At 45.8% G+C, this 72,089-nt stretch overlaps 2 protein-coding genes across 4 annotated transcripts; both read right to left on the bottom strand.

The window, feature by feature from the left end:
• Positions 1-18,229: 18,229 nt before the first annotated feature.
• Positions 18,230-49,439, bottom strand: tmx3b (thioredoxin related transmembrane protein 3b). Its single transcript, XM_084461470.1, has 16 exons — positions 49,396-49,439; positions 49,084-49,135; positions 48,788-48,827; positions 47,985-48,108; positions 47,531-47,576; positions 43,330-43,410; positions 42,238-42,337; positions 41,740-41,817; positions 41,230-41,296; positions 36,645-36,743; positions 35,868-35,925; positions 35,564-35,617; positions 32,648-32,704; positions 24,299-24,428; positions 23,627-23,695; positions 18,230-20,359 (listed from the first exon to the last, which is right to left on the bottom strand). Exons 1-16 carry the CDS (start codon positions 49,427-49,429, stop codon positions 20,072-20,074), a joined length of 1,377 nt encoding a protein of 458 aa, XP_084317596.1. The 5' UTR covers positions 49,430-49,439; the 3' UTR covers positions 18,230-20,071.
• Positions 49,440-53,376: 3,937 nt separating this feature from the next.
• pxdc1b (PX domain containing 1b) lies at positions 53,377-64,719 on the bottom strand. 3 transcript variants are annotated; one of them, XM_084461491.1, is made up of 6 exons: positions 64,573-64,719; positions 63,883-64,173; positions 57,709-57,800; positions 57,251-57,368; positions 55,520-55,631; positions 53,377-53,515 (listed from the first exon to the last, which is right to left on the bottom strand). In XM_084461491.1, the coding sequence occupies exons 2-6, from the start codon at positions 64,136-64,138 to the stop codon at positions 53,392-53,394; spliced, it is 702 nt and encodes a 233-aa protein (XP_084317617.1). In that variant the 5' UTR covers positions 64,139-64,173; positions 64,573-64,719; the 3' UTR covers positions 53,377-53,391. The 3 variants fall into 3 exon arrangements, with proteins under 3 accessions (XP_084317617.1, XP_084317619.1, XP_084317618.1); XM_084461493.1 differs by having other exon boundaries at positions 64,051-64,173; XM_084461492.1 differs by lacking the exon at positions 64,573-64,719 and adding an exon at positions 64,312-64,542.
• Positions 64,720-72,089: the final 7,370 nt, after the last annotated feature.

The raw sequence follows: 72,089 nt of genomic DNA, 5'->3' as shown, positions 1-72,089 counted from the left end.
AGCTCTAAGGGCCTGGGTGATGAATATCTACTGCTGAGTAAAGTGAGAAGAGTAAATTAGTCTTCAAAAAGTCCTGAGTTAACTGTCAGTGTGCAAATATGCATAGACATTTCACCAACACAAACATGCATGGATACCTGCATTGATAACTGGCAGAGCAAGCCTTCCGGCTCTGGCACCTGGCCTGGTCTGAGTTCTGCCGACCGGCTGCCGGGGCACTGGAACATATAGTAGAGGTAAATTAGCTCAGATTAGTCAACTCAAGTAGTACTCTTTTGGGACTGTTGAATGCACTTTATTACCTTCGTCACTGGAGTCATAGCACGTGTTGCGCTGTCTCTTCCTTGTGTCTTGGGAGTTAATCCATTGATGACTGCTGCTCAAACACCTTTGCCAAGGCACTGGCTACTTCATAATGCTCTGTGTGTTCCTCAGCAGAGACAGAGGTTGTCATGGCTCCTCTTGATGTGCTTGTGGAGGTAGATCTGGGAGGTGTAGGAGAATGGGCACTCAGAGCAGGAGAACACCCAAGTCTTGCACAACTCTAACATCACAGCTAGGAGAGCGAATGAGAGAGACCATTAAAAAGGATTATCTCACCTGTAGTACAAGTTCAAATATAGAGTGATTATACGTCATTGTAAATGAGAGCTTACTCTTAATTGATTCACAAGGTTAAATAAAGATTGAATGAATATGTAGCTAGTGGGGGGTAACAACCACACAACTGTGGAGAGAGAATGAGACACTTGGTTCCCTCCTCTACTGGTGTTCATGGCCATGGCCACACACCTGGAATACTCTAACCCTGATTTAAAGGCATAAAAGTGGGGAACACATTCTTGAGACGGTTCCTAAAACTGGAGGGAAAAAAAATGGGAAAATGATCTTCCCTCTCCTCATCACTCACTTCTTGTGCATGGGGCTGAGCTCTACCCTGTCAGCAGTGGCAATACATGGGATAGCGGCTCAGCACACAGGAGAACTGCACAGAGAGGAAGGAGGAGAGAGAAAACCAACAACAAAAAAGGCAAGAAGGGTTAATAACTGAGCAAATCTTGCAAGTTTGCACTACAGGGAAGCAATTGCTCAATTTCCCTGATATTGTGGCGTCACTGGCGTCAGTGATGCGTCTTATGAATCTCACATGTCTACCAATAACATTAACTCAATATCAATATTCCCATTTGTTTATCCCGTCTATGGAAACGTATGTGCATTTGTACTTACGTGTGCCTGCCTATATTGATGATCAGGTGTTTCTCCACCTAAGGGCTGGCCAGACAGAACCATCAGAGACCATTGGGCTGAGCTGAGGAGAGAGCGACATGTTAGAGTGTATGTGTGTATATGTATATGGTGGTCTTCTGTTAATACTCATGAGGGCATTTAACTGAACAAGACTCACAGAGCCTGTGGTGCTGTCCCAGGACTGCCCCTGGTCACGCCTGTCCCCGTCTTAGCGTCTCTTCCTGTCCCGCTCACCTGCTTCTTGCTCAGTTCAAACAAGAACTGGAAGGTTGGCAACTGAGAGCATGGGAGGGGAGAGAGGGAGAGAGAGCGAGAGTGGGTGATCCTCTCGTTGGCTGACATGCACACTCCACAGGACCACATGATTTCTGACACGTTTAGAGGAACAGGGCAACATGTCTACCACCCTTCACCCTCAGTAATTAAATAGATTTTGCAAGACACTATATTAGTAGTCCACATCATGAGTACCTATTATGCAAAATTTGGATTTGTATGTGAGTGAAACGTAGTACACAATTCTTTACCCGTTTGACAGCATGAGCAACCATTTCAACAGTTATGAGTAACATTAAATCACATCCCAAAACCACCAATATGGCTGCTGTAACCAAAAAAGCCAAGATGGCTGCTATAACAAATCCTGCTAGCTAGCCTAGCTCCGTTGTCGGGGCTTCTAGTTTTCTGTTAACGTTAACTTCGGAAAAATGAATGCCTAAAAACGAACACATACTAACGGTGTCGTGGGTTAATGCGAAATCAATGAGTAAGCTAATTATCGCATTTTATTCCATGCGATGAAACAGTACGAACGTGCAGGAGCTCGCGCGAGTCTGCTAGACTCGAGAAGACTCCACCATTGGCCGTAATTAGGAAACAATGGCCCACGACAACACTTCACAAAAGTTATAGTGTACACAACTGAAATATTCTCAAGTTGCCAAGCCAACATTATAATTTAAGCTACAATTACACAAAAGCGAAAGTTATAACAATAATTGCGACAGAGTAATTTTACGTAGGCTACTTAGCTAGCCATGATGTACAGAAAAAGGCTAATCACGTTAGCTGGCTAGCTAGTTAGCTAACATTGGAAAGAGAGCATCTGCATATAGATAATCATTACAAAAGGGTAGCTTGCACATAACGTTGGTGTTTTATCTGGGACAATACCAAAATACATAGCTAGCTATGTATACATTAAAATTGAGATACTTACAGGATCTGTGTTGTCGCGGGGACTAAGACTGCCGTGTCGTGCCATCTTTCTCAATCGTTTCTGTTTCAAACGGAACGGAAGTATAGCCTGTCGTCGTCGTCTTCTTCTTCTTCGCTGGGTTTAGTGGCGGATCGCAAACAACTTTAATGTGCATACAGCCACCTACTGTACCAGAGTGTGTAACTTGTTTGTCTAGTTCAGGGGTGTCAAACTCTGTCCCGCGGGCCAAATTTGGCCCGCAGTGTAATTATATTTGGCCCGCGAGGCAATACCAAATGACTACTAGAGCTGGCCCGCCAGTATTATACAGTGCATTCACCGCTAATACTACAAATCCCATAATGCTCTGCTGTTGTTTTGGCGCGTCAATCAAGACAGGACCCAGAAACGCCCTCTCTTCTGTGACAGTAGTCATAGCAATCTCATACTACAACTGTAACCGTTACCCCTTCTTAAAAATGGCGAAAAGAAAGGCAGAAAACAGAAGCTTTACGTTATGTAACGTCTCACTGTGATAGAGACACCTGTGTTGACCTAGCCGGCCGCTGTGTTTGCTCTGTTCCTGTTCATTCAATCCTGTCTCCCTTCTTGCCGGCCTGTCTGCCTGCCTGACTGTCTGTCTGCATGCCGGCTGTCTGTCTGCCTGGCTGTAGGACAGTCAGGGTTTTACAAGCTTCTCTACTGAGCAGATGGAGCACCAACACTTGTGTCTGAGGGCGTATTCACATATGTTAGTGCACACCATTGATGCGCACCAAAAGCGAAAGTGATAAGTGCATGTTCAATGTTAAAGCAAAACTTGTTTGGGTCCATATTAAAATTTTCATTTGTTCAATGTTGGCCCGCGACTTTGTTCAAGTTTTAAATTTTGGCCCACTGTGTATTTGAGTTTGACACCCCTGGTCTAGTTCTTCAATTGTGTCACCTAAGAAAGTAGCCCAATACCTTGCATTCTTTGTTTTACGTTCACTGCTCAGCGTTCATTGCTCACATTTAGGTTGCAAAATTAGGACTTTATTCATATGCATATTTTTTATCATTATTTTTATTAGGCCTAGACTGCAAATATTTAGTGTTAATATTAACTGTAAATGAGAAATTACACACAAAACAGACATGCAGGATTTCTCCTCATTATTACAATTCTGTAACTGTATGACTTCAACATTTATTTTAAAAAGTAATTAAAGTAAGTAAAGTAATTTACAAATGTTCTGACCCACTGTGACACATTTCCAATAAAGTCAGATTGGGACTGTGATGTAACCACATTGTCACGTTATTTAATTACATCGTAGTTACGGATTTAAGCAGCAGTGACGGCTACGTTCCCTTACAGTGTCCTTGAGGACGGTTATTTTGGTTATTTTGCGACTGAAAAGGCAAGTGTCAGCTAGGTGTCAGCTAGGTCCGCTGTTGGTACCGTCGCAAAGTTACCACACTACCACCAATGTGTCCCGTCAGTTTTACGTACTGTGTTAGTAGGGTAAGCAGAGGCTACCACAACACAGATTAATTTATATTATTGGTATCTTAAGTGCTGTGTATTCCTCTCCACTGTTTTTGTCTCTAGTTTAAAATGAAGAGAAAAAAGGACATTGTCATATTTCACCACCAAAAAGAAAGGTGATGAGGCCGACATTGAGACAGAGCCAGATGATCCAGGGGTCGAGAGAGCTGAAGCTCAAAGTGAGGACACAGAGCAGGAGGAGAGGGAGACAAATGATCTCGAGGGCACAGAGCAGGAAAAAGAGAAAGATGAAGATCCCGAGAGTGAGGCTGACATAGAAGAAGCAGAGTGTGAGACAGAGGATGTATTTGCACCCACAAGGACTGGGCCATCAGGTTTGTGATGTTAGGAGAGTTTATGAATGAGATGAATTCAAGTCAAGTCAATTAATTCAATTCTCCATGTCATGGATCTATCAGTATCACATTGGTGTCTCTTGAAAGCTAGAATGCATGCAGCATATATCTAAATATATTTTGGTTTGTCTTTCTCCTCAGATATCAGCAAAGGTAAAGAAGATCCACTGATGCAACCGAACCTGAAATTGTTCCCAAGGACCTTGATGGGGGACAGGAGGATGAGCTTCAAGGCAGTGTGGTACAATATTCACCCCTGGATTGAGTACTCCAAACAGTCAGACTCTGCGTATTGTTACGCCTGCAGACATTTTAGCCCTCCAAATAGCACTGACACTGTATTCCACTCACCATCCGGATTCAAAAACTGGAAGAAAGCAGTTTACAGGGATGGGGGGTTTGCAATGCATGCCAGGTCTGACCGGCACAAACAAGCAATGGTTACATGGAGGGATTATCAGAGAGCTGCAGCAACTTATGCAACGCTGCAAGAGTTGAAGACAGCTGAATTTTTTTTTTTTTTTTAATAATTTAATTTAATAAAATCAAAGAGAGTTTTCTCCATTTTGAATCCACTGAGGACCTTAATGCAGCAAGGCTTAGTGAGAAATTAATCAGCATATTGGAAAGTCATGGTCTAGAATACAAAAAGAACCTTGTAGGTCAAGCATATGATGGCGCTGCCGTCATGAGCGGTAAGCATTCCGGTGTCCAGGCTAGAATCAAAGAGCAAGCGTAATATGCCTTTTACATACATTGTAATGCCCACTGTCTAAATTTAGTTTTAGTAGATACAGTCAAAGCTGTCCCAGAGGCAGATGTGTTCTTCTCCTTACTAGAAAAACTATGTGTGTTCACATCTGGGTCATATGTTGTTTAATTGTATAATTAGCATACTGAATGAGTAACTGAAGTAGCAGCTGTGTTTTATTTTCTTTCAATGTTGTAATTATAAGCTTGTATCTGTAACATGGCTGTAACTGCAATACGGTAACTAAATATTTTGAAAGCTTGAACACTGTCTTTGTCTCTTTGGCTGTGGGTTGAATGTGCCCCTCTGACAAAACACTTGCCAGGCCCCCCCAGTAAAACTGGTCTAGAACCGCCACTGAAGACGCCACCTCTTTTTCAGATGTTTTCTAGGAAAAAAAGATATCGTCTTATATTCGAGACCTGGCAGGGGCAGTAGGCTATGGTTATAGCTCCGAATAGTATACCGACCTGGAGTAGGACTACCAGCAACCCAACAGTGCTCATGGGTGTACAATGGCATCACTAGGCCTTCATTAGATCCGAACCCCGGATGTTTTATGAATAGCCCTGTTGATTTTTTTTATTACAAAAAATAAATCTGGGGCTATATATATATTCATCTGTCATTCCGATCATGCATTAAAGCCCTCAAAAATAATATATCATACAAAAGTAGCTTAAATTTTGGGTCCTCTGTGTGTGTCATTCAAGAAGCCTGCTGCTCACTACTTGGCACGCGTGTATTAGTGTGAGGAAAAAGAGAGAGAGTAGAGGATTTGACTTTAGTCGGAAATGTTAGCTTTACAAGAACGAAGATGGATATAAGAACTTTTTTAAGAAGAAAGAGGATTCGGGTAGCGATCAGGAGGTGGAGGACGTAGTTGCTGTTGGAGAGAATGCCGTAACAAGTTCAGGTTGGTGGAGGCTCTTTAGCTAGCTAGTGCTAGCTAGCGTTAGCTAGCAAATGTTTGCTATCGCTAAGCTAATGCTAATGTTAACTAGTCTTATGCTGAATCCCAAATCACGCACTTAGGCGCAAGTGCAGAGCACTCGCGGCCTTGTGGCCTTACATGCGCGTTCCCGCTAAGTCCACGAGGGCTCAGGGTAGTCCCAAAACGGAATCGCTAAGTCCACAAGTGCGCCACTGCCGCCATTTTGCGCACTTTAACCGCACTTACCGAAAGTCCGCAATTTCACGGACTTAGGAGCAGAAAATACCCACAGCCCACCGCGTCTCATGTGACACTGCTTGAGTGCATCACACATAAATGATGACATTTGCAGATAACACAACATTTATCTTGAAATCCACATGCTGCAAACATATCCCACCCAACATAATTTTTTAATTATTATTAAATTAAAACAGACGTCAATCGGTCAATTTGCAGAGCTGAGGGGAGCGTCAGAGTAGCCTCTGCGTCGGAGGAACGCGGCAGCCAATGAAAACGAAGTGGGAGGGGCATTGAGCGAAACTGTAAGTGCTGTCCCATTTAATTCACGGCCCTGCACCCTCTGGCCCTTCCAGCTGACGTCAATTAAGTGCTCAGGCCACAAGTGCGAGGGGCCGCAAGTGCGGTTTGCGCACTCAGATTGGGATTCAGCTTTCGTAGTTCTTAAACTTTTTTGTCACAAGGGTATAGTAATTTTGGCATCCTCCCCAACAACCTGGCCGTGATGAGCCCCTAGAAAATGCGGTTGCCCTTCTGTTCCAATCACAGGCCCAGCTGCAGGACGGATTAAACCGTCTCATTGCCGGGGATGCTAGCCTGGCCCCGGCACCCAGAACCCCACCGGCTCAACTCCTTACCCGGCTGGGTTCCGATGATGACATTGAGGCCTACCTCGAATTGTTCGAGAGGACAGCAGACCGTGAGCGGTGGCCACGTGTGGAGTGGGCCACCATCTTGGCCTCCTACCTGACCGGGACTGCCCAGAAAGCCTGCCACGACCTAAGAGAGGATGAGGCCGTTGACTACCAGACCCTGAAGACAGCCATCCTCTCTCAGTATGGGGTCAATCTACAGGTCCGGGCCCAACAGTGGCATGAGTGGGACATCGACCTCAGGGAGCCAGTGCGCAGCCAGTTGGCCAAACTCACGCGACTGACATGGCGATGGCTCACCACGGGGGAGGGCCCCTCTGCAGTTGACCGGCTGGTGATGAACCGGACCCTGCGCTCACTCCCGCCCACTGCCCGGAGACAGGCCTCCTTGCAGAATCCCTTGTCCCTCAAGGAATTGGTGGAGATATTGGAGAGCTTCCAGGTAACGGAAAAAATCATGGTGTCTTGTCCCCACCGTAGACGGGAGGAGACACCAGATGGACCCAGACCGACACCCTCCTAAGCTCCCCGACCTCCACAGCCGACCCCGAGACGAAGAACCAGCAACCCTACAGAAACCTGGAGGTGCTTCACCTGCGGGGAGAGGGGACACCTGTCTAGGAACTGCCCCCACCAGGATATCCCAATGAAGTCGGCCAGTGGAGGAGAAAACCACCATCGTTCCGCTCGAACCCTGCTCACCACCTGTTGGGCCCAGCAGGGGGTGGCCATGCTCCAGCTACCAGTACTTGTGGGAGAGAGGGATACCTACGCCCTCGTAGACAGCGGCAGTGGAGTCACTCTGACCTCGCAACTGGGGACCGGGGACCAGAGATCGAGGTCGGATGTGTACATGGGGACATTAAAGCCTATCCCACAGTTACAATTGAGGTGTGCATCCCAAAGGGGAGTTTCACGGTCCAGGCTGGAGTGGTGTCAAACTTGCCGGAACCCCTGCTGGTTGGTCACGATTGTCCCATCTTCCCTCGGTTACTCCAAGGGTGGGTATAGTCAAGGAGGTTTTAACCGATCAAGGCTCCTGTTTTATGTCTTCTGTGTTAAAGGAAGTGTTGCAGCTACTCCGAGTCAAGCAACTGAGGATGTCTGTATCATCCTCAGATGGATGGGCTTGTGGAGAGGTTCAACAAGACGGTGAAGCAGATGTTTAAAAAGGTCACTGATGTGGATGTGCGAAACTGGGACCTGCTTTTGCCATATGTGTTGTTTGCTATCAGGGAAGTCCTTCAGGCCTCCACCGGGTTTTCTCCGTTCGAGCTACTGTTCGGAAAGAGGCCGCGGCCTCCTAGACATCGCCAAGGAAGCCTGGGAGACCCAACCCGGTCTATCATAGAGCACGTTGACTCCATGCAGCAGCAGCTTTGGCAGGTGAGGCCCGTGGTCCATGAACACCTGGAGAAGGCACAGCAGAACCAGGCCCATACCTACAACCGTGGTGCCCAGCTACGTGAGTTCCAAGTAGGTGAGCTGGTGCTGGTCCTCATCCCCACCACAGAGTGCAAGTTCCTGGCGCGGTGGAGGGGGCCGTATGAGGCAATTGAAAAGCTAGGTGAGGTGAATTACCGGGTCCGCCTGCCAGGCCGGCGGAAGCCCACCCAAATTTACCATGTCAATCTGCTTAAGGCCTACCAGGAGCCAGTCGAGCTGACCAGGGATGTGGTGTCTGCATTTCTGTCCGGTCCAACCTTGCCTGATGTTCCCCGTGGTGAGCAGCTGGGTCCCGACCAGGTTCAGGTCCTGAAGGAGCTCACAATGCAGCACAGAGATATCTTCTCCAATGTGCCGGGTCGCACAACAGTAGCCCACCATGACATCTACACGCCAACCGGGCACTATGTAAGACTCAGGCCATACCACATCCCGGAAGGGAGATGAGGTGGTAAAGAAGGAGGTCCAAGCCATGTTGGAGTTAGGAGTGATAGAAGAGTCCCACAGCCCCTGGTCCAGTCCCATAATCCTGGTTCTCAAGCCCGGATGGATCCTGGAGGTTTTGCAATGACTTCCGGAAGCTGAACGAAATCTCCTGCTTCAACCCCATGCCACGGGTCGACGAGCTGATAGAGCACCCAGGTTCCGCTCGTTTCGTTTCCACCTTGGACCTGACCAAGGGCTATTGGCAAGTTCCCCTGACCCCACAGGCAAAGGAGAAGACAGCCTTTGTGACTCCAGAGGGCCTATTCCAATACACAGTCCTGCCATTCGGAGTGCACAGAGCCCCGGCCACCTTCCAACACCGGGAGTATGCGGAAGCCTACCTGGATGACATTGTCATCTACAACAAGGAGTGGGTGACACACCTCGCACACCTCCGGGCCGTCCTACGGGCGCTCCGCCAAGCGGGATTGATAGTAAACCCATTTGAAGAAATGCAAGCTAGGGATGGAAGAAGTATCTTATCTAGGGTACAAGATAGGCCGGGGTTGTGTCAGGCCGCAGGACGAGAAAGTGGCAGCCATCTCCACCTGGCCCCAACTCCAGACAAAGAAGCAGATGAAGTCCTTCCTTGGGCTGGTCGGCTACTACCAGCGTTTTTTGTCCCGAATTACATGACCCTCGCCGCGCCCCTCCATGACCTGATGAAGCGAAGGCTCCCGGATAAGGTGGTCTGGAGTTCCGAGGCGACCGAAGCATTTCAGACCCTCTGCGGAGCACTGTCACGAACCAGTGTTGGTCACTCCAGACTTCCAGGTGGAGTACCGGCCGGGGAAGACCCACGCCAATGCTGACGCACTCTCCAGGCGGGGGGGCCTGCAACTGGGCCTGCGGCAGCAGCCCCAGAGTCAGTCCGGGGGGGGGGGGGGGTGTGGCATCCTCTGCTGCCCCAAGAATTCACCGACAGGCTGCACCAGGAGGAGACACCACAATTCAGCACCAGGGACAGCACAGCCAGGTAACTGCACACTCTAGGCCACTTCAGCACCATGGACAGCACGGCCAGGTCATTGAAGGCATCTACCAGCCTTTTCTTGTCGCCACCCTGCAGCCCGACTGCAGGAGATTGATTAATCAAGTCCTGACTGGGAGAACACCAGCTGGAGCAAATGACGAGCCAACGACGCCTTAAAACCCCAGTCAGGGAGTGAGTAAAGTAAGATAACCTGGCTGTTGACTCACTCACAGAACCCGAAAAGCCTAACCGCATTTTGTGTATCCTCACCAGGAGTGAACCGCCCCATTCCCCACCTGGATTCCATAGGACGCCTGAGGAAATCCAGGATGCCGAGGGACCCCGGCTGAGCTTTTGGTTGACCAATTTTTTTGTTTTGAGTTGGATTAATAAACGCGCCAAGGCGCTTAACAGCTCATTGTCTCCCCCTCCCTGTTGTTCTCCAACCTACCTGATCTGCCCGGGTTTCACATAATATATTGACGAGGCGCTTGCCATTTAATTTTACTTGAATTTTGACCTTAACATAGTGAAAAGTAGCATTGCGGCTAGCGAACATTTTCTAACTGGGAGTGAGATATGATGAAATGAAAATATTTTCTGTAGCTGTAGTTAGCTACATAAGTACTGTAACCACAATTAATGTGTCTTCTGATGTTAGTAACTATGTAGGCTGACATTAGGTAGGCTATGTGTTATGACCCCGGTCTACTACTACAGTATAGCCCCCTATCCCACACCCCCGTCTGCTACTACAGTATATAGCCCCCTATACAATGCCCCCATCTGCTACTACAGTATAGCCCCCTATACAACGCCCCCGTCTGCTACTACAGTATAGCACCCTATCCCACACCCCCTTCTGCTACTACATTATAGCCCCCTATCCCACACCCCGTCTGCTACTACAGTATATAGCCCCCTAGTCCACACCCCGTCTGTAAAGTACAGTATAGCCCCCTAGTCCACACCCGTCAACTACAGTATATAGCCCCCTAGCCCACACCCCGGTCTACTACAGTATAGCCCCCTAGCCCACACCCCAGTCTACTACCGTATAGCCCCCTAGTCCACACCACTGTATATACGTAAAATTTTCATTTACCCCCCTGTGGGGCTAGGCCCCTGATGGATCCTAAAAACGCCCCTGCGGGCGTATTCAACTAACGTTAATGACTTTTAGATTTGTCAGAAATCCTACCAGTGGAGGCTCGTCCATTGAGGCAGGGGAGGACAGTCCTCCTCAGTTTTTGGAGAGAAGAGAGGGACTAAAATAGAAATATATAAATGTATTTATTCATAATTAATATTATCTCAGTTTTGTTCATAAAGCAGGTTTTCCGTATGGATAAAAACCCATTATTGAAATTCTAACAGTGACATATATAACATGCAGCTGGAGGACCCATAGATATCTATGGAAGGGAGGCTAGCCTTAGGGGGGGTTCTTTTCTCTTAAATCAATGTAATGCCTTTTTTCTTGCTAATTTGTGATTGGCCAAAACGCTGAAAATTTTGCAAGGGAGGACAGTACTCCGGCCCTGTCTGAACAGGATTCAGATATTGACATTTTGTTAGTCCAATCACATTCCAGATTTACCACAGTGAAGGCCGATTGGGTCGGCGTTGATGTCTGTTTCTCTTCCCTGTGCCATTGGAGACTTTTTGTGTGTTCGTAGCTCCATAATATAATACATCCGAAAGTATTATGGGACATATTATACATCAAACTGTACGTCTATTTGTCTTGATTCTAGCCATCTAAATATCCAAGCTGACATAAATACTTTTTGAGCTATCTAGCGAGTTGTTCTAGAGCCGTCTGAACACGACAGTTCCACCGTTAGCTACGAGGTGCACGTCAGGCTACGGCATAGGCAGGCGCGCAGATTGGCTGGAGGCGCAAACTGGCGGCAACTCGTCCAAAACATTTCTAGAGACTGGGATCGGATCGGAGAAATGCACTGAACAGCCTGGCTCCTGCTTGCGTGAGAATTGATCGCTTTGTGGTGCGTATTCCTAATCTATGTTCTGATAATTGTAGGCTATAGCAACATAAGAGTGGCAGCTTTGACAGCAACCCAAATGAGCTAATCCCATAGCTGTACCATTGCTAGCTGGCCATGAGTGAACTGTTGGATACTGCATTTGCTGTGCAACGTATTCCATTGTCCAGTTGTCAAATCTATTTGCCAACAAACTGTTCGAGAGCCAGCCATGGATGTAGAGCCAGCACACCTCAGTGTCCCCTAATCAAAAACATTTTTCATATATCACCTAACCTCTCCAGCACCTCACCAATATCAATTATTTTCTCTCTTTAGAGAAGAGTACAATCCATTACAACAACTATTGCTTACAATGTTTTATTGTTGTTTTGTAATATTTTATCATGAATATGATAAATAAATTGCTGCACGTAGTTAAAGAAAGTGTTATTCAGTTTTTAAAATGCTAAAATTGACTGTAAATGGGCAATTCCATGTAAATGTCAACCTCATCATGAAAAAATAAAGTTTACTATACATAACAAAATCACTTTAAAATATATCATCAAGGTCTATATTTTGGTGTACTGAATTCATCTGACCAGATCATTTAAGAAATTGCATATTTCCACCCATTACAACAGGTATCAGAGTAATTAAAAAATAAAATTTTCAGTTAACCTAATTGTATGAGTTGTTGAAAGGGCATAAGGGCCTATTTTTTCCACTCACACGGGTTCCACAGCCTCTCATGTGGAGATGAGGGGCTTGTAATGCAATATGTATAATATTGGGTCATTTGAGTTCATCCCTTTAACGGTTGAGCCATGTCAAGATGACGCGCTTTTACAGGACAGCCAATGTCACGTCCGTAACGTTTTTCAGCAAAAGTCGTTATAAAAAATACATTTTACATGCAATATTGCCCAAACCTTCTGTGCAAAGCTAACTTTCACTGATGTCATATATGCATCATATAGTTGTTCGAATCTCTTTCTAAATGTGTATTTTCCGCGTTACGGATGTGACCGTTATGGACGTGACATAAACCCCAACATTGCTGAGCGCAGCTTTCCCGTTAGAATCGCAAATAACCAAATTGCCAGTCCTGTTATAGCTTATTACACATTCTGGCTGGCATGCAGTCTCGACATCAGTTAGGTAAATTATTATGATTTATTTCAAGTGAATGTCAAATTTGAGATCATTGTCTATCATGAAGCATTTGTTAGAAGAAATGTTACATTTAAGAATTCCCACCGCGATGTCCATGAAGCATTTAGAGAAGCTCCCATTTACCAAAATGTAGGCTACGATTAATGGCTACGATTATAAGGTCCATTGCATTGTTAAAACCAGGCCAGGTCCAGCCTGGCTTATGTGCGTGGCTGGCTTGTTTCTGTTCAGGACTGGTCGAACGGAACGGAAGCTAGTCATGCCACTGAAATAGCTGTGAATTGAAATGACATGAAATAATGTCTGATAAATTAAGATCTAAGGTCTTGTCGCCTGGACACATCAGTTCCAATGCTTCCAATGCTAATCCAGCACAATAAGAGCAGGATAGCCAATTAGCTCATGAAATCGCAACAACTAGCAGCAGCTTCCATAACATTAATGGTAGCGGTCAGTAGGGCTGTCGCGGTGAAGAAATTTCCCCAGCGATACAAAAGGGTGGCTTTCAAAGGGTGGCTTTTTATGCAGTATTATTGCGCAATTTTTTTTTCTTCCCCCCTGTGCTTTATAAATGAGATTTTTATAGTGTGTGTACTGTAGCCTACCTCTCATTTGTTTCAATACATTTTTATCAAACGAAAACATCGGCTACATTAAATAAATACTGTAGCAGTCAATCGGAATTTCATTACAGGAATGCAATGGTGCCCTATAACACAAACAGGCAATACACAGAATACAAATTTAATAATAAAGCAAAATAAATAGGCTATAAAACAAATATGCTTCTTTTATGAAATGGTTACCAAAGAAAGACAAGATAAACTGTAAATTAAAGTAGGCTCTAAAAAATAGGAAAATCCGAACCATTTAGCCTATAATTAAACAATAGCCTAACAATAATACAATGAAAGACTTTTTTAAAGCACAACTTAACTTGTATGGTAGAGTGTAGGCCTACATGAGAAGGCACTGGCTATTCTGAATTAGACAGGGGTTTTCATGTCCTTGTTACACTGAAGGAACACCAACATATTTTCTTTGTGTGGTTTCAGCGACGATCGGAATGGGGTAACAATGTTACCGGCAGCACTAAAAACTCTCTCTGAAGATGTGCTCGTTGCACAAATGCACATATACTTGCGTGCGACTTTAGAGAGCAGGGGAAATCTAGCTTTGTTTTTGTGCCACCAGGCGAGGGGGATGTTGGGGTTGATGGGCTCCTCCTGCAGGTAATGTGTGAGTTCTGTGTCTGCTCAAGCTCTCTTGGGAATGCGCACGGGGTGGTTGCGCGTGACTTCAGCATGTCTCAAAGTGTCCTCCTCTTCTTTGCTGCAGGTGGCTCCTCTTGCGCCTCTTCCTCTCCAAGCGCTTTTATTACTATTATTTACATTTATGGGCCTGAGCCCAATTAAAACCCGACATTTTCTTTCTAAATTGGCTGTTTATAAGTAACTCATTCATTCCGAGTTGTTTGGATGACAGAACTATCTAAGAATCTAAACTAACCTTTGATTCACTGGTGATAAAAATCATAATTGACAAAAGGAATTAACAATCAGACTTCTGAAATACGTTATGAACCTAAATCTGTTCAGAATTATTACGCACGGAATCATAAATACCTCAACATGGATTGGAAGCGAAATTGCGTCTATTGGGCAAAAATATGCGTGTCCCATTTATTTTGTCACTTATCTACACAGCCTACTGACAAGTGTTAGGCCTGATTGTAAATACATGCTTCGGAAATTGATTTACAAATGGAAATAAATGCTTTGGAAATTGATTAACAAATTTCGAATATCTGTCTCAACTCCGTGTAATGCTGAAGACACGGCCTGTCGGAATGGTGTGTTTGTTTAGGGTAGGCTAAGTGAGAAAAAAGTAAGTCCATACCTGATATTTATTTGACAGCTCTAATGGGAAAAGCCTCATGAAACATAAGAACAAAATGAAAAAACGTTAGTTACCGCGGTGATGCAGTCGTCTGAGGAGTAGCGCGTTTTGTTTCACAGTACCATGGTCGTGCAATATTGTGGTAACCGCGACAGCCCTAGCGGCCAGTGGCTAAAGCAGTTACACTGATGATTCCTGTAACGTTAGCTATTTTGCTGCAATTGGTTGAACTTATGTTTCTGGACAAAGGTAAGAGATAAAAAGATTGGAGTGAAAAGATGAACGTGTGGAGGTTTGGGGTATAGTCCCATAAAGTCATCCCCACCAGGGCCTTGAACCCCCGTCTCCCGGGTGGGAGTCCTATGCTTTCACCGCTACTCTACTTGTGCAGTGGAGATCGGCAGGTTGATTTTGGTGTCCTTCTTTATTTTGGTGTGCTGGGACTACTGCCTCTTGTGGTGCCAACAGAGAAATGCAGGTCAACATTGACCGGAGGGAGGGAGGGATAACCAGACAAACGCTATTCTAGGTGTGCTGGCTTACAGCCATGCACAAAAACACACTGCCTCTTGTGGTAGCAACACAGAACTGCAGGTCAACAACCCGACGGAGGGAGTGACGACCGGACATTTGCTATCTTTGGTGCGTCGCCACGCACAACAATGCATTTAGACACAATCCCCTCAATAGCCTACTATTTTGGCGGCCATCTTGAAAATCTTCAGAGCCATTTAAAATGGTTTCCTTCATGTCAAAACTGACATTTAGGCTGTGTTCGGAATCGCTCCCTATTCACTATATAGTGCACTATATAGGGCGTCAGCCATTTTGTTTGTAGTGTCCGAATTCTCCACGGAATTTTCGTTCCCTATATAGTCCACTACTTATTACCCACAAGTCACCTTGATTTCCAGGGTACAGTGCATGTACCCTACATTTTCTCCGGTATACCACAATGCAATGCAGTTGAGTTGTCTCGCGAAGAGGGCTGTGAACGGAGGATGGCGGCGGCAACTTTCGTGTATAAACTGAAGGAACTCTAGCTTGCAGAGCTAAATCGTAAACATGCAATGTTCGTAAACATGTTACTTGATCGTGCGCTTCATAGCTAGCTAGGTAGCGCGGCTATAGCCAACGTTACATCTTGCAATTAAATGTAGAAAAACCACACATGCACATGATTAGAATTACAATTTCAACACTTTATTTGGGATTTAACATTCAAAATGAACACACAAAAGCAAATCCGATACTACCTGAGTGAGTTCATCTCAACCTGCAGCGTGAATGCTCCCTGTTAGACTTGTTTGTTTACACGAGGGCGCATCCGCCTGCATCACACGAATGACCGACGCATTTTTGTGACGTTCGGTGTAGTGTCCGAATACTCCTTAAACCATTCCCTAGGTAGTTCACTACAAAGTGAACCCTATATAGGGAATAGGGAGTGAGGGAACGAGGGAGCGATTCCGAACACAGCCTTAGAGTCACTTTAGGTGTCAATAAAAGTGCTGTGATAGTTTGATTGTTGATTTCCCAAAGTGTTTCTATGTGCATTTCAGATGCGTCACATCCATAACGGCATAACGTCACATCCATAACGCTGTTTATTCCTCATACAATTCTAAATAAATTATTAAATATTTTAAATCCTGCTATTTTCATGTTCAGCCAAGACTCCTTCATCATGTGGATATCAACATTTCTGCATTAGACTTAAAAGTTCACAGAGTTTTTAAAAAAAGTATAGTGTCCAGAAAACGACCGTCTTTTTTTGTCACATCCATAACGCATGCCTTTTTGTCATTTTTTTTAGACTTAAAAATATTTTTGAATTATTATTTTTTTACCATCTGTTCTCCCCATTGTGTGGTCTGAGAATATGCATTACAAATGTAAATGTTCTAAAAACTTTAGTTTTACTGAGACATTTTGGTTGTCATTTTGAGTGCGGATGTCACATCCATAACGCTGGAATTGCCCAAATTCACATTTTAAAGCTGATATTTCAAATAACTGACTGAGGGAAAGTGACCCCCGGCACCTATGGGCGGTTCGCCTCTCTTCCTCCTGTCCTCCTCAGTTTTTTGAGTCACCAGCCGCCACTGAATCCTACATCATAAGGAAGGGTTGCAGTGACATTTGACAGTTTTGGGGCAGCCTCAGAAAAGAATTAAGTTGGAATAATAACATTACAGCAGTGTAATATTAACGTACAGACTCCTGTTGCCCCTCATATGTACAGTATAATGTGTATAATCTATCTAGTCAATAGTTGATATGTGTCTGATATGTCTTCCATGTTCCATGTAGCATAGACCTATGGATCGAAACGCCTCATGATGATTATAGTTGTACTTTATTAATCCCAAATATCTGCCATTACATACTGTACAATGAAACAAGAAAAGCTAAACAAAATAAAATAGATCGATGTAATACAATGCAAATCGATTGTAAAAAAGAAAAAGAAAAAAAAGGCAGGAAATTAGTTTTCAAATTTAGATGTTTTCGGAGTCAATGTTGACTCCATGGTTACAGCCTTGTGTAATTACCCTTATCAGTGACTGAGATTGTTAAGTTCTCTGAAAGAGGACGATTGTCAGGGGTACTTAGACACAGCCAGGCTTCTTCATTTACCACACAAAACCACCCCCCTCACACACAGATTCTAGAGGGAGGTAATTGACCGATGAATTACTTCTTGCATGAGCTCAACTCGACACTGATCCTGATGTTGTAATGCATTATCTTCCATGCTGTGCCAATTTATCCTTCTAATGGCTTCCAATTGAGATTTAACATATTTGTCTGACTGGAACAAAACTAATCAAACTGTCCTGAGCCTTAACGGTATGTTTTATAAAAGCTTGGTAGTGTTTTCGATTTCCATGTCCTCTTCTTCCCAGCTTAAGGCCTGTAGGCCTGCCGTTGTCTACAGTAAGTTCAGCACCATTTTCTAGCAGGTGCTTCTATATTATGTGAAGGCACATCCCTTAGTTTTACTCCTGCAGACACCGGCTGTCCCTCGTGAGGAAATAAATTAGTTTTACATTGAAGTAATGCACTCAGACTCAGTTAAAACTAGATCTCCAAAACGTGATTATATCAGCAATAATTGAGTATATGCCCCTTACCTGGAATTGCATTAGAGAGCAGCGGAGGGGGAAATGGAGGGAAAGCGAGTGATAAAGTGTGTCTGCTAGAGAGCAGAAGGGTAGAGGCATGTACACAACGCGGGTGTTTCAGTAGAAAGCTATCAGGCTCCAGTCAAGAAAAAGAGGACAATCTTTATTTCAAACCAGTAATAAACTTTGACAATGTCAATTCAAACCTGACAAGGGAGTTTGGCAGAGGATGCTAGGCAACTACAATGAACAGAAGGCAAGGTGAGGATATGGTTTCCATGGTTTCCGTAGGTTCACAGTAGGATCTTGAAAAACCAAGAGGGGTGCTTGGGACTCGGGTGCCAGCCCACTAACTAAAATGCGAGACTAATAACCTATAGAAGCACAGTTAAATGACCAACAAGAAAATGTAACAATCTTTATGCAGTATCTTCACAGGGTCTTCCGTTGATCAAAAGGGGCTTGATCCCATTTCCCATTATATTGACATGACCATAGCCATGACATCTCATTTCAAATCAGTTTATCTGAATGAACTGTCACTGTGGTTTTTCATAATCATTTTCATAATTCACATCCCCTCAACTGTACAATATATCAAACATTATGAAAGTTCAATGTCTGTCATACAATGCTCATGTTGGCCAAAATGTTAAATCTACATGATGCCCCTTTAAACAACATGCCACCCTTAATGACAATAATATAATTTCCTGATCTAGAACACCACAAGTCTTAAGTGCAGGAAGCAAACCTCCCAAGAATTACATCTGAAGTCTCAGTGCATTTAGATGCTACCATAAACCGTCCCAAAGTCACGAGCACCTAAACCATTAAAAGAGAGTTGGAACTCCAGAAGAGAACTGAGATGGGCTCCATTTTTGTTAGTCAGGTGACCGCTCTAACCCAGAACAGTAGGTCCTGTTCACATTCTCCACAACGCTGCCCCGTGCCCATTCCTTCCTTCCTTGAGAAACTGATCTGTCATGATTAGATTGGCATCAGCTGTGAAGAGAAGCCCATTTTCACCTATCCAGTCATGTTAGGTCAGGGATTACAAGGAGGGCAGGCAGGAAGGAAGACACTTACAAGAGAAATCAAACTGGAGGAGGCTATATTTAGCCACGACTCTTTTCCAGCTCCTGCTGAGCTCATCAAGGCCTCTGACTCCCATCACTACCACTCAACCAAATGCCATCTAAAAACAGAGAGGCTACAACAGTACAGTATATCTATGGAGGAATAGATGGGAAACTACACAAGAAGCCTTCACTCTGGCTGTACTTTCCAATGTGGCCGTGGACCAGGACTGCCATATGAATAAGTGTCTAAGGCTATGAGAACTTGAAATCGCTCGACCGACTGGGGCACTTTGCGTCTGTGGAGCAGGACAGCTCTCATTGTGGCGATGAACGCACAATAGAAAAAAGCATTACTCATTTATATGGCGGATTCTTCCTTTCACGGGTACCTCTTCTCCCCGCTGTCAACAGCTTGGGTGTGTCACAGCACAACATTCAATGGGGAGATGGATAGGGATTGAAAAAGGTCTTGGTTTGTCCTAGCTTCTTCACATAAAAGGACCTATTGATTAATTGAGAGGAGCCGCGGAGCCGAGTTTATATAATAACCAATTTGACAGGGCTCGGTGGTGTAATTTTATTAGGTGAAAAAAAGTTTTAAACACAGCTATCTATGGTACGCAAATATGCCTCCTGCACACTGGATTGGGTGACCAAGTGCTGGTAGAGCCATGATAATAAATTAAATCCTGTCTTTATTTAAAATATTTGGTTTCGGTTCATCCATTCTTCTATCTATGGTTCTCTTTATCACACTATATCAACCAGGATGGTTTTGGGATGTGATTTGGTACTGCTTGACCAAGCTGCTTACCTTACACACTGACACATAATATTCAAAAACAACAACAAAACAGTCGGGGGAAATTATTGAAAAACAACAACATATATATGATATGCCTTTGAGTTCCATGTCACTGTTTCACTAGGGCCTATCCCTGCAAACCCACCGAGCGCCCCTCCACACCTTCCCCCTGCATTAATCCGTTTTCTTCTCCTCCGGGTTCTTCTCCTCTGCCTCCTGCGGCTCCTCCTCCTCTTCCTCTCCGTCACCGGGGCCCTCCAGCTCGGTCTGCCGCCGCCGCTGCTGCTCCTCCTCGTCCTCCTCTTCCTCCTCGTCGGTGAGGCCGTCCCTCTTCATCAGCTCCAGGTCCTCGCTGCCGTCGTCCAACTCGGCCGTGCAGATGCCGTAGACCATCAGGCTGATCACGCCCAGCGGCAGGCCGAACAGGAAGCAGCCCAGCACCGGCGAGCTGCGGAACACCGACTGGACGCAGGAGAGGAGAGGAGAGAGAGGGGAGAGAGAGAGGGAGGAGAGGGGGAGAGAGGAGACAGGAAGGGAGGGAGAGAGAGGGAGGGAGACAGAAAAGAGGGGGAGAGGGAGGAGAGGGAAAAGAGGGGGAGAGGGAGAGAGGATAGAGGGAGGGAGGAGAGAGAGGAGAGGGGGGAAGAGAGAGGGGTTGAGGGAGAGAGGAGAGGGGGGGGGGAGAGGAGAGGGAGAAAGAGAGGACAAAAAGACGGAGGGAAGAGAGAGAGGAGAGGGAGAGAGAGGTTGAGTGAAGGCGTTAGGGAGAGGGAAAGTAGTAGTGAGGAGGAGAGTGTAAGAGGGAGAGGGAAGAGTGCCGGTGGACAGGGGATAGAGATTTATGCCTGCCGTGAACATAGGAAACCCACGAGCACATCCATCTGCGGAGAAGCTAGCGCCACATTGCTGACCGCACATTCATCTGCCGACAACATTATTCCAGCCCAGCAACCAGGGCCGGCTCTCTGGCTCTGCTTGTTTACATCTCTCCTCCGTGTTCCGTAATAACAACCCAGCCACCGCCGTCAACCCATGGGCCCCCCTCAGCCCAGCATTACACATGGCTGCCCGCTTCCCTCGGGAAACAGATATGAGTGGCGCGAAATCATTTGGCTTTATTATAAGTTGCTGGAGAGACAATGTGCCTGGAGAACAGACAGGCAGGCAGGCAGATAAGACAGCCAACCAGCAGCCAGTTGGCCAGCCAGTCCACCAGCCAGCCAGCCAGTCAACCAACTAACCAGCCAGCCAGTCAACCAATCAACCAGCCAGCCCACCACCCACCTCCTCTCCAGACAGCGGCAGCTCCAGAAGAGTGTGGTAATTGAGGGAGCCTGTGATGTCAGATGAGGTAAAGATGGCAGTGCTGTGCTAACTCAGTGCCATGAGTCACTGGGCTTGACGGGGCCGGGCTCCGTCTCTGTCCGGCAGGGTGGGGGGGGTGGGGAGTATGTGAGGGCCAGGGAGAACCGTTTCAGACAGGAGAAAATCCCTGAACGCTCGGGACAATAAAGGTAAGACCCTGAAGGTAAACGACAGAATAACTGTCTTCTTCCCCAAAAGGTGTCCTCAGGCCATTACTATTTCAGTGAGGCATGCTAGGGCTGGATTGACCGAAAACGTGGAAGTAAATCCAAAAAGAAACTAATGTACAAGTTAACTTTTCGACCTCCTCCAGTTTTCCTCCAAAACTCCCCTCCCCCCCCCCCCCCCCTTCTGTTGTCAGCGTTTATTGAAAACCCTACTCCATAATTTTCTTTTGAATGCTAGCCTTCCAAGTTTACCATTGGTTATGCTACACCAGAGCAGCATCACAGCGCATCATTTACATTCATAATCTGGCTTCAGTCAAATACGCACACTCCAGCGCTCCTGATTCTCCTGCACTGGCAACAAGGAGAGGAGGAAGAAGAGCGCAGCACTCGGCCTTCTGACACAGTCTCCTCCATTCTCTCTCTCTCTGTTTATTCTCTCCGTCTGCGTATTCCCTCCCCTGAGCCCCAGTCCTGCGGCTTCCCTTTGTGGTGCATGGTGGCTGGTTATTATTGGGGAGCCACAATGCGATGAGGCACACACCGGGCTGCGCCATCCCTGCACTAGGGACACCCTTTTATCCATATCGGGTTTCATGGATGGATGACAGTCGAGGTGATATTGCGTGCTATTCACACGGAGAAAAACACCGCGTCGGTATGAATGTTTATTAGGCCGTGGACACTGGGCAGCCTCCATGGTCCAGGAATCTAGCAGAAACGACCACAACCACACATAATCCCCCGCCCGGTCCTAAAACACAGGTCGATTTATGCCTGAGTTACACGTTTCGAGAACATTTGGTTCCCGTTTGTACCTGGCAGTTACACGGCAAGGGCGTTTTGAAAACACGTGAAATTTTGAGAACGCCGGAAGGGGTGTTTTCATTCTCACTTTCCTGGATTCCGTTCTCGTGTAAACAGGCAAAGGCGATCTCGTTTTGATGATGATGGACGTTTGGCTATTGTACAGTTAAATTATAACATCATTTTAAAGCCCAGAATGTGATTGTAGGATTCAATGTGCTTAGTTGAAATAGGCTACTCTTGTCCGTCCGACCAAGATTCTATATAGATCGATTCTATTAGTCGAGCAATAAAGCTTGTTAGGCAAAAAATTGGCTATATAACATTAATAAAATAGACTACAAGTATACTAATTATATGATTTGTGTTATGACTGATTTGCTTCCATAAATAGCCGTGGGAGTGTATTTTGAGCAGTGTGCTGCTGACAAGTCTAAAGTCACAGCCTAATCTCTAAAATGCATGGTGCGCAATGTAAAAAGTAGGCCTCTATTTCATTTTGTTAGGATATTCTATTCGATTTGATTATGTTCTGCTATTCTAATCTGTTCCATCCATGTTATTATTTTATGCATTGTAGCCTATAGTCAAAATGCAATCTCCAAATACACAGCAGCAGCATTGAATAATTTAGACAAAGTGCAAGCTCCAAATACTAGACAAATGACAGCCTGTCACACCTAGACGGAGTTTTTAGTCAGACTATATGATTTTGCAAAGACTGGGTTCATGCAGGTCATTGGCATTAAGACTAAAAAGTTCAGATAATATTAAACATGTTTGATTTTACCAGAACTTCAAGAGAAAAAGACTGCCATCTCAAAGCACGATCAGACTCTAGCAAAACTCATGATTTTATTCAGACATTGGAAAGTGCATTTATTTAAATCATTTGGATGGATGGACAAAATGAGAGGTTATTATGGAATATGATCCAGGGTAGACCAAATGGAAGCCCCTGGTCTAGCAAGCCTACATCAAAAGGAACAATAATAATAATAAAAAATAAAATGATAATACAACTTATCGAACTTAACAAATTAGGCCTACTAGTTAATTGCTAACTAAGGAATACACTCCAATTTGGAAATTCTGGCCTGAGAACAGACTGACCAAGATTGCCTTTGGTTGAAGACAGGCAGCCCTAAATAAATGCATCGGAAACCAATTATTTTCATAGACGACTGTCAGCGTCTGTCTACAACAGGCACGTGCATGCTCAGTGTTGCGAATGGTGTTGCGATATGGTTTCCGTGTAACCCTGATAACTTCTGGCCACGCTGATGAAACATTGCTGTGTAACCCAGAGGTCATTCTCGTTCTTGAAACGCTGCCGTGTAACCCAGGCATTAGACTCTAAGGCATCCTTGGGTGAACTCTTTCCACTCACCATGATGGTGGACCTGGCGTCGAAGGCCACTCGCTTCACCCTCTGCACAACACCGTCTCCACCAAGGGCCTGTGTGTGTGTGTGTGTGTGTGTGTGTGTGTGTGTGTGTGTGTGTGCGTGCGTTTGTTTGGTGTCCGTGAGTGTGTGCATGTATGTGCGCATGTGCAGACAGAAAGAGAGACAGACAGAGGAGCCAGTGTTAGAGCCTGCTGAAGAGAGGAGCCGTCGTCGTCTGCCAGCCCCGCGTCTTGTTAAGAGCAGCTGCGCCAGCCTGCTCACCTCACGCCCGCCACCGCTGGCACAGCCACTCTTAACAAGACAGGAACTGGCCTGGCTTCCCACTGCTTGTTTATTGGGCAAGGCTACGGTTTGTTTTGCCCAGAGGAAAATAAACCCAGAACTTTCTGGGAAAGAGAAGGACTTTTTTGAGTTGTGTTTAGATTACAGATGGAATCATCTGTGGGAGAGGGGGGAGGGGGCTGGACAGTAAATGGAGACAGGGTATGTCAGCTTTTCCAGCTGCGGCATGAATCTGTAGTCACCTCAATGACAAAATAAGGACAGGACTAGGGTAGATGACCAGTTCAGTGGGGCAGGGTTTAAGAAACTTGACAGAGAGAGAGAGAGAGAGAACATTGTGGAAGAGGAGAGGACAGGACGGGAGATCGTGACCTGAGCGGATCCATCCAGAACACTGTTGATGAAGTGGACCAGCTGCTCCAGCGAATCCACGGGCTCGCTGGGGAGGAAGTACTGCTCGTTGGAAGTGTTGAGGATGATGAAGGACGGGACCGACACCTCGCTGGGGAAGAGGAGGAAGGTGGGGAAGAGGAGGAAGGTGGAGAGCAATGTTATGTCACTGGATGCTTTAAACACAGAAATAAACCACCTTCCCCTAACATCTCATCAATGGGGAGGTGGAGAAGGACAAGAGCAGCATTGCATAACCATGCTTATGAACACAAATATCCCAAAATCTAAGTGGCACAATACCTCACTGAGGAGGAGGAGGAGGAGAATCAGTATTGGCCTCTCCAACCTCATCCCATCAACAATACAAAGCAGCAATACAATGACTCATCACAGAACATCATTTAGGACGAACAAAATAAAACGCAAAGATCGGTGACAAATTATACCAAAGGGGCCCTTTTCAAATGAGATAAAAAGGCTCGTCTTGTTTTCCTCCTGCAGGCTTGCTTTCAAATGGTCTCTTAGCATCAAAGACATTACAGCTATTTTTTGGGCGATTTCTCCCTCCCTGTTCTTTCCATCTTTATGCAAACTAAGCGCTAGTGGTATGTTGGAGTGGGCTGCATCAGTCAGTGTTAAAGAGACGTTTACAGATGAAAGCTGACAGGCGAATCACAGGGAGGACGATGGCGCGTCCCGGCAGAGCGAAGACACCCGCACGCCCGCTCTTTGTAGTGCTGTACAACACGACCAAACAAACACACACATTCCAACAGAGCGACGGAACCTAACTGAAATAGGATGGTGTGTGTGTGTGTGTGTGTGTGTTCGTGAACCCATACATGCACAACAGTCCATCACAGTGCCACTCTACATCCCAGCAGTGACTACTAGACCCCTCAGCTGCAATCACAAACGCAGATCTCTGTGCCAGCCTCACACACCTGCTTGGGTCAGACGTAATAACACACACTCCTGCTGTTGAGGTTAACCACCTGCACCTCTGCCCAGCACAGCTGAGATGTGGACGGACAGACGTACGGGCGCGCACACACACACACACACATCTGTATTTCATCAGATGTCCAGCCTACTCCACAGATGGTAGACATTCTGTATAAACACAGATTGGCCTGTTCAGATCTGATAGAGGGCTGGAGGAAGTAAAGGCAGGTTAGTACTCTATTGATCCCCGAGAGGAAATTACAATGTTGTAAAAGCTCTACTGTCCGGTCTGAACATGCATATAGTATAGCATGGCTCTGCCAGTCTCCCTCTCCACAGTCATCTCTAACCTTAATCCAAGATTTACAGAAACACACCGCATACCATGTGAGGCCACATTTGGTAATCCCATGTCCAAATAGAAGTCAGAGACAGCCTCAGATTAAAAAATATATATACGCAAAATAAAGCAAAAAAAAAAATCAACAGTAAAGTGTGTGTGCGCGCGCACGCGATTAGAGGGTTGGCAGGCCTGCCAGATAGGCCGAGCACTGCCAGCACACAGTAATCTCTGTAATGAAGGAGGCGAGGATAAGAAGCCATCAGATTTATTTCCATGGCCGTCCTGGTGAGCGGATTAGCAGACATTGACAGGCCAGGATTTTACCCCTCAAAGGCCGGCAATTAATCCTGGGCAGCCTTGGCCTGGACACAAAAAGCACAGTAAAAACACACCGCAGCGCGCACGCACGCATGCAGGCAGGCGCACACGCGCACACACGCACACAAACTTTCTAAAAGGTACAACCCTATTGGCTGAATCAGCAAACCAAGCATTGGGGGGAGTCATAGGCAAAACAAAGACTCTTAAAGATATTGGTTTCTCTACCTACTCCAAAATATATCAAACATGTGGTATGCCCAGTGTTAGACTCTGAGGAAAATGAGGAGCACAGAAAGAAATTTAGGAGCGCAACGAAAAATTTGAAATAACACATTTGTATACACACTAATGTGTGTATTGTAGCAATACACACATTAGGCCTACTGCCAACAACAATAAACAATAATAACCTTCTCGCCATAAGAGCTCTCTTCCTCTCCTACTATACTATTCCCACACACTTCATCATGTGCATTCGTCCTAATGAAGACTATGGCCCAATCCCAATACCTCCCCTTAGCCCTAGCCCTACATTTTGCGCGTTCACGTGTAGGGAAGGTGTGTCCCATTCCTTTTAGCTTCTAGGGCTAGGGAGCATATCGAGGGCTAGTGGACGTTCAAACAGCCCTCCAAAACGAGGTTTTTCAGATGCTGACTTGAAACCGAGGGGTAGATGAAAATTCACACAATGCTTTGCGAACTTAGGCAGGGATATGAAACATAGCTGCCAGTGCTGTGAACCAGGCCAGGTCAAGCCTGGCTTATGTGTGTTGGCTGGCTTGTTTCTGTGCGGGACTGGTAGGACGGTAATGTTTGATAAATAAATATAGGTCTTGTCACCTGGACACATCAGTTCCAATGCTTCCAATTCTAATCCAGCACAATAAGAGCGGGATAGCCAGTTAGCTCATGGGCTCACAATAACTAGCAGCAGCTTCCATAACATTAATGGTAGCGGTCAGTGGCTAAAGCAGTTACACTGATGATAATAAAGTCATCCCCACCAGGAACCCTGGTCTCCTGGGTGGGAGTCCAATGCTCTCACCACTACTCTACTTGTGCAGTGGAGATCGGCGGGTGGGTTTTGGTGTCCATCTTCCAGTCCCTAGTGTGGGTTGGGGTTGGGACAGGATCTGATCTATAAGGCAAGGGGTAAAGGTTGGAGCGAAAGGATGAACAGGTGGAGGAGGTTTGGGGTATAGTCCCATAAAGTCATCCCCACCGGGTCTTCAACCCCAGTCTCCAGGGTGGGAGTCCAATGCTCTCACCACTACTCTACTTGTGCAGTGTAGATCGGCGGGTTGATTTTGGTGTCCTTCTTGATTTTGGTATGGTGGGACTACTGCCTCTTGTGGTGCCAATAGAGAAATGCAGGCCAACATTGTCCGCAGTAACGGAGGGGAGGGAGGGAGGGAGTGATGACCGGACGAACGCTATACTAGGTGCGCTGGGACTGTTAGTCACGCACAAAAAAGCATCAATACATTAAGCTAATTTCTCCATCACCACCTAAAGCTGTGCCAGTCAACAGTCAGTCTAATCACTGAAAATAAACCACATAGGCGTAGAGCGACTGGTGCATCACATCCTATACAAAAATTAATTACTATAGGATTTGAAGAAGTGTCCTACTCCTATTGTAATGAGGACTGTCTGTCTATAATGCAGTAGTGTACCGTAGGGTCTTGCACAGGGTCTTCTCCGACATTGTTATTACTCCCAATGCCCCCCAACCTCCCCCCTGCACACCCCGTACACACACGCAGATAGGGAGAGAAACTACGCATGTAGGGGTCAGTGGAGTCTTTTGGTTTTGATGTTCTGGGACTACTGCCTCTTGTGGTAGCAGCAATGGAATTGCAGGTCAACAACACGACGCAAGACAAGAAGCACGGACAAAAAGGATTCCCTCTCCTTGGTGTGTCGGCTTACAGCCAACACACAAAAAACATGGGAAGAAAGCCCAATATCTTCGCAAATAATCATTCAAAAATTGTAAAATCCATGGAAAAGCTTAGTTTAATGTAGATGCAAAGGAACATGTCATTGGCTCATTATGACACTCATTTCAGAAAAAAAACGCTTTTTACCATGTCAACGGCATTCATTGCGTTTTGATGTGGATCCAGTAAGTTACTGGGAGGCTACGGTGCAATGTTGAATCTAATTTAATCAAAAGGGAGGGAAAGTAATCTCATCGCCCCCTAGTGGTGGCATTCCTAATGCCGAGAGAATGAATGGGATTTCTCATAGACACATCTTTTGAAAAATTATATCTTGGTCGACACCGAAAAGTTAGTAGAATGCCTTAAACGGCAAATACTTGGAGACAAACTTTATTGATTCTGGTGATCATAGTTGATTTTCAATCACAATCCAAATTATGAAAATGTTTTTCTTAAATTCCATTGTCTTTGACTGGAGGAATGGAGCAATTTCGAAAATTTGAAAGAAGGCAAAATACTGTTTGAAATGCTCACGTTTAGTAGGTTATTAGTGTAAAGACACTCAAGTTTTTGTTTTGATAATTTCACCAATGGCTTCGTAGTAATTATTAGAAAATCCAGTCTATGGGAGTTTACATTGAAACTCCTCTCCGATAGGAACAAATCCGTTAGGGGTGCATGTTTTCACTTTCCCTCCCAATAGAACTGTGTGTAAACAACGATTAAGTGACAGTTGATTCAACTCCCCCCGAGCCTCACCCAACTCCTCTCTCTCCTTGGTTCCACTTTGCCGGGGAAAATACGATTGAATAGGCTTCATTTTGTTAACGTTACTGGCAGGGGCATTCGGCGTCTGCACAGTCGTTTTTGAGTGAGGGCAGCTGAGCTGTCATCGCGCGTCATCACGAGAGTTCTGCGCGTTGCAGGTTGCCGTCGTGGGACTTGTAATAAAAAATAAAATAAAAAATACAAAAAAGCTGTGGGACTAGTTTTGTATACGGGTGCGCGAAACTTTGACTCTAGTTTGATCCAACTTGCATGGATTTATTTTAGGCGCAAAATGCGAGTGAAATAGTTGAAAACAGTACTCGCACAGTGTGCTCCTAAATTATTTTTTCTTATCGCACAAAACTATTTTTAGTCACAAATGCGAATAAAATGGTCGCACCTTAGAGCCCTGTGTACTTTGTGATCTTAATGTACTGGTAAGATGAAAAGCATGTTGTACTGCACTGTCCAGCCTTTTTAACAAGGTAGATCAAGGTCCAGCCTGGCTTATGTGCGTGGCTGGCTTGTTTCTGTCCAGGACTGGTTGAACGGAAGATAGTCACGCCACTGAAATAGCTGTGAATTGAAATGACATGAAATAATGCCTGATAAATTGAGATAGGTCTTGTCGCCTGGACACATCAGTTCCAAAGCTTCCAATTCTAATCCAGCACAATAGGAGCGGGATAGCCAGTTAGCTCATGAGCTCACAACAACTAGCAGCAGCTTCCATAACATTAATGGTAGCGGTCAGTGGCTAAAGCAGTTACACTGATGATTCCTGTAACATTAGCTATTTTGCTGCAACTGGTTCAACTTCTGTTTCTGGACAAAGGTAAGGGATGTAAGGGATAAAAAGATTGGAGTGAAAGGATGAACGTGTGGAGGTTTGGGGTATAGTCCCATAAAGTCATCCCCACCGGGGTCTTGAACCCCCGTCTCCCGGGTGGGAGACCTATGCTCTGACCACTACTCTACTTGTGCAGCGGAGAGCGGCAGGTTGATTTTGGTGTCCCTCTTTATTTTGGTGTGCTGGGACTACTGCCTCTTATGGTGCCAACAGAGAAATGCAGGTCAACATCGGAGGGAGGGAGGGAGGGAGTGATAATCGGACAAACGCTATTCTAGGTGCGCTGGCTTACAGCCATGCACAAAAACACTGCCTCTTGTGGTAGCAACATAGAACTGCAGGTCAACAACACGACCGAGGAAGGGAGGGAGGGAGTGACAACCGGACATTGCCTTACAGCCACGCACAAAAATGAATGTATATGGCTGGAGGATGGTGAAAAGCTCAAGGTGCCATTTCAATATTAAACTTTTTTCCTTTGCAACCTTTTTAGATAAGGCCTGGTCATTGAGAAGGGCAATGTATAAGTAAAAAGTCATTTATTTGTTCTCTTACAAGTATGTTACTATGAACAGTTATATTTCTTTGTTTATAAGGATTAGTTTCAACCAACCGGAAGGACTACCGGTATGTTTATTTTGTTGTTTGATATCAAATGATGCGTCATATAATCCCATATGGGATGAGCCACAGATGGCATGACAAAAATAAAAATTCATTCATTCATTCATTCATACATACATACAAGGTCCTAGCACACACACACAGACGGACAAGAAAAATCAAAAAACAAAAAAATCACTTATCTTTTCTAATCCCTCTAACATACACATGTTATTTGAGGACTGATCACAGACTACTACAATTACAGATTCACTGTGATCTAGAACACACTCTTAATTGTGGACCGGGATTAGGAGAGCAGCGCGTAATCCTCCACTACAACATATCCAATATAATATCTGAACCAGCAGCCTGTTGCCCCAGAGATAAAAAAAACATAGAATGTTTGTACGCAAACACGGCAATACACATCAATAGTCTACTGTAGGCTTGTCAGACGTAGACACTAAAGACACAAACACACACACACACCCAGTCCGAGAGAGACAGACAGAAACACACAAACAAACATTCCCTCTGTGCCCCTGCTGTGCCTCCTGCTGGCCTGTGAGGCTAAGGGTCTAATTAAAAGTGACCGGAGAGCAGACCTCTCTAGGCTTGACACCCCAGGAGAGGGTCCAAGCCTGGGTGCTGGCAGCTGTGTAGGAGCTGACAGGAGCAGCTGTAGGAGCTGACAAGAGTACGAGATGAGACTTGTTTATGAGCACTTCTGTCTTATTTGTGTCTCATTAACTCAGTCGTACACACAGTACTGTCCAGCTTCTATCAGTGGACAATGGTGCTACAGTGTTCATGTGCGCAAAATAGTGCGAAGTGCATTATCAATTGGTATCGCTTGCCAACAATGGCTAACTTGGCTAGAGCTGAAAAAATGAGGCTTAAGTAGAGCTTTCGCCTTTTGATTCTGGAACGCGGTCAACTCAGGAGTGACGTCAATCACAACTTCAAATTCCCATTACCCAGGCAACTGGAACGCAGCATGGGTAATTGACAGGCTCATGGGAGGGCTTATTTAACGGATGGAGATGGACTTTACACTCCAGAATGGATTGTTAGTAGCCTAGGTAACCTGTGGGGTAGGAAGAGGCACAGAATGTAGAGGTGGAGGAAGAGGAGAGGAGAATGAAAGGCGCAGTAGAGGAGGACAAGAGCAGAAAGAACAGGTGGTGGTGCTGGAGAAGGACAGGGTGTGTGAGTGAGAGAGAGAGAGAGAGGAGGAAGTGGTAAGGGAGCAGAGAAGATAGATACTGGGTGCGTTAAGTAGCTGAGCGAATGCTCACTGAGCGCTGAGCGGTTTTTAAAACCACTTGACGGTCTACTCTAACCGAGCGCTGAGTTGCTAGGAGACGAGAACTTTTCAGTTGTCAATCATGTGTGATTAGCGAGCAGTGTCCCAACGATTCCCAAACCAAAACGCGCCCCTTGTTTTTTTTTGCTCAGGTGATGATTATGATGTGGTGTTTGGCTCAAACAGATCATAGTTCAAAACTGCTCACTTGTGCTCTGAGCAGATCAGTCTGAGCATAAATGTTAAATGGACTACACTTATATAGCGCTTTTATCCAAAGCGCTTTACAATGAAGGCCTCTCATTCACCCCTTCACACACACATTCACACACCAATGGCGGCAGCTGCCATGCAAGGTGCTAGCCTGCTCATTGGGAGTTGCCCAAGGACACTTCGACATGCAGTCAGGAGGAGCCGGGATTCGAACCGCCAACCCTACGATCATTGGACGACCCGCACTACCCGAACTCACTGAGCGCTCAGCTACTTAAAGGACAATGCTCGTTTTTGACAACCTGGACCTTATTTACGACATATTATAAAACGTTTGACTCACCGAGATCACTTTGGTGTAGTTCGGAGGCATGTAGAAGAAAAATCCAGCGCGAGCCAGTATATCCATGTAATGGCGGTGGTCGGGGCACTTAGAATGCAGTTTCTAAAAATCTATTTTCTGCCGCGAAACGGTTGTTTTCATCAATCTGTCTTGATGAATCGCTAGTTGTGCTTACATAGAGCATAGGCCTGTTGTGGTTTTCACATGCCATGATCTTTAGAAACGTCTTTCGAAACGAAATAGCTTCCTCACTTGCTCCAGCACGCATTCGCACAGCGCGCAATCGTTGCTCCAGCACGCTGTGCGCATGCGTGCTGGAGCAAGTGAGGAAGCTATTTCGTGTCTAAAGACGTTTCTAAAGATCATATTACAGAGGCATGTGAAAAACAACACAACCGGCCTATGCTCTATGTAAGCACAACTAGCGATTCATCAAGACAGATTGATGAAAACAACCGTTTCGCGGCAGAAAATAGATTTTTAGAAACTGCATTCTAAGTGCCCCGACCACCGCCATTACATGGATATACTGCCTCGCGCTGGATTTTAAATTTCTTCTACATGCCTCCGAACTACACCAAAGTGATCTCGGTGAGTCAAACGTCTTATAATATGTCGTAAATAAGGTCCAGGTTGTCAAAAACGAGCATTGTCCTTTAACGCACCCACTGTATATGTCATGCTCACCCCATGATGAGGCTGTTGATGTAGTCATTTCCATCCATGTGGCCAAACTGGAAGTCTCTGTGGAGAGAAGGCAATCTAACATTAAAGAGAGTGAGACGACAAAACAACTTTGCCCATTTAAACAAACATCAAAGTGTACTACAAGTCCAGCTGGACCTCATGGTACAGTATATTAGTTCACTGTAAACAGATTTCTATATAACATGGCTTTCATGTTCTCAGATATTGGCTAGAGTAGCCTGTGGTGTTGGGTTTTTACTGTAGCCTACATGTTCAGAATTGTGCATGGTTTAGGCTGATGAAGTTAATGCAAGGTGCTTCAGACTAGGCTGTGAGTGGGCGAATGGGATTTGAGTAGGACAGTTGAATTGTTTAGTAAGTACTGATACAGTAGTAAATGAATTGCCCTAATTGCTTATTTTCTCTCATTTTAGAAGTATCGAAATATAAAACTGATGGACCGATGCGGCCACATCTGAACGCCTTTCTACAAACCTTATGGGGAGGGGCAAGAAGATCTTTCCACAGTGAGTGGTATAAAGAGCATCCCTGGCTGGAATATTCTCAATCCAAAGATGCAGCATACTGCTTTGTATGTAGACATTTTGCCTCTTCAAATGCCCCTAAGAGTATTTATGCATCTGAAAATGTATATTCCAATTGGAAAAAGGCCTTTTAGGGATAGTGGGTTTAATGTACATGCTAAGTCAGACACATGTGAATGCAATGATTTCATGGGGTGAATACAAAAGAATGGCTGAAAACAACACATCTGTCCTGGGAATGATGGGAGCTGAAAGTCATTTCTATTAAAAACTGTAAAACTGTAATTGTTGCAAGTTTTTATTGCATGCAAGACTGGGTTAAGTTAAGTTAGTTAAGTAAGATAAGGTGATTTTACATTGTCTTATGTGATTCACATCGTAAAAATCACCAGATAATGCAGAAATTAATCTCTGAAGTTGAAATGCGTTTGGGGAGAAGATTACCTCTGCCCCCCTGCTGGAACCTCTTGCCACCCCTTTGCCACCCCAGGTAAAACTTTCTAGAACCGCCACTGATTGAGCGTGAATCACAAGGGTTTCCTTACCACTCCATAAACTTTCAGGTGGTTTGCATCGCAAATTATACACGATTCGTTAACATTACAGCATTATTCTCTTCCGGCGGTCCTCCAGCATGAGCCGACTGAAAGAAAACCGCAGACTGTTTTTCGTGTCGGTTTGAACCCCTGGGCTCCCCCGTTCCAGCCCCTCTCTTCCCTTCTTACTCACCTCTGAAAAAGTCTCGGGCAATTTTTCTAAAGGATAAGGCAGGGGGAAGAATTCAATTAGTATCTCACTGGATTGTTCGGGGGTTGGGACAGCATGTGGGGAAGGGGACTGCAGAGGAAGGGAGTCCTGACAGGCCTTTTTCGCAGAATGACTGATCATATAGGCGCCTCAACATATAATATTCCATATCTATTGAATCACAGCGACGCCTGGCACCTTAATTCCCTGGGCGCCAAACGATAATGCCTGTGCCAATATCAATGACATGATTATGAGGTTCAGCAGAGAGATTCAAGCCCGGGTTTTGCTAGATGATACCAAGACTGGGAGTTGAAGGTTATTACTCTTACCCTAAGGAGATGATGATGTGTGGACTTTGTGTGCGTGTGTGCGTGAGAGAGAAACTGAGTGTGTGTGTGTGTGTTTGCGGGGGGGAATTTGTGGAAAGTGCAACATCGTTTGTCATAATCATCACCCCAGTACTTCTCACTCACCCACCCAGATATCCTCCCATTCCCTGTTCGCACGCACGCACACGCGCACACACACACACACACACACCTCGTTGGGTAGCCTCATCCCAGACATTGCATTTACCGCTCTGTCACACTGTCGCGGATGGAGGAGGCGCGAAGTGCCACAGCATTCATTACCACCTCCTCCTCCTCCTCCTCCTCCTCCTCCTCTTCCACCTCCTCTTCCTTCTTCAAGTCAGGCGCCACTCATCTGTAGATGTCGCTCAGACCGGGTCACTCCAAATACTACTCATCTTTCCAAATAATTCTGTGCTCGATTGATCTTGACCAGCACAATGGAACCAGTGGGCTGATCCCAAAAATACGCTCAAAGGTACTTTTGGAAGAATACCGTTTTCCCGAAAGGTCTGGTAGCCGTCTGGAAGGCCCTAACACACGCACAAACACACGCAGGGTGGGGAGGGGGCGTAGGGGGGGGGGGTGGTATGTTATTATAGCTCCGTAGCAGCAGGGTGTGTCAAACCCAGCGAGAACCACTGATCTCAGCCGCGAGCTGCGGAGTCTGACTTCAAAAACCCAATGCAAGCGCCCTGATACATAGCGTGGCAGATACTCTTTAATTGGCGATGGGGATCTGTGTAATTCAATCGCAGGGCTGGCCTGGAGAGAGGGGAAGCGCGCTGAATATCATAGAGATCTGAGATAGTGTTTCTTCATTTAGCCGTGGGGCCAGCGGCTGATGAACCAGGCAGTGAGCCCCCCGCTAGCTGAGGAATGGCGCACGAAGGAGAGGGGTCCTAAATTCGTGTTCATCCGCTGACGCATGTGTTCGTAGGACTGTGAAAAATCACACTGCTCCGGTTCACCACTGCGGCTCAGACGGGTGGACGTGATTGAAGGACAGGGTGGAATGACTGGGGCATTATGGGCGCTGACTGACAGCTCCGGAGGAACAGTTATTTATGGAGGATCGGCCATTTTGCATAATCATCCTCTTCCCACTGGCGCTGGGTGAAACCAGACGCGCCCTCGGGGACTCGCGAGGCAGCCACCGTTCCCCACGGGCGCCCGGCGCCCCCCCCGTGGCCTCCGAAACAGAGTGCACTGTGGGTAGTCTTCAACTCAGACACCCTCAGCGCACGCACGCACACATGCACACACCTTACCTGTTAAAATGTTCCCTGTACTCCTTGGCGACTTGCTGGATCATGCTCTTTAATCTGCGACAGACAAATGAGAAGAGAGGGAAGTACCACAGACGCAAGCTCAAACCCCGGCCCAGCCCCCCTCCTGCACTCGGCAATTTGCGGGCAGAGATCCAGATCCAGACAATAAAAGCCTGCTCATCTGCGGGGCCGGGAGCCTAGCGTTTACGCGCCACCGCACTGCGGCTTCCATGGGGAGCGCGGCGTTTGTAATTTGCGCGGGGGCCTCCCGGGGCTTTCATCTTCCCCGAGACATTCTGCGTACCTGCCACTCTTCTCTGTCGGGTCCTTCTCGTCGATCACCGCGATCGCCACCAATTTGCCTGCACGGCGTCAAGACAGGGGTAACCAATCACATTTGGGCGCGGAGGACGGAGAACAACAGTACAAAGACTTGGAGAAGGGGTGTGTGTGTGTGTGTGTGGGGGGGGGGGGGGGGGAGAGAGATAGATCACCTCTCAAGAGAAGAAACATAGGAAAAAGTACAGCAGCTTTATTCATTCATCATTCTTGCTTTGTGTGCTAGCTTGGGTTCTTTTTGGGTTTCAGGGGGAACAAGTGGTCGGCTCGGCGGCGGAGGTTATTTTGGGGTAACGGGCAGCAGAACATGACAAATGGGAGAACATAAAAACAACTGTTAGACAACTTGGGGAGAGCCAGACCATATACCATTAAAGGCCTGTGTGTGGTTTTAAGACTAAGCCTCTTCCCTTGGGTAGCTGGGAGCCGAGAGAACCAGTCTGCCCCCTGGTGGAGCTCAGCCAACCATGATGGATTTAGCAGGCGTGGACGAGGTTATCTGAACAGTGTCATCTGAGACTAATGTACAGTAAACCTATACAGTCTGAGTGTGAACAAGGGATATGGCCAGGAATGGAACTTTCAGTATTTGCCAGCTGGTTTAGTAGAAACCAGCTATTCAAATATGGACTACTCTGCATATTTCACTAGCTTGAGGTAAAAATATATAAAATAACCATTTATATCTCTCCATGGATATTTGCAGTGTCATGATGATGGAGTTCTAGGAAGTATACAGTACCGGTCTCTCCCAGCTCATACAGGGTGAACCCATCGATCTGGAGGTATCCTTGGAAACGCTCCTTGTTGACCCAGGAAGACAAGCTACCATCTTCATACTCTGCAACAGAACACACACACAGATAGTCAGACAGACAGATAACTACATATGACAGCAAAGAGCCATGAGTAGAGGATCAATAAACCTCAACCCATTTGGAGGAGTGGATCTATCCAGCACTGCACCTGTGAGGTCAACCTATTGGAGTGGATCGTTCAGGCAACTGGTGAGGATAAGGTCAAACTATTTTCTACCTAGTGATGTTTGCCTTCTCGGGGCGTCATGGAGGACCACACACTGATAAAACACTGACAGCGGTCATTCAAGGATGTCCAGGAGGAACGCTGGAGCGGTGTTTGGGAAGACGCTCGACACCGTGGTGGTTGGGGAGGATATTTTAGAGCCGACATAGATCCAATTTGCAGGATGTAGGGTTACAGTGCGTCAGCAGCATGCCTGGCAACCAACCATAGACATACGAGATGTCTACTGGCACAAGTAGAATAATAATGGAGGATGTGGTGATACACATGGCTATTAAAAACAAATTTGGGTCCCCACATAAAGGAAACAAAGAGATCATGTTTTAAACACAAGTTGGAAAATCTTCATGCATTATATAGCTCATATATTATAAGACCGAGGCTGTGATTTTCTGTATGCTTCAGAATGTGGTCCATTTTGGACTGTAATACCTGGTATTATTGGTAATACCTCAATGATCACCTAGCCCCATAAACTGAAATGTGTTGTGCTGTTGCTGAATAAAATAAAAAATGATGCATTAGCATTCATTTCACACTGAGGATGTTGTCTCGGGGGGATCTCGGCAATCGCACAAGCCTAAGGTAGGTGCCTCGATTCCCCAGACACCGTAAAACAGCAATAATAACTTGTCGCCTTCCTCGCCGTTTCCTGAGAAGGGAAGGAACCACATGTCGTTCTGTGCCCGACATCTGGAGGAGATGACATCTGGAACAGAGAACACCTCCTCCGTCGTCCCTCTGCGTCTGCCTCCAGCTACACCGACAGCAGGTGTGCGCAGACGCCGATTGGCAGCACCATTTTTTTTTTTACCGGGGTAGGCCCAGAGATGGGACGCAGGCCTACGTAATTGATGTCACATGTAGAACAAGACCCCTGTTATGACATGTTAATAAGTTACCGCTGTCTCCATCCTCTGGGACGTCGGCTGCTTTAAGAATTACGGCCGTTTTAATACCCATGAGCTATAATAAGCCAGGGCTCCCGGAGGAGGCACGCTTCCCTGGCAACCTGACACACGGAACACACACTTAATGGTCCTTCAAGGTCAAAACATACCGTGGTACACCGCCATCAAATAAGCTGCACCAATTCAACACAAGCTACTCCACACCATCACTGCCTTCGCACTTAACGTGTTTAAATGAATGAATAAAAAAGGCCTGCTTGTTAGGAATGCTGTCATAAATGTGGGCAGCAACATTCCAGAAGGTTCCCTCCCCCTCCACAGATGTGCTGGCTTTAGGAGCGAGCGGGCAGGTTCTCCTCTGCAGCTCTGGGAACCACATTAGGGCTGCTCTCTGAGCCGGGGCGGCCCAGAAACCCCCTACCACCCAGCGCCACGGTCCCATTAGTCGGGTTCACACAGCTGGAGAGGAGGATGGTGGGGAGGGGGGGGCAGATGGAGGAAGAGGAAGGAAGGCAGAGAGAAAATTGAAATAAGCAGGGAAATGGAGAGGGAGGGAGAGAGGGAAGAGGAGGGATGTAGGGACATAACTGAAGCAGGGAGAAGAGTAATAAAGGAAGAATCTGCAGTATCGCAGTTTGAAAGACACAGCGGAAACATGTTTCTGCTGTGGATGGTTGAGACGGAGACAAGGAGAGTGAGCGACAGACAGGCCTCGCCATCCGTTTAGCTCCATGTGCTTAGGCTACCTGCCAAGAATCAACGGGTACATATTTGCTAGACCTGCGTACAGTATCTGTATCTCCATGTCTGAGGTCATCTTTCCGTCACATTCATGATAAAACTATCATCTCGTGCCACTGGGTACCCTGTAAACAAACCAATTCTGCCTTGCAGTTCTAATGTCATAAACATAAATGTTCTAATATCATAAACTTTGCCTAGCAACAGGCTACATAGCTATAAACTATAGTCATTTACTTTACCGAGCGACAAGGAAGCTGGATATGACCTCATTGGCATCATCCTGCAGCACCGTGGGCAGAACAAGCAACACGAGACATAAACAGGGCTAAGATGCACTTAGGCAGAGACAGTTCCTGTGACTGCAAGTCTAAATAATGAGCAAACTTTAACTGACTGTCTAGGCTGTTGTGTATTTCAGTGTTCATTATAGCCATGTTCAGGGCTGGCAAGCACACCGTTATCTTTTACCCCACAGGCACTGAGCTACTTATATACTGTGAGGGAAAAAAAAAAAAGCACACCACCTCTCCCCTACAAAAGCATACACAGTACACATAATATAGCGTACACATGTTATGCCTGTAACATTAACACATTCTAGTAGAACTTCAATTCTGAGCACTTTAGCCAATTAAAAATGAATGAAACACTGTTCTCAGTCCTGGAGGGATTCTCCAAAATGGTCCATGTTCTGTGCAGCAGACTGATCAAGCACGAAAGCATTTTTTATCAAAGGTTTACACAAAGTGAGCTGCTGGATTTGGGGTAGAGTGCAACTTTGCTGGCATCCATCCTTTAAAATAAATATTTGAATATCCCAACAAGTTCACTAAGAACCACACGCCAACTGCTATTCATATGCAAGCACCACTTTGTGAATGTAACCCTCATGTAACCCTCATATTTAAATTACTGGAAGGTCATAAATGTTTTGAGAAATATAATGGCGTGGTAGGAGGCTCAAGGTTCAAGATGGCTTATTTGTACATGATATGGGTACCACGTACAATCAAGTGCTCAGACCAAGATATCAAACGCACACAATATCAAACGCACACAAAGGCAGTGAAGTCATGTACAACCATAGAGTATAACAACCTTTACCCGCTACACGTCAGATATGTCACAACCTCCAAACTAACATGTAGCTAACATCGCCTGCGGCTGTTCCTTTCAACTCGCGCTGGAATCCAAAGCAGGGCATGAATGTGGGGACCAGGAGCCATTTCAGGACTCAACAGCAGTGAGCAATGCTGAGGACTCTTCACCGAGGTAAAAATTACTGCTCACACTACTGGCTGCGTTCACTTTACAAGGCTCTTCTGAATAGGGCACTTATGCTCATTGTCCAGGGAACTGAGGGATGATTTTATGTATTATTTGTTCACTCAAATAACAGGTAATGAAAATTGATTCCATCCAACTGTTCTTTTTAACATGACAGCTTTTTAACACAAAGTAAATATGTCCACCAAAACTCTCGACAAAACTGTTTTGTATTTCAGGTGAATATCCCTCTATTTTGAAGGGAAAGACAATCATCCCTCCTTCTTTGTCGGCCTCTCCAGTGTTCGCACGCATCAACTGCCGTCACCATGGCAACGTTGGCTTTTCAGAACACCCTGAGTATCCAGGTGTTGGAGGACTCGGAGGAGTGCGGGGTGTTTGTGGTGAGCGTCCGCTGTGGAGACCCCCTCCTTCTGCACTTCTGGAAGCGGAAGACGCCCTTTTGGAATGGCCAGGTGGAGCAAACGGACGTCCTCTGGCAGGCCGGGCCCGACCAGGGGCTAGATTTCATTCTGAGGGCCCCGCATCGAGCACCGGACCTCCCCAACAGCCACTACTGGGGCCCCTTCCTGCTGGGGCTGTGCCTGGACGCCCTGCTCTTCCGCTTCCGCCTGCCGCCACAGGCGCTCAGCGGGGCTGGCATACAGGAAGTGATGCAAGAATGTGGTGAGCTTGTGCTGATGCGCTGAGCTCAGAGATTATCTAAAAATACTTCCTTCCTTCCCTTCTTGGAAAATCGCTGATCTGCTAAAACAGGAGTAGAAGAAGTTGTGCAGAAGAGGGCATGTTTTCGCCAATCCAAATCCTAGGAAGTGGACCATTCAAACAGAGCTACGGAATCGTCTCACACAAAATGGCCCCCTTCCCCAATCACTGACTTGAACACGATTCTTCCCACTGACTGACTCAAGGCACGACCATGCCAAGCCCTCAGCCCTGTCTCTAACCCTGGTCTCTCCAGCACGCACTCCGCTCTCCTCTCCCCACGCCCAGGTCGGCCTCCCCGCCCGCCACGCGTACGGCCGCCACCGGGAACGACCGCGCAGGTCAACTCGGGGACGGACTAACCCTTTTACGACGGAGGAAGCATACCGCATCTCGGTGTGGTGAGCCAAGATGACAGGGCAGAGACCGGAGGAACGAAGCTCGAGAAGATCAGCCCGAGCACGGAGCGCGGGGGCTGTAGTCAACTCGGCGCCCTGCACACAGACATCGATTCTATGGGAAAACGGCAGTTGTCTGGAGCCAAAAGCCATTCAAGAAAAAGCTGCTCAGAGGAAACAGAGCGAGGACTGCCAAGGAGAGGCCCCTTTGTTCGAAAAGCGCAAGTGCTCTACTCACCGTCGTAGGTAAAATAGGCTCCGTCCTTGAAGACTACGACAGAGGGAAGCTCCGGCAGAGTCACCGCCTGGCGAGAGCAAACAAAATACATAATTCAAAAAGACGTTCATAAATCATCTGTTTCCTTCTTAATCCGTGTGGCCCCGGCCATTGGAGACAGCTCGGCTGGCAGTAGGCCGTGGTGAACATATGGCGGACCTCGTGCCAAGCGGCGCTGTGAGAGCAGCTGGCGGGCCTCGTTGCCTGATCTGGCATTTCGGTTAACACATGACAAGTGCTGGGAAAATTAAATTCCTGAAGGCTTTCAGGTGCGACAGCTACACGGACAGCCGCCCGCATCTAAATGAAAAGAAAGGCTGCCGTCGGTTTCTCGTGGTGAGAAAATGCAGTCTTGTTACAATGAGCTACCGCTCAGAGAGCACACTGGGAATGAAAGCTGACCGTTAGGCCTGTGGTGAAATTAGTGTATCGGGACAGGGAGAACATTTTCCTGCTGGTCAGAGCTCTTACCTCCGGGAGGACGTCCTCCGGTGCCGAGAAGAAGTAAGTGTAGACGATGAGCTCCGACGCCACGTCTATGTACTTCTCCTGCGACCGGAAACAGAGCAACAGCACCTCGTTCAGCCACTTTCTGCGAGAACAGCCCTGCGGTAGCTCGATGCGTTCGTCACACACTCACACTCATCAAGGTTGTGTCATTAGCGCGAGAGCAAACTCTTCACTTAGGGAGCCGGTGACAGCAGCAGCAGCAACATGAGCAGCAGTCTTATGAGCCAATCAATAAAAACACTCCCTAAGTGCCATGACGGCTCCGCTGGCAGGGATCACACGACTAGATAACGACGGGAGTGTTGCAACGCGGGCAAGCTAAAAGAGTGCAACCTGAACTTGCTACAGTTCATCAATACCGGTTAAGTGAACTTCTGCTCTGCCGAGATCCTTCGCACTGACAAGCTGAGGACACTGTTCATCTCGCATGAACACCTCCCCCCCCCCCCCCATACCCACCTTGAGAGTAGACTCTCCACCGATGTAGACGAAGAGCACGTCGTGGCGCTTCATCATGTGGTGAAACATCTGCTTGCTGGGAAGTGCTCGTACAGCAGGCCTAGGGAGGACACAGGAAGTGCAAACGAATTAACTGAAGTGAAGTTTCCAAGATGGCGTGGGCCGTATATCTGCAGCCATCGCGTCGGCTCCATTGAGGATGTGCTTTATAGCTATAGCATGTACATAATACGTTCCTGTCTTTATTTGTACAGACAGTTTACCCTCTCCCGGGGTTACTTACATCTATCGATACATACGTACATCGTACATAATACATCCATGCCGGTACCTTCATTTGTATAGCTTTGTGTAAGTTGTAATTACTTGTAACCTTTTAGAGCACAACACAGAGCCGGAAGCAACATTCCACTGTACATTGTGCACTGTACCATATACCAAAAAATCTGAATGAGCAGGTGAATTCATCATATTAATAATCATGATATTTTCACACAAAAGTCATCTGGTGGGCATGAAGCCTCAAAGGTTAAAGAGAACACTGCCAAAATGTGCCAAACAACACTGGCTTCTCAGCCCTGTACACTGAAGCCGCCATGGTTTTCTGAGGGTAGTATCTAGCACCATCTGGTGGACTCTCTGAGAACTGCAGTTCCGGACTCAACTCTCTGCCAGGCGTTTGATCAAGCCTTCGGTCACGCATCAGGTTAGGTTTCCCCTCTGGAGGCGGGCTATGTGTCAGGCCGATAATGGGGCCTCGGAAGATCTGAGCTGGAAACTCAACACCCTCAGCCAGAGAGCACTGTTCATGGGTTCAGCAGAGCTAGTCAGGGGCCTAGTTTGCTGCAATCGTACCGCTTTGTCATCAGTGATAATACACAAGTGAATATACTTTGTTGAAAATAAGTGGACCACTGGATCCAATTAGCACCTGTCCTGATTGTGAATCACAATACTCAGGGCATCAAGTATTAGTTTGGTCTATCCATGTAAAGTGATATCCGTTCAATCCCGTCGATGCCCCTTTATAGTATAATATTTAAGAAGAGATGATAAATTCATGCAGCACATCATAGGAGTCATGTGGCTTACCCTGCCACCCTGTTGGCAAATTGTACAATGTCGTCCTTTGTCCTTGGTCCTTTGTAGTTATAGGCTAGATCCCCCTTCAACCTGGGAGAGAGGGAGATGGAGGGATGGAGAGATTGAGACCGAGAGAGAAGGAGACCAAGGGGGAGAGAGGGGGAGGCAGAGGGAGAGAGAGAGGGAGGAAGAGAGAGAGGCCAGGGGAGAAAGAAAGGGAGACCCAGAGAGAGACAGAGGGAGGCAGAGGGAGGGACCGAGGAGAGAGAGAGGGAGACAGAAAGAGAGAGAAAGAGAGGCGCCGAGGGAGAGGAGAAAGAGGGAGACAAAGGAAGAGAGACGGACAGACAGACAGGGAGAGAGAAGGTGGGAGAGAGAGAGCAAGAGAATTCAGATGCAGTAGCAATTTAAATGCTTTATGCCACTAATCAAAGCAGTGAGGGGTGACATAGAACAGTCAGATGAGAAAAGACCCATCTCGGTGCTTTTGTAATTACATGGCACTGCGTCCTCTTAAACACACACACACTGACAAAGCACCTTAGATGGGCTAGAACTGTCACAAAAAGAACGCAACGGATTGTACTGCTGTGGAAAACAACAGAAATGTCACAGCTAAAAGACAGCCGAACACGCATGAAATGTCAAAGTTAATGGTGATTGCCTGCAGGCAGTGAGCCGAAGCCTGGAAAGACACAATCCTCAACCCGTTGCTAAAAGTGGGGGCCCTGCGGCTGAAGCCAAGGTGAGGCCTCTCTGAGTGAGCCAGGGGCTGAGACAGGCAAGCCCCGAGTCCGGTCAGACATCATTTCAAAGTCAGCGCTCGGCACAGGCGACAACGCAAAGTGTTCTTTCCCCCGCTGAACCAACGCAGCTACACCACCGACCCCGATGGCTGGCAGAATCCAACAAGGAGGATTTGCTAAGGTGACGCCGGTACACAAAGCTAATCAACTCAGGGGGAGACGAGACTCTCAATCTGTCCCTCTCTCCTTCTCTAGATGTTCCCCACTGTCCCCAGAGGACGTTTCATCACTCTCCTCCTTTAATGCGACGAACCCCGCTGAGATTGCAGACGGTTCGTAGTATGTGAGCGTTGAATCAGAAATGAAACATCACAGGATCTGTCGCCAGGAATTATTATTTGTTGTGTAAAACCACAGGCACTCGAATGAGGATGTTTTAATGCAATAATATTTGTGAATATAATTAGTTTCCTATACGACCATGTGTTTCCCTGTGGGTATAAGTGACAACAACACCCAACTCCCTGAAGGGCCACTCTCCCAGGTACCAGGCTGTACTCCAAAGAGGTTTCATGGGGACATAAACCACAGGGGAAGACTGAGCGGAGTGATCATTAAAGGATTAACATGGTCATTTTCACTTTTTTTGAGTTTGAACGTGCTATTTGCACAATAGGACATTGAAGAAACACAATAAAAACATTAAATATATCCGTTTTGTCGTTTTTGAGAAACTGGAAGCGTAACATTTTCAGTCCAATTTGACTCGGGGTAAAAATACTCCGAATTCGTGACGTTTTTCCCTTTGTTGACGTCACCCTAAAGTTTGAAAAACCCGCCTCCACTCCCCTGCACCGCCTCCAACAGAAACCTGTCTGCGCCGTTTCACCATCTATCGAACACGGTAAGGTAGTTCTGAACCTTTTCTCATCTTGAGAACAATTGAATAGTTGCAGTCTCAATGATGACCACCTCTTATTTTAATATAATTTGTACATTTTATAGGCCTAATTGTATTTGTGGTTGTCATACAAATTGGGAAGTTTTTACCATGATCGTGTCTGATTAGTAGCCAACCTAGCTAATGGTAGATAAACGAACCATAACCGTTAGCTGTAATTGGCAACAGTTTTTAAAAAGCTGTCTGATCCAGCTAGCTATCTGTCTTTATTCAGATTGTTGACGTTAGCTAGCCTAATGTGTTAATTATCCTAGCATGCTAACGTTAGCTCTCAATGCATTTGCTTTTGGTAACGTTAGCAGTCCTGTGCAATGGCAGAAACACAGTTCACCATACTGTACTCTTCCCTGGCATCAAATCTACTTGCACCAGGTGCAAACTGTGCTGTAAGGTTTCCGGAGCGATAGCCTACCATAACTGTTGTGAGCGTGCTTTGTTGTATAGGCCAATACAATAGGCAAAGTTACGAAGTCAAAGGTGGATATAAGTCAGTTTGTCTCCACAAGAATCTCCCGATTATCTCTCGCTCAAACTTAATTCGATATAATTTAGACTTACTGATAAATAGCCTATTGTTGTAATTTATGCTGTTTTGCATATGCAAAATATCGATGCTATTACTAATCGCTTTTATAATTTGTCCCCTTTTCTTGTAGCCGATCACTACATTTCCAATACTGGGACTCGGGAGGTCCAGGTCCCGCGCTTCAGGGCTCTGGGGGTGTGCAGGTCCTGGAGGGCAGGTTGCAGCCAATGTCACCTAATGATATTATTATAAATATGTTACAACACCGCCCTGTTTTATGAGAAAGTAGCCTGTCTTAATTTAATGTCATGTTGTATGTGCAACAATTACCTCGGAAAATAAAGACGTAGTCCTACAGTACCCGTGCGGGTTTTTGTCATTTATTTATTCTCACATTGAGATCTTAACTTGATCAAACACACCTGCTGTATACTGAATCGTTTGTCCTAAGGTCTTGTATTGAAGCGTTGTGATGCGCATATAGAGGCTATTGTGCTAAAATTATGACTACATTTCAGGGTGGGTGGAGGTGAAGATATTAAGTCAAGTTATTATGTTCCTTTCATAATTTACAACTCCAAATAATTGTAATTCTGCAAAACATTCTGCAAGTTGTGTAAACCTTATCATCACTGTGGCATCTGCTCCACATAATGTTGATCATCCCAGCACCTCGATCCGACCCAACTTCAGGAAGCATTGCGCATTTTGGGATTAAACAGCTCCAGTAGATATATTCTATTAGAACCAGATGGCATTACAATAACATTCAAAACGAGATCTATTGACTGCATGACCTATTAGTCTCCAGACTCCGGAGTAGGCTATACCCCTTGACCGCTGCGCTCACGGAGTCGTGGTGCATGGCCCGCTATCTCTCTAAACGCATGCAGTCTCCCACATAATTCGGGGTAGGATAAGTAGGCTACATGTAGGCTACATCCTCTCCCCCTTTCTGTAAAGCGCACATTGTGTTGCCTTTGTATGAAACAAGCTATAATGATTTAATTGATCTGACTAATAATCAGTTATTGCAGTGGTATTCCACTCAATTCCTTTATATCACCACAACTGACAGATGTTCCCAGAACAGTAACGTTTCAGTGTTCAACTGGCTTTGTTGGACACCTACTAAGATAAATAACGTTAGACTGGTGAACAATGCGGATTTTATGTCGGTTTCACAGCGCAAATGATCTGTCTTCTGGTAAGACCCACAGTTGCAATTATTTGACTAACTAGGTCTATACTGTTCGTAGCTGGCTGAAAGCTATAAGTCTAATAGCCCAAGCCTCCAAGCTTGCGTGGCCGGCTGCAGGGGGCTTTTCCTCTGTCGCGGGGGAGACGTGCCGTCGTTATACCTTTATCGTACTTTTCCCAAATTGGCCTAATGCAAATTCGAGGATAGGGCCTGTTAGGTAGCGTGTATCTTTATAATGTTTGGGGGTTAATATAATATTAAGGACTTTGTAAATGCCCCTGGTTAGCAGCTAGAAAAATGGCTATTGATCTGGCTGTTGCGCGATCTAGCTCTTGTGTTGTTTAGCTCGGAGCGGTGGTAGCTATGGTAACGGGGCACACGCCTGTCAATCATAATGATTCCAGTTGGTCATTTGCTCAGAGAACTGTCAATCAGTTGTTATGAATCACGCCCAGTTTTGAGTGAGTGAACTTTTTGAGTGGCAGATTCAGACCTATAAAAACATATTTTAAAATAATTTTTATGGATGAATTCTGAAATAGTTCAACACATTTGTTTTGTTGTTGCCTAAAGATATATGGAAAGTGTTATATTGAATTACCATGTTAATCCTTTAAGAAGTGAGATACAGAGTAAAACTTCTCTGGCTGCGAAAACTACATCTTACACGCTGGCAAAGTGTATTCATGTTATATAGAGAAATCACAACAAGGCTTTGCAAAAAGACTGGTGAGGCTGTGTTGATGAGATATGTGAAGTGGTACCAAAATACTTACAGTTTGATCGTGGGGTATCCCCGTACTCCAAACTCGGATGCCATCCCTGTATCAAAAAGCATAGATCTCAAGCATAAAAACAGACTAAATCAAATCAAAACTTTATTTGTATAGTGCATTTCATACATAGAGGCAACACAATGCGCTTTACAGAGAGCAATGGGGGGGATGGACATAGATCCTACCTCTACATAGGGAAGCAAAAACACTTCACCTGGGGGCCGACAAAGTGAGCTGTAAAAATTCTTCCCTGACCTCTCTGGAACTGTAGAGGCTCGGGGTCAAAGTGAGAACAAAAGATGCACTGATCCAGATTCCTTAAAAAGCTGAACCAGAGACTGAGGCTTACTTGAATTAACTAGCATTACCATGCCTGGGTTTCACAAGGTTACAGACAGGCTTTAAAGGGCATGGAGGAGACTGTGACATACCGGTCAGAGCAACGTCTACTCACCAGAGTATGCAGTGGCGTCCATCTTGCCGACTCGGACTGGAGATCCCGAGCTCTTCAGCTCCGCGCCGATTTCATGCCAAACCGGCTCCAGTTTTTTACAATATCCACACCATGGTGCGTAAAACTGTTTTGACGCAAAACAGGCGTGGATTACTGTCAACGCTAGACATATCAACACAGTGATCATAACTGGCTCATACTAAGGTTTTAAATGCAGACACATCCTCAAAAAGGAAATTGTAATCAACAACGAATACATACACCCATTACCCAGAGGTGTGTGTGTGTGTGTGTGTGTGTATGTGTATGTGTGTAGTCCTGGAGCATCGAAGGGTTAACTATCTGTGAAACATCTCTATTTTGAATGAGACTGCATGAATGTTGTGTGTGTGCGCGCGCGTGCATGTGTCTCTAATACCCTAATCCATGTGGGTGTATAACTATAGTGATTGTGATCACCTCCCCCCCGTGCAGACAGTGTGACGGGGGCAGAAGCCCTTCCGGGTGCCAGCTGGATGTGCTCAGGACATCACACTCTGCTGTAAACCCCACGCAGCCCCCCGGCCTTGGCCACCATGCACGCATGACTTCTCATTCACTAAACACACAGAGTGAACGCATACAGTGCGCGCGCACACACACACACACACTCCGACCATCAAAAACCCCAGCAAAGCCACTTCCGTAAAGGATGAGTTGGACAGTGGTGGTGGGGACAGCAGGGAGCCCTGAATGGACCCAGACTGTGTGTGTGTGTGTGTGTGTGTCTGTGTGTGTGTGTGTGTGTCAGACACAGGACTCACATCCACCAGCCAGACATCATCCACTCTGGTATCTTTAAATCTGTTGGGAGGGGGGGGGGGGGAGATAACGTGTATATTTTGAAAATACAATAGAAGGTTGCTTTACTCAAATGCCCGGTAAGAAGTACAGATAGCAAACTATCAATCCATTGTCCTCAGACTGAAATGAAAAGCACACATGATTAAATACACTGGATTTGTTGTTCGCTAGTTACAGTTGGCTATCTATTGAGGACACTGTGATGAAGCCTTGGCTACAGGAAGCTGACACTGTCAAAATAGAGAGCATCACTTACGTTTCATCTAGATCTTCGACAACTGCAAGCACCGATGAACTAAGGAAGACCACTACAAGAATCGAGACGAACAACAGTAAATGAGCAAATATTTTCACCGTGGATTAAATAATCTTAGCTATCTGCATTTGAGGAACGATATGCTGCCTGAGCTCCAACACCCATGAGGCGCCAGCTAGCCCAGGTTTGGAGCCATCAATCACTCCGTAAACATTTGCACAGACATTCCCATAGCAAGAGCTTTTCCAGCCCGCTGTTGCAACGACACACATCTGCAGACACAGAGCATAATCATTAAATGATTGGATGTACCTGCAAAAATTAGGAAGGCTTTCACTTCTGCCATCGCTCCGAGTGTAACGCCAAGCAGGAAATAGAAGAGCAAATCCTGTCCTTCGGAGCATGCGCAAATATTCTTGTGCGCATTGGGTTTCAAATGTAGTCCTAGACCTGCCATATTGGGGACCGATACAGGTGTTTCAATGTATCTGATTGGCTCTACTGCATAGAATCCTATGCAGTATAACTAATTCATTCATTTGAAACACCTGTGTTGGTCCCCAACATCGCAGGTCTAGGAGTCGGACTACATTTGAAACCAATGAAGCCCAGTAGCCCCAATCTTGCCGCGGGATCCAATGGGTTGCCGCGCGAATCCGCTGCAGAAAGTTCAAAAAATTGAAATTTGCAAATCCTGGCCGCCGCGCCACCGGGTTCGCCAATTCGCGCCGGCCGTGCCGCCCGCCGCCCAGTTCGCGCGAATTGTATTGACTTTCTATGTAAACTCGCCGCGCGGCCGGAAAAATTCGCGCCCGGTGTACAATGTTGAGAAATACATAAGAGGTTGGAAAATATCATAATCAGATAGATTTTTTGGCCAAACACACACGCAAGGACTCTCAAGCAATAACACAATATAGGCATACAATGTAAATATGATTTACAGACACAATATTCACAATTATACATAAATAACAATACAGATATGAAAGACAAACAATATATAGGCTAAAGTGCAAGGTGTGTCGTAGTGCAAACAACAATAATGTGCATCACGTAGACTATGGAAACGAAATGATGATGTATGTACTCGAGTAGCCTAGCCTATTTGCACAATACAGTGTAAATGAGAAGCAATGTATCATAACCATCTGAAGAAACACGAAGAGTACCTGGCAATGGCATTGCAGATGATGTTGGTCAGCTCAGCTGTTAATGAGGGAGAGGACTATTGATTGATTGATTTATTATACTTTATTGTCCCCGTGGGGAAACTTGTCTTGGGTATAGTACCGTATTGCTTCAAAGTGCAACAGAGACATTAAATACAACAGGCAAAAGAAACAACAAAGTCAACAGCAAACATTGAGTGACATTGACAGCAGCTTCCATCTGGACATGGCATGGAAGCTGCTGTCAATGTCACTCAATGTTTGCTGTTGACTAATATCACAAAGTTGTCCCACACAGCTACATTGTATAGGGACAAACAAATGTGATTGTATTTTGTATATTACATTCGAGCTGATCCCCTTCAGTCACTCTTTTTATTTAATATAATTTTTATACTATTTACAGTAAAGCTGTATCATTTTGTACAGTAGGGTCCTCTCCACAAGAGGGAGCCACTCTCCTTCAAATAAAGAGTACTGCACCTTTTCTGTTCATCTTTCCTTCGCTCTTCTAGAGATATGAAACTACTCATTACAAAGATAAACATTCATTACATAGTGACAAACAAGCTTTTTCATTAGAAAACATCTTTAATAGTATTGTTACATGTAGCCAATGACTGGAGCAAGCTGTGGATTCTAAATAGCCATTTAATATCACTGAGCATATATTTTTCAGGTCCAAAAACAATACATGTATTGGACGTATGACTATGGTTCATTGCATAACTGTCCGTAAGCATATAAACATTGGGTTACGAAGCAATGTGTGATTAGCTTAGCAATATGAGAGCCAGTCTGTCAAACCTTATGCCTAGAAAAATAAATAACATCTTTAACATATTAAATTAGAATCACATTTATAAAAAAGGCATCCTCTTCCAAGCCTGATATGGCCACACCAGTAGTTTGTTCCTGTCCCCGGTCTTTGATTAGATAGGCCACACAGTGTTGTTTGAGTACCGTTGGTAATTGGCCAGACTGGTTGGACATGCAGTGTCCTCCATGAAACGTCCAAGCACAAACCCATCTCCTTCTTCTTAACATCTGTCTCTTAAAGTGTCCTTATCTTAAACCCCCTCTGACTTTTCTCATGCTGCCAGACAGGAACCCTCTACAAAACCATCATTTTTGCTGAGTAGTGCTCAAAGTGTTTTCATTCCTTGTGTTTTTGTAGATGTTTTGTAGATGTTTTCCTGTATAAATAAAATGAATGAATGAACCCTACAGCCTTATAAACATGGCTCCCCTCTGACTCGCTCCCCCACCCCCTGCCACTTTTGCACTAAACTGACAGCCCTGACTCTTTGTAGTCCAATTGCACTGCTACTGTACTTTTGCACTATGTTTGTATCACTGAGCTATCAAACATTTCCACCCAGAATGAAAGTTCTGCCTGTCCGGTCCCTTTTTGGAATGAGGTCCACAAAGGGAAGCACAGTTGGAATATCCACAGTATGTTGGAGCTGTTAGTGGAAACATTGGCTGGCTGGCGGTGCCATTTATCAACATACTGTAGTTGCTTTTTTCCTCCTACTTTGGTCTTGGGGAAAGTGGAAAACAGACCAAGAAAGAGTGTGATAGTTTCACCCCCGAGAAAAGAGCTGTGCTTTCTCACGGCATGACCGTGTTGCTAAACAGACTCATGGGAAGGGCTGTCCCGCTAGGGCCCAAAATTGTGCCAAGTCTTGGGGAGTTCAGCGCCTGTGTATTCAGGAGGGGGCAAACTCCTGTGGCTACGGAATGATGAAGACAGCTCGCTGGCAGCCAGGGGGCAAAAAGCTGCTACATCCTCGCAAAAAGAACATTCACTTCTGAAAATGAAAAAAAAAACACAGCTAACAGAAGCACAGAAAGGCTGAATGTGCAGCCAAGCCAGCTTGACATCCTTTAGGTTGCACAAAAAATGTAAGAAATTGTTTATTTACTTTTATCTTACTGGACTTCAAATGTGAAGAGAGCAGAAGTGAAAGAATGAGTCAATGATGACTTGATGACTTTAATGAGCATCCAGGGAAGGCCTGGGGCTCGGCTCTTAACTGAATAGCAGAAATTACTCTTATTTGTGTTACTAAATCACTACAAAACAAAAAGTTTGAACGTTAGCCCTGGTCTAAGAATGCCTCTACAGAGTGGTCTCTCACGCATGGCCCTGTCCGTTTGTGCTCTTAGATTAGATTAAATTTTAGGACTTGTTTCCTTTTCGAAGGCACTGGGCTGAAGACTCCCACTGTGAAACTGCAGTCAGCTGTTTGGATGAGCCTGGTCAGCTTACATAAGCTATGACATCATAACAGCTTAGAGATGACCCACAACACTGCTTCCTTGAACTGCTCTACAGATGACAAGCCCAAAATGCAGATGATTCAACTACCCCCACAATAACATTGTATGTAAATGCAAATGTACAGAAATCTAAAATAGTGATTTGATTACTTAAAAACCATAATATTGAAGTATGAACTACATGAATAACCAGATTCATCAATTTGACATGTCTGGTGTGGCTTAGTCACATTCACCGACAAAAACATATTTCCATTTTACTAAAAGCACATATCCCTTCCAAATGCAAGTGGGGAGCCTGATGCCTTCACTCCCACAAATAATAATCTCATAATGCTGCACGTTATGAAAGCACTGTCGGTCAAAGACATCACATCAACAGCATTGGTGAGAAGACGGGTCAGAAGACTCATTCTTCTTCTGTGATTACATTTCGCCTTGAGACACAGGTGTGAGGACTGAGGAAGATTGAGGCACACTGGTGACACCACATACAATGGCATGGCATACTTTTTTTTTGTTCTTCACAAAAAATGCAGAATATCCCTTTTTTTACAGTCTTCCAGCCACTTCTCCACCAACATGTCTGCCCCGTATACTGTAGCTGCTCACCTCCGCCACCTGCTCCATCATCTGAGGCAAAGCAGAACGCTGGCCTGGGCAGCAACGCAGTTCGAGGCTGCACTTATAAGCAGCTAGCTATAGCAGGACAGTCCTGCATAGCTGGGTCACGTGCTGTATTGTAGATGTGCGAAGTTCCTCTCCGACAGCATCTACACAGGCAGGGGTGTGACCCCCCCCCCACCCCCCACCACCCCCGAAACCCCCCTCCCAGCCCACAGGGGGCGCCTCACTCCAAGATGTCGGTCTCGAAGGGCACCAGGTGGTAGTAGGACAGATTGGTGACGTAGGCCTCCGGATCTTCGTCACAGATGTCTGGTTCCACAGGGAGGCACTCTGGGCCATCTTCATACCTGGAGAAGGAGAGTCAGAGCCAATCACTCACTACATAGGTCTGTACATAGACCCTCACAATGTACAGAGAGCTATGTACTGAATCCAAACACCACTTGTGAAATCGTACTTGTACTTCGAGGGTGTGGTCTTTTGACCACATTGTTATAGGCTGTGCAGTAATCGTGTAAGGTTTGTCTTGAAGTCTTGGTGGATTGTGTTGTGTTATGGAGGAGAGTGTGTAGTGTTTTGTTGTGTTGTGTTGTGGAGGACAGTGTGTTGTGTAGTGTAGTGCAGTGTAGTGTTGTGGTGGAGAGTGTGTAGTGAAGTGTTGTGAAGGAGAGTTGTTGTGGAGGACAGTAGTGTTGTGGAGGACAGTATGTAGTGTTGTGTTGTGGAGGAGAGTGTGTTGTGGAGGAGAATGTCTTGTGTTGTGTTGTGTAGGATAGTGTGTAGTGTTGTGGAGAAGAGTGTGTAGTATAGTGTTGTGTTGTGGAGAAGAGTGTGTAGTATAGTGTTGTGTTCTGGAGGAGAGTGTGTAGTGTTGTGTTGTAGAGGAGAGTGTGTAGTGTAGTGGTGTGTTGTGGATAGGGATGAGACGGTATACTGTAAAACTGTGAACCGCGGTATAAACTGTCCACGGTATTAGAACCGTGACATTCCCGGTGTTTACGGTATTACGTTTACGGTATTACACAATAATGCGCTGCTGAAACTTCACATTTCAAGTTGCTTGCAACAGTTAATTTTGTAATTTAATATAAGCTAAGTAAAATACTTGTTTTTTTTTGTGTGTTGGGGAGGTGAAATGCCGTATACCGTGAAATACCGTAAACCGTACCGTATAACTAGATACCGTACCGTACCGTACTGTAATGCAAAAATCCATACCGTCTCATTCCTAGTTGTGGAGGAGAGTTGTAGTATTGTGTTGTGAAGGAGAGTTGTAGTGTAGTGTTGTGGAGGAGAGTGTGTAGTGTAGTGTTGTAGAGGAGAGTGTGTAGTGTTGTGGAGGAGAGTGTGTAGTGTTGTGGAGGAGAGTGTGTAGTGTAGTGTTGTGGAGGAGAGTGTGTAGTGTAGTGTTGTGGAGGAGAGTGTGTAGTGTAGTGTTGTGGAGGAGAGTGTGTAGTGTAGTGTTGTGGAGGAGAGTGTGTGTTGTGTTGTGGAGGAGAGTGTGTAGTGTAGTGTTGTAGAGGAGAGTGTGTAGTGTTGTGTTGTAGAGGAGAGTGTGTAGTGTTGTGTTGTAGAGGAGAGTGTGTAGTGTTGTGGAGGAGAGTGTGTAGTGTAGGGTAGTGTTGTGGAGGAGAGTGTGTGTTGTGTTGTGGAGGAGAGTGTGTAGTGTTGTGTCGTGGAGGAGAGTGTGTAGTGTAGTGGTGTGTTGTTGAGGAGAGTGTGTAGTGTAGTGTTGTGTTGTGGAGGAGAGTGTGTAGTGTTGTGTTGTAGAGGAGAGTGTGTAGTGTTGTGTTGTGAAGGAGAGTTGTAGTGTTGTGTTGTGGAGGAGAGTGTGTAGTGTAGTGGTGTGTTGTTGAGGAGAGTGTGTAGTGTTGTGTTGTGGAGGAGAGTGTGTAGTGTTGTGGTGTGTTGTTGAGGAGAGTGTGTAGTGTAGTGTTGTGTTGTGGAGGAGAGTGTGTAGTGTTGTGTTGTGGAGGAGAGTGTGTAGTGTTGTGTTGTGGAGGAGAGTGTGTAGTGTTGTGTTGTAGAGGAGAGTGTGAATGGATGGTCCCTCCCTTTGCTTCCTACACACACCCAGGGAAGGAAGAGGCACTGAGACCCTTCCTGAGGTGGGGGACGCTGCTCGCATTCAAGGAACTTTACACACACACACACACACACACACACACACACACACGTATGTATGCAAAAGGGTACAGCCACATGAAACTAAATCAGTTGAATGTGTTTGGGAAGTAACAGTATACTAAAGAACATGACCGATGTGGAACTATACAGTACGTCTCTCACACAGAACCATGTTGATTGTGAAACCGGAGGACAACAGGTTAAAACTGTGGCGTGCTGCTCACTGGTGTTCCGCTGAGTCCGTGGAGGACGGCCTCTCTTTCTCCTGAGGGAGACTCTCGTCAAACACGATGGTCTCGGTGTTGGCCAGGCAGAAGCCATTAGACCGCATGATCTCTGCAGGACACACAGACAGAACGTCACGTCAGCCGGATGGGAGAGTTGTGGGGACGGCACCAACCAGACGCGGGTCTCAGAATACTGTTTGACATCATTTCAAAATGCTTGGCTCAGGCTTGACTGATCTTGCCTGAGACCATGGAATCAGTGGGGCTCAGAAACCAGTTGAACAACAACAGTGTGTTGTAGTTGTATGATTTGGGAGAGTCATAAAAGCCACGTACAGTGGCATTTATTGTAGGGTACAGTTAATAATCAGTGGAGACCAAACCTACCTACCAGGATTATGTCATGTAAAATATGATGCCCTGTTAACTTAGAAACATGGGTTCATCTGACTTTTTATCTACCCATTTTGACTGAGTTTGTTCACACTTTTTGTTCTTAAACGCATTTCAAACTAGAAAGGGTGCTCAGAGAGCACAGGGCTCCGCCCATTAATGCATTTTATTGGTGTAATCGAGTTGAAATGGTGAAACTCACTCCTCAGTATTAATATAGCACACTTGTACCATTGAAGAGTAAGCTTTTTGGTGGTGTAACTGATTGTGGTGTTTATCAGAGGTCATGTATGAACACAACTAAACATACTTGTGTACTTGTGTAACTTGTTCAGCCATCAGCCATTACAGACAATAACAGAAGTCATAAGTTACAAAACTTTATACAGAAATTAAGTTCAGTGTTCATTCCTCTGGGGGGCAAAAAGGACGGGCACTAGCCCAGTGTCCATGCCTCTGGGAGGGATAGGGCACTAACCCAGTGTCCATTTCTCTGGGAGGGATAGGGCACTAGCCCAGTGTCCATGCCTCTGGGAGGGGTAGAGGGGAACTAGCCCAGTGTCCATGCCTCTGGGAGGGGTAGAGGGGCACTAGCCCAGTGTTCATGTCTCTGGGATGGATTCAACGTTGGCTTATGCTACACACCTCCATCGAGTTTTGTGAAAATCGTTCTGGTAGTGTTTGTGTAATCCTAAGATATTATTTTGTTTTACATGCATAGAAGCATAAGATAATATTGGTTGCTTAAACCGCAAATAAATTAAGTTGATATCTAAGATGATATAAATCTGACTTGATTCCTCATTGTAACAAAGAGCCAACGTTCTCTAAAGAAAAATCATCAATTGCTAGACACGTACATTACCGCTTGGCCAACGGTGATATGGCCACCAGTGATATAGGAAATCCGTCAGGAGAAATAAATATAAAGAAAAGGAAGCCGGTCCAGGTATGTCAAATGTTGTTTTCTTTTAATTTGTGTATCCGCCCAGTGATTCTGATCCGCACCAAAATTTTAATTTGTTCTAACTTGTCCCATGCTACTACACCCCTCCAGTTTCATGAAAATCCCTCTGGTAGTTTTTGTATAATCCTGATATGTGACCGAACAAACAAACTAACAAAATAACACACACGACCGAAAATATACCCTCCGCCAGCGGTCGCTGGGCGGAGTCAATTAGTTTACTGAACTTAGTTATCCGTGTTCCTGCAAAACTTCTTCTCACAAATTAGTTACTTTACTCAATTTTCCTGAGGCAACGGGTTTCACTACTTTTTAAGTAAAGTCATGCAACACATCTTACAGTGATATATACAGTAGGCCTACAGTACCTGATATCTTGATTGGGCTCTGGAAGCATGGCTGGATCCTGTGGACATTATCGTTCCTCAGCACCTGGTCTAGCGGTGACCTTTCGAAGAACGTCAGCATGACCTCTGACCTGGCATACTGTGGAAGGGGATACGAGTTCTCACGTCACTCTGTGGTGTCTACCATTGCCACTTGGACATCTTTAACAGTCAGTTGATGGTCGTAGCCTACAGTATGCTGATGACTGTCATGACACCGTCGCATGATAACGTCACATGTTTGTGTCCCAAGGTGACAAGTGACATGAAACAGTGTGCAGAGTCGAGACAACCACACCAGTCAAGTGAACGCGAAAGAGATGAGAATCCTATTAATTTGCGCGCAGCGTATAACAGCGCCTTTGAATTCATGTGTTCAGTGTTCGGTGTTCAGTGAGCGGCAGGAGAGTCCAGTAACCGGTTAGATCACAGCACAGTACCTTCCAGGGTAGGTTGATGGCATTCTTCAGAAGCCGCTCCACCTCGTTCAGCTTCACCTCGATGTCGCTCGCCTCCTTTATCTTCACCAGGCCTGAACAAGCAGCAACACAAACACAAGAGAGCAACGACATCTGTATCACTTCAAATGAACATCAAACAAAGCGTAAGCAAACCCACGTGGTGTCCTTTCAAGGGAGCCTGCCTTTTTAAAGGAGTAGTAAAGGGAAAAATCATGTTTAGCCCTGTTTTAAGGTTACTTATGATTATATACAATGGTTCAGATCAAAACGTTGACAAAACTAGTACTTTTGAGAAAGTTGCTCTACCACCGTTTAGGTCATACAATGGATGTGGGTGGGCACCTTGAAAAATCATTCAAAAACATGTTAAACTCTCGATTTCAAAGACAAGAAGCTCACCGAGGGAGTAATTGGTGTCTGTTGGTGTTCTGACATCAAATGCAAAGTATGAATCCTGTAGGGTTTTATTGATCATTATGAAATCCATTGACTTGTATTGACGCGACCGTTGTAGATGTGTAGATCAATCCGCAGAGTGGATTCAGGAAGCGGAATTACTTACGTTATTGTTATGTTGCTAGGCTACCTAGTTTGCGGAGGTTTACACACGTATGTGCAGCGACTAAATAGTTCTATGCTAAATATTTAAAAAAGCCTTTCCAGATGAACTAGAATCTTACTTTATGGCGAATTATATGTCAGAACGCCAACTAACACCTCGGTGAGTTTCTTGTCTTTGAAATTGAGAGTTTAACATGTTTTTTGAATGTTTTTTCACAGTGCCCACCCACATCCATTGTATGACCAAAACGGTGGTAGAGCAATTATCAGACTTTCTCAAAAGTGCTAGTTTTGTCAACTTTTTGATCTGAACCATTGTATATGATCATAAGTAACCTTAAAACAGGGCTAAACATGATTTTTCCCTTTACTACTCCTTTAATACCAGAACTTCCACTCACAGGAAGCACGCACGCTCGCGGAACCATATCTGTGCGTCGGCCGTAACAAAGATTGGCCGCTTTGACCTTCGTGCCCACAGACGCCGTATGTGTCCGCCGGGACACACAAAGACAAGATGGCCCAGGAGCCGAACCCTGCCTTGGTAAAAGGTTGCCACAAACGCTTTCAAAGGTGGAGGTCAGTTTAATGGAATAACCTTCTATTCACAATGCCGCCTTTCTGATCTCAGCCCTGCAGACAGCGGCAGATAAGAATAGACTCCCTCGCTTTGCAGTTGTTTACAGAGAGCGCGGCGAGGGCTGACTGCAGATACTCTGCAAACTGTGAGAGAAGCTTCAAAGAAAATAACGCTGATAACTCATCGCTTTAAGGTATTCTCCTGAGGATGCAGGTTCTGCAGTAAATCCATAGACAAGAGCATTAGAAAAGTGCAACGTGTATCCGCTGTCTAGCTTTACATGGAACATTTTTATCTGAATCCAATAATAGCAGACACACACACACACACACACACACACAGGATGAGTGACTAGGCCTTTAACAGTGGGAGCCAGTGGAACACTGAAACCATTCATCAGCACTACACTCCCTTATGACACAATGGTGATCGTCACCCAGGCCATGTGTTCTAACCTAACCATCGTCAAAACACTACTTAGGGTCGATGACTACGATGTAGCGAGAGCATGACAATGACGAAGGCTGGGTCAACAGAAACGGACCTAGCAGGCTCCTAACACGTACAGTGCACTCAGTAACCACAGAGCTTATCCCGTTGGATGAGGGGATGAGAGGCAGCGGGCGGCACTCTGTTGATGTGCCTCATCCATTTATAATGTCCCACAGAGATGACATCACGCCCCAGGGGTTGTGAGGAGTGATTGGGCCATTAAATCATCAGTCGGCCCCCTAAGACTCTCCCTCCCTTCCTCCCACACGGCCTGAGGATCACTCGGCCTCAGGATCCTGTTCTCATACCTCCAAGATTCCAAACAGGCAATATTCTCCGAGAGAAATATCACGGTTCATGATCCATAGTAAATCCTGTTTTGTCTGACAATTATTATGGTGTTTTATCTTGGACTTAAACTGGTTATTATTGTCCTTAGGAAATGAGCATGTCATAGATAACATAGTGTTTGCTTGAGCAAATGCTTGTAAATATTTTTTGGGTGCCTCAGAGAACGTGTAAATCTATCCCCCACAAGGTGGTGGACAATCCAAACAGGGAAAACACATGAAGATAAACTGTCCTTGGAAACAAACCTACTGGTTCCCCTGCAAACAGATTTCTTACATCTATCCACAGGATTCCCCCCGTTGATACAGAAACACGAACAACGTGAGATCGAGTGTGGAATGCCGAACAAAGTTGTAGATTTGAAACAGACGGAAACATCCCTGCTGTGTCTTCCTTTCTCAATTATCTATATTTAGGAGTAAACCTTACATCTATAAGCCTGAAAATAAGCCATCGAAGATGTTGAGACCAAAATCAAGCTGTGTTCGTATCCTTCCAGGCCCCCTGAGTGCATTTCCTGACACTTCCTGTGGACGAGTCCATTTCCTGTCTGGATGTCCTGTAGGCTGGAGTGGTCACAGAGAGCTGCCCAGCATGCTGTGTGTTCTCTCTCTCTGTCTCTGTGGGAGATTAGGGCCCCTAATTGGTCTGATTGTCCTCTCCTCCTACCAGCTGTTATGTTCAGTGTGCAGAATGAGGAATGTGCCTGTGGCTACCAGTGTGATAGCAGGTATAGCTTCGGAGGCTGTGATGGTTCCCAGATGCCTCCATTCTTCCCAGTCTTTGGTGTGCTGTAGGTCATGGTGTATCACTCTAGTTCATTATGGGGCAAGAATACCTCTAAGTGTAGCTAACATGCTAATGTAACCACGCTGAATTTGTTAAACATACAGCCTGCCTGTGTGCGCTAATTGCTAGCTATCGGTAGTGTAGCTGGCTATGGCTGTGTTTGTGGTACAGCAAGTAGTCACATGTCTTTGCAAGTCAAAGGACTGACGATCGAACCCAGTGAGGAGCAAGGGAGGTTGACGAGTAACTCTGTGACACCTGTCTAACAAGGCATTTTAAGTAGTGTATGACAGTTGTATTACATAGCGATAACTATGGTCACTGTTGTTGCATTGTGCGTGTTAATGCTGCCATATAATTACATGTTTATGCAACATGTGTTACATGTTTTTGTCTTGTGTAAGGATATTTGGGTAGGATGAGTAACACCAAGACCACATGTGTGGGGACTTCTAGGAGGTTGACTTAGCTGTACTTAAATGTCTGATGACTATTTCAACATTCATCAGACACAATTTCAACACTATTTCAACATTCACCGGACATTTAAGCACAGCTAAGTCAACCTCTTAGAATAAAAGACTGACTCATGTCAGCATGGTTCTGCGCTATCAACTGACCACTCTGTCCCGGATTTCGGCGAACATGCTCTCCGCCCTTCTCAGCCAACGGTTATGCTGTGTTCAGATACAACAGAGGCGAATATGAGTGGTTTTTGGAATGTTGGACGTTTGGAATGGTGTTTGCTTTGTTACTGCCTTTTGTTCAATGTCTAAAAGGAGCTCTAATACTCTTGTTTGTCCAGATTGAACAAATCAATTCTCATGCTAAGTCTTACAACGGGACAGACGTTCTAACAATGTGGTGCCTTGTCTCCGTTGTTGTAACTCAGCCCCCCCTTTCCAGAAACAGAACGTCAAACATAAGAAGTCTTTGAACACACACAGCTCCGGTCTCCGCTCTCCCTCTCGGAGTCGGGTCAGTCCGGATGCCTGGGCAGCACCCTCATAGCTGGCTCACATGACACCCATGTTCTCACTTCCTGTCTTTGACCAAGAAATGTACAAACCGAGGAATGCTAAATATAGTGGCTGTCCTCTCCTCTCTTCTCCGTCTGTGTATCACCCTCTCTGCTCCTTTCTTTTGCTCCTCCTCTCTCCTTTCTCGCCCTCTCCTCTCCTCAGCCAGCCCTGTGTATCACCCCCTCCTCTCCCCCTCCCTCTGTATGACTGTATGCTTCTCTCTCACCCTCTCCTCTCCCCTTTCCCGTCCTCTCCTCTCCACCCCTCCTCTCCTCGGTCAGGCCTGTGCGTCGCCCTCTCTCGCCATGACATCAGCCCGGAAGGTCCAGTGAGCCTATCTGGTTGCCTGGACGACACAGTGCGGGAACAGCACAACAACAGCAGGGCCCCAGAAACGAGGAGGGGAAGTTTCCTACTTCTCCTTCAGCCTGACTCTCTTCTCATCTGAGCGCCAATTAGAGGGAGGTACTGTACTGTAAATGAAAGATGGAGCGGAGGGGGTAAGCTATAGAGAGGGCATTGGGCACAGTGGGATTAATCTGCGGCTGGCAATCCATCACAGACTAGATCAAATCCACCCCCCACCCCCCCTCCCAGTATCCAGAGTACCACTGAGATGAAGTCTTTGATCCAGTACCCCATCTAGCTGCATTTGTTGAAACCAGGATATGAGAATGAGAGAAGAAAAAAAGAAGAAGTGTAAAATCGAGTCATTGAGTCTGGCATCCCTTCCCATCATGCACTGCGTGTGGTGGAGGCGGCGCGAGGGGGACATGGTAAACATCTTTGACGGCTATTCAGGGAAGAAGCACGACCTCCCAGTCGTCGCACAAAACGGCTTGTTTCCAAAACACACTCCCAGCCCCAGTGCACACGGACAAGAGGGCAGTGCCAGAGAGACTGTGCAGGGCGATCATAGACGAGGCACACACTGGGACTCCTGCCAGCGCCCCTCATCAATGCCAATGTCAGGGGACCACAGTGACAGACAGCCAGGCACCTGGATCCCAGGGGCCGGCGACATGTGTCTGGCTTACATGTAGCATGATCCTACTGACAAGGTCTTGCTATTGCTTTACTGTAGCATAGGAGCTGAACTTCTGAACTGAATAGGACTGAAAAGCTAGTGATTTGATGGCACGGGTGGGCAGAATAGACTATTTATACTGGGGAGTAAGCTTAACTAGTTCAGGTTGGTTACAATAGTCATAGTGTGATATCTGGTGAATGGAATATAATATAAAAGTATAGGCTGCTATGTTATTAATGGCAAGTTGAATCTGTTCTTTTCCAAACTACTGATTTCCAAAGTCATCTGCATATAACATAATAATAATAATAATGATTATTATTAGTAGTAGTAGTAGTAGTAGTAGTAGTAGTAGGCTAGTAGTATCATCATCATAATCTCATTATCATAATCTTAATAATAGGCTACTGATTATTATTATTATTATTATTATTATATTAATATTATCGTTTTATTTGTACAGCACTTTTCATTGTGAAAAAAGAGAAACAAATTGCATTACATTGAAAAAGCTTTTCTAAATAAGTAGCCTAGGTCTTTAGACTGTATATCGTAATTTGTACATTGCACTGCATTTTGTCTGTATTTGCAGTTTTTGTACTGTTTTGCACGGTCATGTTTTTGCACTGTCCTGTCCTGCACCATGTCCTACATCATCTACAACAGCATATGCCTTATCCCTAGTCAAATTCCTAGTGTGTGTGAACCATATGACAATAAACACATCTTGAGTCTTGAAAAGAACCCAGAGTCTGTGGTGCTCTCAGATTGTCAGGGAGAGAATTCCAAAGACGGGGGACATCTGAGCAAAACCTGCATAAACCCCCTCTACCTGTTTGACCTGCATTGCATCCTGTTTGGATCTAGGAAAACTTGAAAAAGGGAGGGAATGATGCTGCAGAGCAAAGGGCAGACAGCTACAAATACGTAGGCCTGGACGGTAGGCTAGGCTATAGTGTGTCACCCCAAAGCGGACTCAGTGAATTATTAAGCAGCTTTTGTTTACTGAAAATTATTAAGTTTGGTGTTGCCTGTGTCATAGCCTGGAAGCCAGATTCATCGCGATTTTTTTTTTTTTTAGTTTTCCAGATATAAACTTTTTTTCGCGGTGAGTCTGGCTTCCAGACTAGGCCTACCTATGTCAACCATTCGTCGCCTATGTCAAATGTAACTAAACAGACAGCCCATGTTTCATCAGCTTAACAACAAATTTAACTGGGACTAACAGCTATTGTAATAGGCCTATCTTTCAAATTGTTCTGTATAATGCCCATAGGCCTACACCATGTTGGCTAAGCCCTAGTAGGCCTAGACACTGGACCACTTACCCTCTATGAGTGGAGACTTGGAGAGGTCTCTTCTGTCCTCGGGGAAAGATTCAACCAGTCTTTTAAACAACCTCCCCAAATCTGAGTAACTCCGGTGCAAGTACAAAATGTTTCTATCCGACCACTCTGTTCTGATCTCGTAGAATTCCTCTTCTTCTCCCCGCTTACTTATTATGAGCCTTCGGATCCCGTTAACCCAGCAATCCTTGACGAACATGTTGACCAGAGAAGTCCCCTCGAACACCGCCGATGCCATTCTCAGCCGTCAGTCCAGCATTCTGAAAGGGAGCACTGAAGGAGAGGATCGGACAGTGAGCTCAAACATCCCGATACAAGATAACAAATAAATTATTAACTTGAGAGGAATGAAAGATACATGTTTACAAATGTATACGCAGTTCAGAAACTTTGGACCAAACTCCGACATACCGATTTGGCAATAATATATTGGGCAGGATGTCAGATGCGCTTGCTCAGCCCATTGCAGACGCAAACTCAAACGTGGCACTGTTAACCCGGGGCACGAAAATAAACGGTTTCGCCAGCTAACAGTTTTATCACCAAAATCGAAGTTCTACTGTAGACTCGAGGAGTGTTCATTGCCACATTGCAATAGCCTACTTTGTCAATCCTCTAACAAAAAAGTTAATTGCCTCTCCCCAAATTAGAAATACATGGTCTAGATCTTACTGTTCTGCTATAGTCCTCTGATAATCTTCATTTGTGCCCTAGATGCCATCAGTTGAACATTATCCGAAGCGCATCTCATGCATGGTCCGGTAGACTACTTCAGCTCGCCTTAGCTCTCCCAGCACTCCCAGAGCACACTCAACAGAAGACAGAGTTGACTGCTATGAAGAAAATATCCTTGTGCTTCCTCCCCTCGACTCCTCTCCCTCCCCTCCTGTTCTTCCTCCCTCCTTCCTTGTCAACACTGTGCATAATATGCCAGGAATGCAAACTGGCCCCAGAGAGACCAACCAAAGTTGTCCATTTGCAGCTGCCTTCACACTTAGCATCATCACCACAACAATTACTTTAGTATTGTAGCCTGCACTATACTATGTAGCCAGCACTGTCACATTGCTTGCTCTGTTTCATACCCTCAAACTAGCCTACATAATTATACAATATTATTTACACATGCATGATATGGTCCATAAATCAGATTGGATTTAGCCTACACAAAATTCAGGGAGAATGTACAATTTTAGACTTTAAACCTCCATCCGCTAGTCCTTTTGTAGTGTTTTCAAATGCTCAAACTGATGATTGTCTGTCTTTATCTTCAGAGGAAAGTTGAACCCAGGTGGAGAGGAGCCAACAAGCTCATCGTTTTGGCTGAAGACAATAGAGGGCGGAGAGGCACTGTGTCATGAGGGTTTTACTGCATCAGGTCAGCTGCCAGGAATGGAGCATCTTCCATCTTTGCATGTGTTGACGTGAGGTCTGAAGATGAAACGAGGTGTGGTCACAGCGACCCCAGTCTGTGAACTTTTAACCATAGGATTGATTCCAAACGACAGGACCGTGCAACGAATGCTCCCCTCATCTCTGTGAAAGAAGGAAGGAGGAGAGGATGAGAGAGTTCCTCTCCGCTCTGGCCTGCCATTCCATTGACCATTACAGGACAGTAATGTTCTGCTGAGTGCTTTAGGGGCGAGGGGGGCCAGTCAGAGAGCTTTACCGGAAACCCATAACCAGCTCACACTACGCGGGTTCTGCTGTAATGAACGACTGCGTCTCTAAGCTGCAGGATGTGCTGGTAAACGTAGCAGAAAAATACATTTATTGAAATACACACACACATACACACACACACACACACAGAGAGGGAGAGAGAGAGAGAGACCACAGAGGACAGTATTTTAGTGTGAACATTGTATGGCCTTGAATGAATGTAACGTATGGCCTTGAATGCCGACTAGGAGATCCAATCAGGCACAGGGAGATGGGGCCTTTGAGACCGGATAAAGTAATATCCCTCTGTAATGTGCACATTGAATTTCATGAAACAGAACAGATGCGGGGTGTAAAACGTGGGTTTTCACCTCTGCGGGTTCTTTCAGCATCACCGTGGATATGGAGGCGCCTGGATCAGGGGAATGTGTCCTGTCAGGTGAATATAATGTTTCGTACCACAGCCACATAAAACCTGCCATCCTTATCACTTAATCATGCAGACTAACCCAGGGAGGCGTCTCTAACACATGGCGTCATTATGTCCAACTGTTCCTCCATGGCTTCTCCACTCTCTCCTCTGCCAGTGGGGAGACATCATTGACGGAGGCGTCATATTAAATGTTTTTACAGGAGACCTATAAAAGATGAAGTGAAACAGTAGACTTAGTCAGTTAGTCAGCAACTTCCTCTTTTGGGATATTTTCATTTTAACTCTACCTTATGGTAAATGGTAAATGGACTGCACTTATATAGCACTTTTCTCACCCCTAAGGGACAAAGCGCTTTACAATGGCCTCTCGTTCACCCATTCACACACACATTCACACACCAATGGCCAAAGCTGCCATGCAAGGCGCCAACCTGCTCATTGGGAGCAATTTTGGGGTTAGGTGTCTTGCTCAAGGACACTTCGACATGTGGACAGTCGGAGCTGGGATTCGAACCACTGACCCTTCGATCACTGAACGACCCACTCTACCACTGAGCCACAGCCGCCCCACGATGTATGCATGCTGTGCACTGATACTGGTTTGCAATGCTAGAGCACTTCATGGGTGATTAATTATTAGTATACATTTAATATAGGAGAGAATCATCCATGAGAGATTCAAAGTTGTGAGCGGTGATCATAAAATCCGCTTTCCCCAGGGAACATTTTCATCCTAAATCTTATTTCCTACCCTGAAAGAGCCTCTCTCTCTCTCTCTCTCTCTCTCTCTCTCTCTCACTGATAATCTGATGTGTAGTAAAGAATACCGGTGAAAAATGTGTTGTAAAAGGACATATGAGGGATAAATCGTTAACTTGTCCTTACATGTGATGAATGGTATCAGTGGTACAGTAACATGCACCAGGAATACTAAACGCCAACGATGATGTCTAGTGAGGAGGAGGCGACCTCTCTCTGTATGACCTCTACCGCCGTGCTGTTTAAGACTTCATTACAGACAGCTGTGCCAAGGTAGACCTGAGATACAGTATCTCTCCTTTTACGGTCATCTTATCCTCAAAGGTGCTACTTGCACTATATTTAAAGCCTTTGAAATGAGCCATAAGCCATTAAACCATTGTCATCGTTTCTGTAGAAGGGAAGCTGTTATATGAATCAGGACTGGTGGGGTTGAAGGCTGTGGAACTGTTTTTCAAGACTGAAATATAGTACCCAATGCTTTTATGCAAAGCCATACATTCCATTGGAAATATTCATTGTGGGGTATACCACACGCTGTATTAGATGTCCACATAGCCTACTGTTGGTGCTCCACAACACTATTGTCCCGAAACACTATTCCCCCTGCATCCTCCTCTGTAATAACAGGATCACTTTGTTTGGAGCAAGGCCTTCGCTGCGGTCGAGCCACATCGAGAGCGTCAGCAAAAATTCGCTCACTAGGCTACCTCATTTTGGTCTTGCCCCTTTGAAAGAAAAAATCATCAAATGGAGCAGAAAAGGCATTCCCGCCACTCAGCGCCACGGCAAAATGTTTGCACGTGCGCTCCAAGCACAATTGTGTCCCGTTACGACAGACGGCGGCGCCAGACCTCTGCGGGTTGAAGGGTGAGACTGAGCAGGGCCTGACGTGCGGGAGACTGGGATGGTGGGACTTCAATGCCAGAGAAAAGATGGGGTGTGTGTCTGCGTGTGTATGTGGGGGGGGGGGTGCTGCAAGCCAAAGCCCCTGAGAACAACATCTGAGACTTTGGGTTCTGCTAGTCACACAATGATGATCTATGATCTCACACTGGGGATGCGGTGGTCCCAGTGAAGCATGGACAGGATATTATGGCCTAGAGCTATTCTAACCTCCCTGGGATGGAACCTCCTACACACTCCACTGTTTTTTATAGTGTTAGGACGAACCTCCTCCATTTTGTAAGTTTCATGTGAACTTCAGCTGCAAGGCCGTCCCTGCGGGCTGAAATTCTAATCTACCTAACACCACTTTTGGTAATATGGTGGGTATGCTGACTGTTACCAGTTGTCAGCATGAGTGGGTTTTAATAGTTTAGGCATATTTCTTTATGACCACTATAAAAACTCCCGCAACTCTGCAGTGAGAAGCATGGAAATGAAGATGCCTGCTGCTCCTGTTCTCTAGTCTCGCAATACTCATGAGGCTACCTGTTCTCTAAACCCACACCCAGGCTCCAGGCCCAAACAGGGCTGGTTCTAGAGGGGTGCCATGGATGTATTAATAGAACGAGGGGTGCACATTTGGACACCACCCCAAATGTGTTCCCCCCTAAAATTCATTATCTGTCTGCTTGTCTGTCTGTCTGGCTGCCTACCTGTGTCTCCCTATTCATATTTGTCTGTTTGCCTCAAACATGTTGTTTTCCACTACTGGTCTTTGCCGCCGTAGACGTTTGCAGTTGTCCTATTTTTCAGTGAATCCAGCAATCTTGCGTGCTCAGTGCCAGAGCTGCCTGGGTGTTCATCTCTCAGGCTGAGCAGATGGGACCCAGAGGAAAGGGTGAAATGTGACTGGGATTTGCTGCTCTTCCTCCCTTTAATCAAACTGTATTTCACTTTGTCTCACAACCAACAGCTACTTTGAGCATGTTGTAATTCTTCCACAAGGATGCAGGTGTTGGTTTGTGCGCATGCGTGTGTGTGTACATGCGACTGACAGAAGTAGGCTACTGGAGGTAGTGTGTTGGTACCAGTATCGCAGTTCTCCACAGTGAAATCCCTCGTAATAAAGACGCTCTCTCATTCCGTTCCCGCGTCAGGACGCCCGCAGTCCACGGCGCACACTGACAAGGCCATATGTTTGGGGCGCGCTCCCAAAAGCAGCGCATTGCCCTCGCAAATCCTCCCTTCCAAAAGGCCTTCGGCCTACTGTTCGTAAAAACCAAACGGCGGACAGCCATAAAACTCGGGGCGGGAAAATATAGAGGGAGACAGTGAACGACAAAAGGACGGAGGGCAGACAGAGGAGGCATCTGTCGGGGGGGACAAAGGACATCTGCGCGGACGGAGTAAAGGCGTGGTGGGCCGAGGGCGTCCCCCTCCCGGGCACCTCTCCGGGAGGAGTTCATCTGGACCCATAACTCTGTGGCCGCCCCTCCACACACAGACAATGGACAATAAGCTATCGGAGGCCACGCTACGCCAGGGGAAAAGGCCTGAGTGTCTTTAACCGACCTCATAATGGACTGCGGGGGCCGTTGAGCAGCATCTGCTGGAGTCACGGTGTTTTACGGCCGTTCCCTCATTGTGTCTCCGCAGAGGCCGGGAGAGTAAAGACTCTCCCGCTGGAGGGAGACCTGACGTCCGAGGTCTGTAGCTCATGGCACTGACAAAACCGACCGATGCAGGCCCCGGTCTCCCCTCTATAGGTTGTAGCAAACGACCTCACTTGTTCTTCGGTTATTGCCGCTTTGTCAGTCAAGGTAAGCTACACAATCGTCTCTTTTAAGGCACAAACAATAAGGGTACAGTCAATGCTGTACGGCACCAAGCCGAGCTTTTCTGCCCTTCTAGGCACAATCCAGTACTTTCTTTTTCAAATATTTTCTTTCCCCAATCACCTACTTCCATATACTCTTTGTGCCGCTCCCCTCAGGCAGAAGGCTGCGGACCATTAGGACCACAAGCGCACACCACAGAGGCAGCTTCTTCTCCCCACGGCCACCAGCCTCATCAACAAGGCTTGTGTCCCCCTCTGACAATAAAACCAATTCAATAAAACTAATTCTGATTCTGAGGAAAATAATGGCTGGGGTACAGGTGTTGTCTGTTTCTGGTCCTGGCCTGTACTGAGGACAGGACTAGAGAGTATACAGGAGACTACTGAAGACAGACAGATTCAGAAACCTCTGTTGTTACATTCTTTGTACGTACAGATTCAAATTCTTGGGCTCTGGAGACAGGGCTAGGTAGTAGCCTATCGACTTCGGAGGACAGGAGAGAGGCGAGGCGCGGTATAGGTGGACAGGTGGTATACAGGAACGATTTGGCCTCCAGGCGAAGGAGGATCCACAGGATTAGCGACAGGCTAATCACCGCAAAAGAGCTATTACAGCACTATTGCTTCCACCACATTCTCATTAAGGAGGAAGAGGACTTAAGAAGAAAGAGAGGCCACACAGGCATAATGAATCGTTGATGTGACCTTTTGTGTGAGTGTAAAAACATGCCGTTGAAATTATACGACAGCCCCAGGATATGAAATTTTAACCACAGTTTAATAAGGAGAAGGGGCGAATGAATGCCTGCAAACTAACCACGAGTGACCGAGGGAGAGAGAAGGAAATATAAGGAACATTAAACAGTTGCGAGACAGTTGCTGATTTGTAGGATCAGGGACTGTCTGGTTGACATTCCATTAAAGCCCTAAACTGTCTGGCAGTCTACAGACTCGGAGGCGATCTCGGGCAGTCTGCTTTGCACGGGAGCCAGGAGGAGCCAGCGTGCCAGCACACAACGCCACATAGCCATGGCCTGTGATTTAGTGGCCATCGCGGGACAGGGGGGCCTCCGCTAATGGAATACCTAATGTCTGCATGTCCGACACTTTAATCTCTGCTGAGACCTCCGCACAATTTCCCGTATAAATCAGAGATGTGGGGCTCAGAGGAAGGCCCCCGGCGGCCAGTAAGTTACGACCCCCCCACCCCCCACCCGGCCCCTCTACGGAGGAAACTTCGGAGAAGACTGTGAGGTGAAACCTGGGGGAAGTTAGACGTTTTTGAGGTTTTTGAAGAGTGTAAAGCTTCTCGTCTGCTGTGTTACCGTTTTACATGACTTAGTCTCAGACATTATCAGTTGGATGATGGTGAAACTTGGGGAAAAGAGCCTAGAGTGTAGGAAACCTAGTATGGGTAGGCTGGGAGGGCAGGAGAAGCTGAGATGGAACAGGCCTTGGCCCCGCACACATGACAAAATACCCCCTGTTGAAAAGACACAGACAGACATACCATACATACAGAGAGACAGTTTATACTAGTACTAGCTAATTTCATTTGGCCTCATGGCCAAATCTGGTAAATGGAATGAATGTTTTGGGCCTTCCTGTCTTTCTGGTTCGTGCTGCTCAGCACTGTGTCATTCCTCTCCTGGCTCATAACAACATGGTAATATGCTTGGAACATATCACACCTGGGTCTAAATACCATTTGGAACTGTTTCAAGTAGTTATCTGTGCTTGATCGATCTCCTGGCACAATGGAACCAACAGGCTCCAGTTGTCAAACCCAACCCCCAAAATCAAACCCAAACCCATCTGACATATCATTTGGCTTTGGTCCGTCTTCCATATGCCCTGGTTGTCAATGTTTATGGGGTTATTGTTACAGTATGTTGTCAGCGCTGCAGAGCACATCCAATTACCCAGGCCACTGAAACAACAGTTTATAGTTTTACGACCGAACTGTCCTGACATAAATTCTCAATACCCTCAGTTACTTCACATTCTTCTTTATTTTCTTGCATTCTAGTTTGTTTAAACATGAGTCAATATAGCTACAGAATCTGTCTTGCTTTGAAAAGGCTGCTAAAATGTTTGACTATGGTTTTTATTATTTACAGTTTAGCTCCTCTGATGCATTGTTACTTAAGTTGCATTGTTACTGAGCCTATTAAATCTGAGATAGATTATATAGATAGATAGATAGATAGATAGATAGATACTTTATTGATCCCCAAGGGAAAATCCCTGTGTTGTAGCAATACACACAACAAAACGGCTCAAAAGGCCTACATAAGGGTAGCAAAAAAAGTACAATCAGGTGCTATTTATAGTAGGTACTATACAGCAACATAGTCTACACTTCTCATACTGTTTATGAATGTTTGTGAATTATTTCCTATGGCTGCAAGTACGGCCATTATCTAGGAGGTGTTCAATTCAATGTGACAACTTCACTCCTCAAACAGAACTGCCTTCCAATGTACCAGACAGAGGTGTGACTGGGCAAATCTCATTATGAATACAGTGTAAATTAAAACTGTCCTACACAGTCACAAATTATAGAATGGCCTACATGGATGAATAACAAGTCAATTTTTTCAGTTGGAC

Source organism: Borostomias antarcticus (genome assembly GCF_949987555.1).
Source record: "Borostomias antarcticus genome assembly, chromosome: 2".
NCBI lineage: Eukaryota > Metazoa > Chordata > Actinopteri > Stomiiformes > Stomiidae > Borostomias > Borostomias antarcticus.
Note: the sequence above shows the minus strand (reverse complement) of the source record. Positions and strands in the feature narration are given on the sequence as shown.

Excerpts from the sequence above, each read along its gene's own strand:
- tmx3b (XM_084461470.1), bottom strand. The coding sequence starts at position 49,429 with ATGGCAGAAGTGAAAGCCTTCCTAATTTTTGCAG. Across the intron at positions 43,411-47,530 it reads GGATACCCCACGATCAAACT|GTTGAAGGGGGATCTAGCCT; the intron begins GTAAGTATTTTG and ends CCTCTCTCCCAG. Across the intron at positions 42,338-43,329 it reads TTTGCCAACAGGGTGGCAGG|GCCTGCTGTACGAGCACTTC; the intron begins GTAAGCCACATG and ends TGTCCTCCCTAG.
- pxdc1b (XM_084461491.1), bottom strand. The coding sequence starts at position 64,138 with ATGGCATCGGCGGTGTTCGAGGGGACTTCTCTGGTCAACATGTTCGTC. Across the intron at positions 57,369-57,708 it reads CCATCAACCTACCCTGGAAG|TATGCCAGGTCAGAGGTCAT; the intron begins GTACTGTGCTGT and ends CCCCTTCCACAG. Across the intron at positions 55,632-57,250 it reads GAGCCCAATCAAGATATCAG|AGATCATGCGGTCTAATGGC; the intron begins GTACTGTAGGCC and ends TGTGTCCTGCAG.